A 54107-nucleotide genomic window follows, 5' to 3' on the forward strand; every position below is an offset into this window, starting at 1 on the left:
ACCCTAACTATTCTATGATGATTCTATGATTTTATATGTAAAACTGATGAATTTTCTTGTAGTCATTTATTATACAGCAGTGCCTTGCAAGTATATTGATTTTATTAGTCTAGGGTTCAAATATTCCTCTTGCTTTTGAATTTTTAAGTACTCCAGATCCTTAATGTTGAAGGTTAAGGGTTTGCTGACCTTGATGGTTCTGCTAACACCAGTGTTAGTCATAAGAATACTGCATGTTGATATTCTGGCAAAAGTTATTAGTGTATAGAAAGCCTACAATTCAGAAAGGTGGATCAGGTGAAAGGGGAAAGATGTGAGGGCAGAAATTTAGCTGAGGTAGGTGAAAAATGACTGCTGCTAACCTGTTCTGGATTCTTCACAAAATTGAGTATTTAGCAAGGTAGAATATGGTGGGCAATAATAAAGTAAGATTCCCAGTTGTCATTTGTACATACCTGCTTTTTGACATCAATGTAAAAGATGATGTTTGGTATATAACAGAAAATCTGTCCTTATTTTCTTTGTATTTAGGAGAAATGGTTTTCCCTGTTCTGTTTTTTGTTCCATAATTTATGTATAGATCATGGCTGAGTTTTACGGGATAATACTAAGATTTTAAGATCACAAGAAGGTGATTCTGTGGAGAGTATGACCAGTCAGAACTAGTCAGAAGTTCTGCCCCTCATCCGTACTTACCCATTAGTTTGTTAGTGCTTGGAGCTAAAGTCACTCTGTAACTCTTCCGGTTTTCATTATGCTGTTATGTTTGTGTATTATTTGCATTGGTTTGTATAAGTGAAGCAAGTGTCACTGGTTTGCAGACACCTGTTTTGATGACCTCAGTCATTGGTTTCAGCCTCTTGCATGTATTACACTGATCTTGCTCATTTTAATACAGATTTTCTATAGTGTGTTTCTGTAGGTTGTAGAAAGTACTGCCAGACTGTTGCATTCAGCAAGCAATGCACCTGCAGAGCATGATGGCTGTAAACTTCGAAACAAAATGTGTTGTCTGTGTTATCAGTTTGGTTATTCTTCTGAATGTAAATCAAGCTTGCATCAGCTATCTCTTCATATTTTGCTGTCTCCTTAAATGCTTGAGGATCTTGTAACCTCTGCTGTTTTGGTTTTCGTTTTCCTCTGCACTAGCATCTTGTGTACATGAAATGCTATCATTTGAATACTGCCTTCTTTAAAATTCTCTATTTCAGTCTACCAATTACTATTTAGTCTGCTCCTAAGTTTATTACTAATGGTGGACAATCATTTCTTTTCCTCATGAGCTTAAGGAAGGGCATAGAAGGAGTATGTGTCTTCAGAATCAATGAGGCTTTTTCTTTCTCCAGCAATTCTCTTGAAAGCAGCTAGGAGAAAGAAAAAAGCTTGTGTGAATCTGTTTTAACTTTGTTTCATCCATTACTCTAAAGAGAAAAGGAGGTCAGTGCTTATTTTAGTGGCAGCTTGCCAGTTGAGCAAACCATGTGTCCTGAGGCACTTAAACTTACTCTATCCTGGCCAGTAGAAACAGCAGTAATATTGCTGTTCCTTCTTCACTAGTTGTTAATGAGTTGCTTGATTAGTTATTTGTAACAGATGCAATACCTCTGCTTCTTGCTTGTCATTAAGATCAAAGCAGGAGATACTAGACTTCTGCTCGGCATAGTAATACAGAATGTCTCCTACTCTTATGTAACAATATAGAGCTTTGGTAGGTTTGCTTAGTGGGCTCTGTCTTGAAGAAAGAAGTGTTCTGTGGCCAAAAAGTTGTATACGATGTAACATATGCATATAAAATGTGTAATCTGCAGAGACACAGGAAAAATAGAATAAGGTGAGAATGAGAACGTGTTTTTAAAAAAGAGAATTTTAAAGTGACCTTGCAAGTGACTGGTAGCACTGAGCTGCATTGCTTCATAAGGGATAGAATCTTTGTTGAATCCTGGTATGACTAAAGTTTCCTTTATATTTGACATTGCTTAGTATTCAGACCATAGCCTTATCAGCATTGTGAGGGAGCTTGTATGAATTTTTTGACTTACTCCAATATGTAATGTCCATTATGAGGTTCTATGTCCCCAGTCAATTCAGGTGCAAGTGTTAGTGTCACAGAAGTACAGAGTAAAATACCTAGGAACATATGCATATCAAAATAAAACATACTAATATTTGCCATAACTCTTTTCTTCAAAGCATTCTCTTTGTAGCTTGAGCTTTAGCATTGTTCTGTCTTCTGCTGGTAAGCTTTCTGCTGAGATCTAAAGCTGCTGAGAGTGTTGTTCTGACAGTTTGTAGGTATCTATTTGTTTGCTTAAAGACTGTATTGCGTATTCCTCAACTTTCATGTTAACAGTGTTTCTGTCTTAAGCTGTGAAAATTCTGGTAGCTCTCTTCAAGTTTATTTATCACTTATATTTATTACCATTTAAAGTAATAGAAATTGAAACCCTCAAACTTTTAAAGCCTCCGTGTAAAGGAGAGTGAACAGGAAAGTCTCCACTGACAGACAGACACTTCTGTGCTTAAAATTGTACCAGGAGTTTTCCTTCTTCACCTTTAGACTAGCATCCGTATCTGAGATGCTTTAAATGCTGAGACTGTGGGGGAATGCTGATAAAACCTTAACTCTGTATAAACCTCTTTCTTAGTAGCTATGAATTAGTAGCTTAGTAGCTATGAATTTTAAATTGAGTGTACTTGCTGATCTCTGAGCAAATGAGAGTTCATTGAACACAGTGGAAAAAATTCATGAAATTAGGAATACAGAGGCTGCACTGCACATTCTGTTTACTCAAGAACATGGCTCCGAGTTGGACTTACTTGTGTGGCAAGTCTATATACATACATGTTAGTGGGTTGGATAATAAAAATTAAAAAAATCCCAAACATTATTATTCAGAATCAAACCAAACTTATTTCTGTTCATCTTTTTTTCCAAGGGCATTTTGAAAAACAAGTGGTCAATACTCTACCTCCTGCTTAGCCTTAGTGAAGATCCACGTAAGCAGTCTAACAAGGTAGGTGAAGAAAGTTTTGTTGCTTCTGTGAAACAGTAAGTGTGTGTCACTTATTTCAGATGTCATTAAGAATCATTATCCAGAATTAACCAACACCTCAGCTTGTGGTTGTGATGTTTGTCTGTCAGGCTGAAAGGGAAAACACTCTTGAAAAAACTATCTGCAATTTTTCTGTGCATTTTTTTTTTCCTAAGTGAATGTAAACATATGAGCTGCCCAACATGTGTAGCTGATGTTGTGACTCTATTAGATGGATGGGTTTTTTTTTTGTTTGCTTTCTGCAGGGTGGTGTAATGTCTGCTCACATGCTAATGAGTTTGAAATGGAGTAGGGAGAACAGAATTCCTCCTTTGGTTGCAGCTCTTCTAGCACCAAAGTGCTTTTTGCAGCTATTGCTAATGACAATTTGTAGGCAGAAATAAGCTATATTGCTAAAAGTACTTTTGCTTGCTGTAAGAAACTTGCTTTTTTTTTTCCTCATTATAGTTGTAACAAATTTTTCTCTGCATAAGCATGGTCTTCAGGTATTTTTTGCATTCTTGAATATTACACTCCTGTCAACTGAAGACATGACTTAAAGCAACTCAAATCTTTTTTCTTTTTATTCTTCCCTTTTCAAATCCTTTCCTTTCCAGGTATCAAGTTATGCCACGCTTTTTGCTCAAGCATTGCCACGGGATGCTCACTCAACCCCTTATTACTATGCCAGGCCTCAAAGCCTTCCATTAAATTATCAAGACCGCAGTGCTCAGTCTGCCCAGAGTTCCTGCAGCATGGGGAGCAGTGGGATCAGCAGCATCAGCCTCTATGCTCTGAATGGACCAACACCAACTCCACAGTCACTCCTTCCAGGGTAAATTAAACTGTTTTACCTTACAAATAGGTTTGGAGAAGATGAGAGATGATCTCCTTTTGGTGTTTTTTTGGGTTTGCCTTTACCCCCCCCAACCCTCCCCACTTATATGCTATTGGAAATTCCACTGTAAGTGTACTGAAACTGAATTCCTTACCTGAATGGTTCCGAGTATCAGATGCTCTCATGTAACCATATGAAGTAAATGGCTGACCAAGTATATCCATTCTAAAACTTAATCATAACTATCTGCTGAACAGTTGATACTTTATTGGATTCACTCATTTGCATTCTAGTGCCAGGTCCTTTTCCAAGGAATTTCTCAGTTCTCTGAAACCCTTTAAAACAGTCTATCTTTCTTCTGTAAACACATTGGATTTAGAGTCCTCATTCAAGTTCCTTTTATAAAGCGTTCCTCAGCCAGTGTCAAATTAGTAGATTTAGCATCCTCCATTTTGGAATGGGCAGCCATTCATGCATGGTCTGACTTTATTTTAAGCGTGCTAATAGCAGGTTGAGCAGTCTTGCATCTTGAGTGGAGAGGAGTTTTTTGAAGGTTTGTTTTTTGTTGGGTTGTTTTTTGGTTTTGGTTGTTTTTGGTTGTTTTTTTTTTTGATGAGTAAAAAAATTGTACAAGAGTTGATTTTAGAAGAATTACCTATTAGAAAAAATTATCCTAAACCACATTCTGTTCAGCAGTGGTCTGGTCATGCCGAAGTGAATCTACATTTGGAGCCAAAACATGCAAATACCAAATAGTTCAGATTTTTGATATGTAAAAGCTGGCCATTTTAAGCCAAGGGATGACTACGTGAGTATTAACCTTGTTAAATAAGCTAACACAAAGTAACGTGCTCAAAATCTGAGCCCTTCTTGTGCCATTGGATATCATGTTGTATTACCCCTACAGCGGTGCAAAGCCTGACAGAGGTGCACTCCACAGGCTCTATGTTCCACGGTGGGAAAATGAACAATCATTCGTAGTCTGTGAGAGGGAGTGGTTCAACAGTGATTCTGTACTATGGGCCTGGAACACTGCCTCATAAAGGTTGAGCATGGAAAAATGAACAGAATATTATGAAACTTGTAAAAGTAAGGATTGTACTTATTTGTGTAGCTGTTTCAGCCTTGAATGAAAAAGTCTGGAAATAAAACCTTTATCCAAAAGTGATGGAGACATCACTTTTCAAGAAACTATAGTTAATGTCAGAAAGACATACAAGAACATAATAAAAGGAAAAAAAATATATATATCTTAAGGGACGCAGAAATCATAGAATGGGTTGGGTTGGGAAGGATCTTAAGATCATCTAGTTTCAAACCCCCTGCCATGGACAGAGACATGAGTAAAGCTCAATTATTTTGTCCTAATAGAAGCTTCATTGGTTAATATTTGACACAATTTCTAATATAAGGCTAATTTATGGCAGTTTTATTAATTTCTTGCTAATAATTAGAGATTCCCATCTCTTAATTTTCGTTTCCACTCCCAACAGTTGCAAAACAAACACAAAATCAAAATAGAAAAATCATCTTCAGAAAGTACTACAGCTTTATTTTGAGTTGAAGATAATTTTTTTTTTTTAATACACTATGATAATATGATTTATTGAATCATATTATGGAAATAGCAAGTGCTGACACAACTGGATTTTGTTGATATCAGTATGCTTTACAATACAAACACTTATTGGGCTTTGTTAGTGCTAGGTTTGTATGGTGCATCTTGGATACATGAGTAGAGTATACCTTTAAACTCAGAATAATAGGGGAGAACTGGGCCCTGCAGCTGAGTGAGGAACTGGTAGACCAGATTAGTAAGCAAGAAGTACAGGGTGCTGTGGTCAAGAGAGACCTTGAAACCAACAGAGCAGGGCAGGAGTGGGTCCACCCAAGTATGTGCACATAAATGGGGAATGGGGAGAGGACAGCCCTTATGGGGAAATTTTCATACATTTTCTGGAGCATCAGCACAACTTTGTTGGAGTGCCTACACGCTAACATGTCAGCATGGGGAACAGACAGGAGAACTTAAAGAGATAAGTGTGCAATACTAGGGCTGTGATTTCACTGGGATCACAAATACATGGTGGGATAGTTTGTACTGCTGGAATGTGGCAGAAGGTGGATACAGGCTCTTTGGGAAGGACAGACTAGGATGGCAAGGAGAAGAAATTGCTATTTACATGAGAGAGCAGCAGAAATACATGGAGTTTAGCCTGGGGACTGGTGAACCTTCTGTGATGAGACGACTGACTTGGTGGACGAGGGGAAAGCAGTAAATGTATTTATTTCAACTTTAGTAAGACTTCTGACACTGTCTATATTGACATATCCGTATTGACAGACTTAATAAAATATGAACTAAATAAGCTGACACTGAGATGGATTGAAAACTGACTGACCTAGTCTCAAAACTGTTACGATCAGTGACACAAAGTCCCGTTGGCATAAAGTGCACCCTCAGCAACTTTGCAGATGGTAACAAAACTGGGAGGAGTGGTTAATAAAGACAGTAACTCAGCTGTTCCTCAAAGGGACCTCAGTAGGCTCCAGAAACGGGCTGACAGGAGCCTTCTGAAGTTCAAAAGAAGTCCTGCACCTGGGGAGGAATAACTCCATGCACCAGGACATGCTGGGGGCTGACTGGTTGCAGAACAGCTTTGCAGAAAGGGCCCTGGGCTTCCTGGCAGATAACAAGTTGAAGATGACTGTGGTAAAGGCAGCAAACAGCCTCCTGGGCTGCATTAGGAAGAGCATCGCCAGGAGGTTGAGGGAATTAAACCTTCCTCTTTGCTTGGTACTGGTAAGTACACAGCTGAAATGCTGGGTCCAGTTACAGTACAAAAACAGACGTGGACAAACTGGAGAGAGTGTGGTGAAGGAACCTCAAAACTTACTGAGAAGTTGGAGCATCAGATATATGAGGGGAGACTGCGAGAGCTGGAACTGTTCAGGCTGGAGAGGAAAAGGCTCAGGGGATCTTATCCATGTGATTATGTCTGACCAGGGGAGTAGAGAAGTCTGAGCCAAGTCTCAGTATTGCCCCAGGGAAGGACAAGAGGTAATTTTCAAAACTTGTAAGGCTGGAATCACAGTTAAAACGTAAGGGAAAAAACTTATTTTGCAGTGAGGTGGGATGTGTGTGTGAGGGCAGGGGGATGTTGTGGAACCTCTCTGGGGAGGTTGTGTAGTCTTCATAATTGAAAATATTCAAAACATGACTGCACAATGCACCCTCTCTGCTTTGAGCAGGATGGCTGGAGGAAGTGATCTCCGGACGTCCCTTGCAACCTCAACCATTATATAAGCTGGATACAGTGTAGAAATTTGTATCAATGAGGTTATTTCATATATCTGCTTATCACAGAATCATAGAATGGTTTGGGTTGGAAGGGACTTTGAAGATCATCTAGTTCCAACTCCCCTGCCATGGGCAGGGGCACCCTTCACTTGGGCCAGGTTCCTCAAAGTCCCATCCAACCTGGTCTGTCTTGCAGGCTGTGTTCTTGCTCACTGGCTATAATCATATGATGTGTGACCATCCCATGAGCTATGCAGTGGCAGTTGAGAGACAAAAGGCATTCCTTGACTTCTTTTACATGGACATTTGTGTTGCAGTCTTGTTCCATCTCTCCCTGCAACTCCTTTCACAGCTTTGTGGAACTAATTTATTATTTTTAAAACATATATCTATTTCTAAATGTCTACATTCAGTTGGTGGAGGGCGGAGGACTGTTCAGCAGCAAAAATCCCTTGCAAATATTTTCAACTTTATTTTTTACCATCATGATACATAAAGAATCAGAAAGTTAACTTCTGGCCTTAACATTTTTCACATCTAAGACTTTTTTTTTTTTGAGAAGAATTTGATGAATTTGAGAGGAAGGGAAATCAGAGTTTGTCTAGATGCACCCTCCTTGATCACATCTTCAGGCACTTAATGCAAGCTCTTCTAAACAGCAGAGGAGCAGAAAAGTTAATTTTCTGCTCTTTTTCTATTTTCCTTTGGCATGTAACTACAGTTTCAAGTAATAACGAAAAGTAAATATTTGTTTATGTCTGTCGTTATTATAGTTGACTTTCCTTTTAATCTATTTCAGTGTATTTATACAGTTCAGTGTGAACAAAGATAATCTTTGATATGAAATCACATTTGTCAAATCTGTACTTCCTTTTCTACAGTTTTGAGGGCTTTTTTAAAGTGTAGGCTTATAGGAAGCAATGAATTGTTTGTATATTCTGCACCCTTTTTTAAGGTTCCATTATTGAGAAAAACTCAAACCCAAAACAACCACAAACAAAACGTCCACAAAAACCAAACTCAAGCTTGGTGCGTTTTTCAACATCCTCCAAACCAGGTGATGGGTACAGAATCACAGTTCTTAAAGGTGTTTCTTCCTTTTGTCCTTTTAGACAATCCTATCAAGGTCCGGGTGTTGGAGATTGCCTCCGTCAGCAATTAGGGTCACGTCTTGCATGGACTCTAACTGCAAACCAGCCTTCGTTACAAAACGCTACCTCAAAAGGTTTTCCGAATGCTGTGTCCCGTGGTGTGCCAAGGTCAAGGCGAGACGGGGATACAAGCGGTGAGCAAAGATGTATTTGTTAACAATAACTTTTTACAGTTGGTATCTATATCCTCCACTATTTTTTAATGATTTTAGAATAGTTTTATAGCATGTTGAATTTTTTGTAGAGTGTTTTGCTAGAATGTACTTGATAGAAGGATAGAAGCAACTATGAAAGACTAATATATTTGGCCACAGTCTCTATGGTTGGTTGCTAATTTCCTTCTACAGTGATTGGGTTGATAATGTGTTCTGGTCCTCTTAAAAGACTGACTTCATTGCAGTGTTTGTCAGAATCAGGTGATTGTGGTTTGTGAGTAATGATCACTCTTTTGATGATCAGAAGATGCTACTGCTTTTAAGAAGCCAGAAAAAGTGCTTTATGAATAGAACTTAAAATACTCATCCATTTGTGATTCTGTCCTTTAAAACTTGGAAATGTGTATGAGAATATAGAGCTCTTAAAACTATTTTTTCTTTAAGTGAGCACAGTGTTTACAGTGGTTGTATTTAGAGGAACTGACATAACATATTGTCAACAACAAAAAAAAGAGATATATATTGCCAGTTTATTTCCTCAGTGAAGTGACTGTAAACTGGAATAGATCGTCTAGGCATCAGTTTCTGAATTTGCACAAGTTACACTTGTGCATAAGGAGAAATTGTTAAACATGATCTCTGTGACAACTGTGTAAGTTTCAGGCCATTCTTACTGTAAAAGCAGGAGACTTTTCTGAATAAGAGAGCTAATGGCAGATGTCATCCTACAGTGCTGTTAGTCTCTGCCAAAGAGATGTGGGGGTTTTAGCTTTTTTCTTTTTTTTTTCCCATTTAGTTATTGTTTTGGTGGTTGGTGGTTTTAATAACTCCTATATAAGGAGTGTGGATAGTTAGAAGATAAAATATAGTCTGTCCACCATCCTCTGCATCTTCATGAGTGCAGAAAGCAACATCTTATAGACCAAACAGAGTTGTACTGGTGTATCTGAGGGCAGCATTTGGCATTTAGAGCCTAATTTACCACTAATTAGCCACTGCTGGTGTGAAAGAGGATGTGTGGGGGTGTGTCTGTATGTATATTATATTTATAAATGTATATATATATGATAGATATGTATAAACAAAAATATATAAAATCTAGCACTGCCTCTTTTTTTTGTTTTGCTAATTGCCATAAAGAGTACTACAAACTTGTTTCATTCAGTCAGCCAGCAGCTGTGGCTCTTGATTCTTGTATGGGATGGTGTAAGTAAAGACTGACAGTTGACTTAAATGTAGTCACTTGTTGATGCAGAAATAGAAGTAGGACTGCATTCAGAATGTAAAAGGCTATTGACAAGAAGAATATTCATATTTCCGTGAATATTCTTCTAATTAAAAGGGGTGGGTTTTTTTTTCTTCTAAAGTTGGTTGCTGTTAATTGGAGTTTTCTTATTGCTACATCTACACAGAGAGTATAATCAGGAGGTTGATATTAATTTCTGTTGTATTATTTACCAATTAAAGAAACATGCACTTGAATCTTTTACCATTTCACTAAGAATTCCTAAAATGGACAAGCTTCTCTTGTGCATATCTTAGTATTATGCAGAGAATCTGAGTTTTAACCAGTATCTTGAGGTGATGGCTACTTTTGCTAAAATAAGAATAGAATGTATTTTTTTGTTTTCTGTTTGGTTTGGTTTTGGTTGGTTGCTTGGTTTCTTTTTTTGATTCTGAGTGGACTGTTGGGAAGGCAAACTGATGAGAGTAAGGGTGCTGTCAAATTTGGGAGAAGCGTGCTGTAGCATCTCAGTTTCTGGATAGTCATTAAAATTGTTTCATTCTTGATATCTTAAATGAAGTTACAAAAGCAGATGGTACTGTTTTGTCCAGAAAAGGTGGGCATATTTGCAGTGGCCTGCACAGCATCTTTTTCAATCTTCTATTTCCTTTAAATCAAAAAATATTTGACATCTCAAACATAACCTAACCTCTAACTAGAGTTAAGAGCCAGAAGCAAACTGTATGCTGCAATAGTAAAAGCTTTACTAAATCAAAGGCATATCTTCAGAAACAGTATTTACACTTTTCTGTTTGCCAGCTCTGTACATGTTACACAGCTGGCAGTCTGGTTTTGATCTGTCTTTTCACTAAGCAGTTGCATATGTGGTTGAAAGCCAATATTAAACAAGCAGCTCTTCCTTCTGGATTAACTGATTTCCTAGCTGAACGTAGAAGAGATTATTCTGTAAGTCACATTTAACAACTGCAGCTGTTTGTTCAAAGAAAGGTAAAGTCATCATGATGCTTGACTTAGAACTTGCATTAGTGATTGAATTAGAAAAGATAGCGAGTTTAAAAACTGGCTGAAGTATTGGTTAAAATATAAGCATATAGGTGTGCCATACAAGCTGACTTGCTTTGAGAGAATCCCAAGTATCAGTAGAGGCCCGTAAAGGGAAATCTTGGCTTTTCTGTCAGGTTGTTAAGACGACTTAAAACGTTTATTTACAGATTATAAGCACAGGCTTTCTCTTTTTTTGGGCCATGCTTCTAAATAGCTTTTTGAAGTTGTAATAAAATCTAATTGTCTCAAGAAATCTAAATTTTTTCTTTCTTTTTCTTTCTAGGCTCGGTTGAAGTAACTGAAGCAAATCTTGTAAGAGATGTTTTGTATGTCTTCCAGGGAATAGATGGCAAAAACATCAAAATGTGCAATTCTGAAAATTGCTATAAAGTGGAGGGAAAGGTACTGTATGGTGACTGGTATTTCATATGTGAGCAGAGATGCATGTAGGGGAAAAACAGCCATGAAAAATGTGTAAAAAAAATAAAAAAATAAAGAACATTGTCACAAGTCATTACTCCTCCCCCAGTTTTTTGTTTTGTTTTGTTTTGTTTTTTTTTAGTACAACAGAGTAGTTTCAACAGTACTAATTTAAAAATGATTGGGTAGATTAGGTCCCAGAAAGAAACTAGTATTTCACAAGATGTGTATAGACTCCAAACTATTAAGCCAGTACAAAGACTCCTAGATTATGGCATAATTTGAGGATTTTGGTCATCATTTCCCCTCTGCAGCATAGAAGAGGCTATTGACTACATTATTAGTGGATTAAATTTGCCAGCCTGAAATGTAGAACGGATGCTAGCTGCTTGATATTATGGTCTTGATTACAACTTATAAATGATCAGATTAGATAACGCAGATCACCCAAGAAAGCACTGTGCCAGAACTGAAGAAAGTGCTTTCAACTCCTGTTGTTCATAGAAAATCCAGCTGATGTGAATTTGAAGGAAGGTGTCAAAAAAGGGGCAGAGGAACAGGAGAGAAGCCTGAGGGAGAAAAGATCTTGCTTTAAGGTGACAAGATGTTAAGTGTATTTGCAGTGTGGAGAAGAACCAAGGGTGAGATTGGTTCAGATGAATAAAGAACAAAAAGGTGGCACTAGTTGCTTTAGCATCTTCTCCTTATTCAGCATTTAGACAATACTGCAGCACAATTTTTATCTCACTAAGTGGTTGCCATGTTCTTGTTCAAGTGGAAAGACAGTGCTTCTGGTTTTCATATGTGTTAAGAATGTTATACTATGATAATATGACATAGTCCTAAAATGGCGAGGAATAGATTTTGGGCCATTTCATATTCTAAGAGCACAGTAGACTTATCTTAATGTTGACGATAACTGAACTAATTTTCTCCTCCGTAATAATAGCAAAAAGTGAAATATATAATTGTTGCCCCCTCTTACTTTACAATGACATGTAGGGCTGCTTAGTGGAGGGAAAAATGGAAAACTTAAATCTTGTTAAGTCAGTCGACATCCTGAAGAATCTGTTTATTATCTTCTGTACCTGTAGATGCTGCAAAATTTGTAATTCCTCAGCACCTGCACTGAGCTAATTATGTTCCATATATGTCAGACTATATATGGGAAAGGAAAGGTAGCATAATAGATTTTTCTAGAGGACTGTGAAGAAAACTTAGTGATTGCAACATTGGCACTATGAGTTTCATTAGTTTTCTGTGTAGCTTTCATATCAAATAGGCTAGTTTGTAGTGAAAAGCTGCTTTAGTTTGAATTCCTAATTCTGTTAATACAGAGAGGTTTATTATTTGGGTGGATTGTGGTCAGTAATACTTTTTCCTAAGAACTGTTTGTCTTCAGTTATTTTTGGAAGTCACTTGTCTTCCATCCTTTTTCCTTATTGGCACTTGTACTGAGATACTGGACCCAGTGAAAAAATTATTTGACTGACTAGAGCTGCAGCTGGAACTTTCTCTGATGAACAAGAGGACCAAGGTCATACCTCCTCTAGATGTTGACTGCATCTTATGCAAAATAGTATTCAAAGCATGCAGTTTTCCCTCAGCTGCACAAAGAAAATGACGTTGTACACAGTCTTTTTTCCAGAAAGGAACATACTTTCCAGGATGTTAGTGTTGCTTGAATGTCAGTATTAATATTAGGTCTGTTGGTGACATTCAGCACTGTATAAGCTAGCAGCTTCTGATTTGATCTAAGAGATACAAAAATGTAATAACACTAAGCCAGTTTTGTTTGTTCCTGATTTGATTCCTGATTTGATTGTACTTAATGCTTGCCAAGTACTCTGCAGTGGCAGAATTCTAAATAGTTCTTATGTCATCATTTTAGTTTTAGCTGTGGGCAGTTTCAAATTGTGTCCAATTTTGCTTGTTTAGGCTGGAATTTATCCTACAGAAGTTGTTCAAGACGTTAAAGCTGTGGCTTTACAGCTAAACGAGCACTAGGGAGGGAACTCTGCTCTTAAAACCAGATGCTGCTGCCTGGTTCAAGCCCACACTGCTGTGATTAATACACTCTCTAGCTGATTTTTATCTTAGAGAATACCTGTGCTGCTGACTGAAAGACTTAATGAATTAGCTTGATTTCTAGTTCTTCGGCAATCCGTTTAGCTTGTTAATGTATTTCCTGTCTTTGGTTTGGACTGTTCCAACTGGCTTTCAAAGTTAGAATTGTCTGTAGAGATGGGATAGGCCCAATCACTGTGGGCAGTCAGTGTCTGCCTCTTGGCCTAATCTGTTGGGGATTTTGTCCTATAAAATTTAGAAAACTTGATGATGGTTTTCTTGGGTAACATCGTGAAACGTGGTAGAAGCAAATCTCAAGTAGGAACAAGAGGAACAGCATCTTGTCTGTTGGTAATTTAAAGGAAGAAATGTGCTGATTCAGATGAAAATAGCAATAGTAGTTAAATAGGGTGTTGGAACTAAGGCAAACTTTTAGGGTGAAGTGAGATACCTGATATAAGTAGAAACATACTAGAAGAGCTTATGGGGCATGTGATTAAATAGCTTATAAAAGCTGTTACCAGTACATTGGACTTGAGCTTAGAATTTGAATTCTGTAAGTTTTGGTTCCTGATACCTAGTCTGGTATTGGGTCATTTGTTTTCTATTATTAGTCACTACTACATGTGAATCAAACCTATTATTTTCTCTAGGTTTCTTCATTAGTTTCAGTCATTAACTCCTCTTCTAGAGCTCAAATATTTTCAGTCTTGCTGATAATCAGGATAAGATGAAGTGTAATTCTACATCATAAAATTTCAGATTTCTTCCTCTTTTCTGAAGACCTTTTTGTTACTGCCATAATTGCCTAATGTAAAAAGAGTGTATGAATATAAGATTTCCAAAAGGGAGGGTCACAAAGTTGCCAGTAGTTTGTTGCTGCTGCCTTTTCAATGGTTATGTGTATAAACTGTAATTTATTTATTTGTGTATTTCTTGTGATTTATTATTTATTCAAATTTAATTAAAACAAGTATTGGCATGGTAGATTTGACTTAACTGCAAGTTACTGTTTCTGTTAACTTTGTAGGTGAGCTTGTCCAAATCTCTCAGAGATACTACAAGTAGGCTTGCAGAGCTCGGATGGCTACATAATAAAATAAGAAAATACACAGACCAGAGGAGTTTGGATCGTGCGTTTGGACTTGTGGGCCAGGTAGGTCAGCTAAAAAATGGATTTTGACACAACATTTTGGTCTTGTTTCCCTTAGAAACTACTGAGTAAACGCAGTACTAGAATGATGTGTAAACTTTGGAGCTTGGACCATTCATCCTTTGATTTACTCCTTTTATGGAATGCCACGTTTGTTATGGGTCATAGTCTGAAGGCAAGGGAAAGGCATTTGCTCTTGCTGGTTAGAAGGAATTGGCCCTGTCACTTGTAGCTGAAAGGTCTCACACATAATTCCCTCTTAATCTTCCTTTTTTTTTTTCCTAAATTCATAATTTTTTTTTTTAAGTACTCATGCATGTTTATAAACAAAACTATTGCTTAAATGGGATGGTGGCATCCCTGAACTAATTAATCACCAATTCAGTTACAGTGATCTATGCAGGAGACACTTTTGTCAGCTAATGTTGTTGTTTGTCTGTTAATACTGCACTAACTTACATAAAATGCAAATACCCATTATCTTTTGCCCTTTCTTTTAAATACAGCATCAAAAGAATATTAATTTTTGTTTTTATAGGTTTCATCATCATGATTTGTAGTCTACAGTAACTTCACAGCTGCTGTAATACCCAAAACCACATTTACTGCTAAGGCATTCCCGTTTCCTCTCACTTGCTCCCTCTGTAAAACTGGATATTATCCCTTCTGAGTCGACAGAAATGTTATTCTTGCCTCTAGCCATAACATCCTACCTAATCTGCCAAGAAATTGAAGTGCTTCTCCCTTCAATCTAATTTTTCTTAAGAGGTCAGTAGAGACACTGTAGTGCTTCCTACTTTTCTAATGTTTTATTCTGTTCCCTTCTGTCTCTTATTCTAAGTAACTCTTTTAGTTACAATATAAGTAATTATTTTTCTAGTGATCCAATGCTGATTTCCATGTTTTATATGGTAATGCTACTGTGTATGCATTTTCTTCAGACTCTCCCCTTATGTCTGGGTGAAGTTTCTAATTCTTTATCTGGTAGCTTCCTGCTTATGCTTATTTTTACTGTCTCTGGCTTTAATCTTGAAGTTTACAGTAAGGGGAGAACTTTAATTCTTCATTGAATTTAAATGTGCAATGTCTTAGCTACAATATGCAGGTTTTGATTCCTGTGCAGAGAGCTGTGCAGTTACTTTGCTGAATCTGCATAGCTCTAATGCTCTTAATTTTGCTTGAGGCAAGCACTTCTATGCATATTTCTAGGACATGAGTGTACAAATAAAAACATATATTCTATTCTACTCCTGCTGTCAGTATCTGGGTAAAAAGATTATATACCATTGTTCTTCATGGCTTTTATAGCTGACAATTTCAGGTATTGCACACTGTATATAAAGAATTGAGCACAAGAATGTGTTGTGCCTTCTAAAGCATCTTTTGCTTAATATTTTAAAAGAATGCTTGTGTAAACCCCTGTTTAAACCATGTGTAGGGTAAGATGTCTGTCACCTCTTTTGTTATGATTCTGGTGGCTGTTTTTACTATGCAAATTATCAGGTATTGACAATTATTAAGAGTAGAGATACAACACTATACTACACTTTAACATATTCTTCTATCTTTACTGCTTAGTATCTAAGTTCTAATTTGTCCTCAGGAAGCAAAAATTAAAAAAAATCAGCAATGAAATGCCTTATATTTTGACTTTTTTTTTTTTCTGTTGAACAAGCATTCTGTTTCCTTCCTGAATTCTCTTCTGTTGTAGACCAAATCAGAATTCTAGGATAATGTCCAGTTTTTCTTAGCAGTTTGGGAAATAAAAATCTGTAATCTGTGGTGGAGGAATTGGCACTGGATGTAAATTTTAACTTCTAAAGCATCTCTGAAAAGTTGTTGGCCAGTTAGATCTTAATCCCTTTTGGCTACTGATGTCAATGATTACTGTTCTCACTTTTTGAGGAGATGTTTGGTGCCTTTGAATGTTTTCTTGGAGGCTCTATTCTGCCCTCTATCTTGACGAGTGCTACTTTAATAGGTTCAAAAATGTACTGAAGAAGCAAGTGAGAAGAAATGAAAAGTGGAGTTACACATAAAGAGTTTTCTTTTTGCCCTTCAGTATCCTCTGGAATAAAATGAATTTCAAATGTCTTTCTAATTTATGATGTTGAGTTGAACAAAGGAACCCTCTTTCCTTCAAACAGATATAATGGCAAGATTAATGGTTTGGTGGTTTGGCTTTGTTGGGTTTTTTTTTCCCCCTAGGCTTCTTAGCCTCTTAGTGGGAAAGAAGATTTATTTTCTGCTTGTGCTTGAAGTAATGATTTCTGCCTTGTACATACTCTAGTCAATAAATATTGTACTTTAGCTCTTGAGTTCTTTTTGTGAGGTTTTCCTTATGTTTTCCAAATTACTTTGATTGTGATCATTTTAGAAAGGGTTGAGGAGAAAAGTCCTGCAGAATTGCCTATTAAAAAAGTCCATTAATCAAGATATCAAAATCATTAGCTGAGAATTTGTTAAGAAATCAGTTGTGAACAATTTGTGTTTGCGCATGGGAGTATTCTTCAAAAAAGGAAATCATAACAACTTGCCACAAAAAGAAACAAAAAACACCACAAACAACGTGCTTAAAGTCCAAAATTTTTAATTCAGTCCAAAATTAATGAGGCATATTTTTAATTCTGTTTTAGGAAATGCGTTGCAGGATATTTTATTTAGTCTGTATATTAGGTTAAGAACATTACAGAAACAAAGCAAAGCCCCAGGACCCCAAACTGTGGAAAACTATCTGTTACTAAACAAGTATTCTTTCAGGAATAGTCTTTAAAATCTACCTCTATTTTTTTATTTTTTTTTCTTTTTTCTCCTCTCATAGAGTTTTTGTGCAGCCTTACATCAGGAACTTAAAGAATACTACCGACTTTTGTCTGTTTTACATTCTCAGGTAAGTTAAGTGGTTCTCATTTAACTTTCTTATTTTGCTTTACATTATCTGAATATCCCCTTGGAGGTATGCCTAGAGAAGGATGCACACACAGCAGTTTCTATTGACAGTGGACACAATTCTCTGTAACATACCAATGAGTATTTTTCTCATAGAAATTCACTGTTATCTGATGTTTTACGTAAGCAATTATCATAATATGTCATTTAGAGATAGAGCAGTAGTTCATCTAGCCAGGTTTCTGACAGAGGATGGAATTTCTTATGTTCATAATTTATGGAGCAGAAATCTTTAAAAAAGAAGTCAGCATTCTGAAGACTTGTGGCAGATTATCCCAGAGGTGAGCTTGGTGACTCGTCAGTTTTATTTTAAAAAGTGATGAGAAAAAAAATCTACTTTTTGGAAAGACTCTTTATTTACAAAACAGTACATTTAGTTACTTGAAAACATGTAGAAATTGTGCCTTGGAATTGAGTGCATGCTACATCTTGTATTTCAGAGATCATACAGGCTGCCAGCTTAGTTGTTGTTAGCTGCAGGTCCAGTTAGCAGTTCAGGCATAGTAGTACATAACAAGAATCTCATCGAAGGATTCAATATTGTCTTCAGAGCTTCCCTGAAACATGGTTCTGCCTGAGAGTTGCCCTGAGTGTATTGTGTGCTATTCCATAAGCTTTTCAGGTGGTCTTGCAGACTGTTTTCACATTATTGGCCCATTTAAAAATGAACTTCCATGATGATGTAAGGGTATTATCTCTTCTGTAAAGACAAAGGGCAGGTTTCGCTCTATATCTCTCTCTTATCATTGCCAATTTCCAAACAAACAAAACTAACTAAACAAACAAAGTGTGGACCCAGGAGCATCCAGAAGCTAATAAATGTAACTGGTTTTAAAGCTGAGATTAATGTGGATAACACTAATCTTAAGTTTAACTGATATGTGCTAGATGTGGAAGCATGAAGTGGATTGGTTATTGCATTCAGGAAACAGAGCATCTTTGCTAAGACTTTATCTGCTTGAACTGCTCTAGAAACTTCCTTCTGTATTCCTGGGTTGTGTTTTTATCCTGCTTACCTCAGTGGTACTTGTATGAAATGTACATTTGCATCTCAGGTGCAAATATTTGGCTTTCATTTTCCATGGTGTTGTAAGATTCAAGGTAGTTGCATTGTGACAGTTTTTTTCTTTTATTGTCTTTTTCAGTGGTAGCAATTCCTTAATCTCACTATGTAGTTAACACGTTCTGATGGCTTCTGAATGGCTTCTGGAGGAAAACTGAACAAAATTTATCTCATGTTGAACTAAAATAAGCTGGCTGTGCAGTTATAAAAAGTTTACCTCCTACACCCTTCCTTTCCTTTAGATGTTTTTCTTTACTTTTTTCTGAGCATCCCTTTGGCCAGTGTTTGCTGTCTTTCAGGATCTCTGCCCTCTTTTCCTTTGCTCTTCTTTTGTAACTATCTGTCACCTTGCTTTCTTTAACCTTCTTAGCCTTTATGCACTGTTGTCCCTATTAAACTTCCACGTGTCTCTGTCCTTTCACCTGCATTTGGTTCTCCATTTCTGCTTGTGTGGCTCTTGGGTTTTGGCTCAATGATTTAATGAGAGAACATATAATACTGGGTATTTCAAATGTATTAGTAAAGAGCTAACTTCAGAACAAAAAGTATGAAACATCAGTTCTGCTTCAGATTTGCTGGATTTGTTCCTTGATACGTCTTTCTGTTTCTAATTTGATCAGTTGCAATTGGAAGATGATCAGGGCGTGAATTTGGGACTTGAGAGCAGTTTAACACTTCGCCGGCTTCTAGTCTGGACATATGATCCTAAAATAAGGTTAAAGACCCTTGCAGCACTTGTTGATCACTGTCAAGGTCTGTTTAACGTCAATTTAATATGTCTGGGGAAGTTACGTAACTTTGAGTGGTTGTGCATGTCGAAGGTGGAGATCACTAATATTGCTGCTGTGGTTTTTTGTTGGTTTTTTTTTTAGAAATTTTTAAGTAGCTAATCCAGAGGGTTTTCTCTCTTTTAGTTTAAGCAAAATCCTGGTGAATTATGGTGTTGTTTGGATACACTTAGATGATCTTGTTGTTTTTTGGTTTTTTTAACTAGAACATGCTTGAGAAATCCTTCAAATTTTAAGCACACACTTTTCATGCTGTTTTCAATTTTAGTCATCTTTCAGAGAATGTTACACTGTTAAAAAAACCCCACTAATGCATTGTGAAATGGTTGGCTTAGTCTCTTCACTGTGTATGAGTATTTTGCTATTCCTCTGTAAGTGATGGCATATAGGAGTCATTTGCAACCTGTCGGCAGGTTCATACGAAACAACAAAACTTTACAAACCTGCCAGTAGCGGATGGCTGCAAATGCTGAGAAGTGGTGTTGGAGTCGACCAAAACTTTGGCCAATAACTTACCTATAGGCTGTGCTTTGTTCTGAGGGTACTTCTCTGCTGTCTTTGAAAATAAATGGTGATTGTTGCTCTTTGTAAAGAGCATGTGTCATAGTTTAACCAGAAAAAGCCTACGTCTGTTATACCTCAGTTATCGGAATTGATAACAATTGGGGGGACAGGGGGGTAAAGGGAGAAAGAGGAAGTGGGCTTTACTTTTAAGACATTTATGAAATTTCTTCTACCGAGAAGCCAGAAACATGTGTTTGTGTGTGTGTATGCACACAGAACGTCTAAGAGATAGTCAAGTACAGGAAAGAAGGAAAACATACTAAGGCTCTTTTAACGCTATTCTGGTAGGGGAAGAAAAGAAGCTTGAAGTGAATCTTTGTGTGTGATGATGCCTTGAAATTTGCATTCCTCCAAGCTACCGTAAAGTAGACAGAATATGGTGTCAGAGAACTCTGCTTGATGTTTCAGTGAGATTAATAATTTGTACCTTAAAACCTTGGAAATCCCTGTCAACATTAAAAAATATATTTTTCCTACATTTTAGAATTGCTGTTCAGCAAGCTGTGAATAGCATATGACTAGCTAAAATCAGTGGCTGCTAAATTTTAGTGTGGTGTGTATATTCTTTCCTTCACACATTTCTTTTCCTCTCCCCTATAATCTCACAGGGAGAAAAGGTGGCGAACTAGCCTCAGCAGTTCATGCCTATACTAAAACAGGAGATCCCTACATGAGATCTCTGGTTCAGCACATTCTTGGCCTAGTATCCCATCCTGTACTGAATTTCCTTTATCGCTGGATTTATGATGGAGAGCTGGAGGATACATACCATGAGGTAATGTATGTGATACAATAAATACTTGATCTTGGTTCGTTTGCTTTGTGGGAGTATAATCTGTGGGAAGCCTAGAGGAGAATTTGAAAAGTAGACTGTGATGGAAATGAATGACATATGAGTAAGTAATATATACAGTAACAACATGACTCTCTTCATGGATGCAGTCAGTGTGATATTTGCAGGTTGCAGTGGTGCGGTGTGTTGTCTCAGTGAGTCATATCCTGTGCAAGTTTAGTAGAGGCAGAATGGTGGGCTAACAATAGATGCTTCTGTAGAGAGAGAAAGTCATCTTTCTATCTTTTCTTGCTTAGTGTAAATCCAGTAATGTATGCAGAGTTCTTTGTAAGTGATTAGAATGCAAGCCTTGTATTTGAAATAAAGTTAAGAATATTCTATTCTGACTACATACTGTTATCCTCAGCTTCGTAAATGTCTTCAGTTTGTCAAATTGTGTAGAAGAGGTTCACGGTTCCAGAGTTCCTCTATAAACTCTGTAGAGTTATGTGTTCTGACTTCTGTAGCAGCAAGTTCTAGTAACTGTCCTTTTTCTTCTTTAAACTTTTTTATGGCTTTTTAAGCTCTCACAATTATTTTTCCTCTCTCCAATCAATACAGTCTTGTTAAAAGGACATTTTTTGGATCCAAGAAGCCAAAGGATCGTTTTTAAAAATTAATTGAGCACTTCTGAGATGCATCTGAGTAACTTTATTTGTGTGTGAAATATACTGTCTGACTTCTGAAACTATCTGGGTCAAAACTGAGTACAAATGGTCACCGACAGCTGATCTTTAAGGTCAGCATTAGAGACTTGTGTGAAATGTCTACAAATCTCTATGGCTAGAAGTGTAAAACAGACTTTACTTGTTTTCCTAGCTATTCCTTAGATATGTGAGATGGTGTCTTTTTGGGGTTTTGCATCATTCACTAGCTTTCAACTTTATTTAAAAATTTTCATGTAAGAGTATTCTTAATACTGAAGATCACTGTTGGATGTGGCTACGATTTTCATACCATCAACGAAGTTTTTAAACGAAGACAATTGGCCGTACTTAATGGAAATGGTATTTGGAGACAGTGAAAAAAGTTCTTGTTGGAAAATGGGTATCTTGTTTGGCAGGATGAGGACAGAATCAATGAACATGTCATTTTAACAAAACTAATCATGTATTTTTAGTTTCTTACAAATAAAAGTATTCTCTTCTGTGGAGCTGAGAGACTTGAACATTTGATCACCAGTTCAGTTGCAGGTTTTCTTGGTCTTGGGTTTGTTTTGGTTTTTTTTTCTTCAATTCTGCATCTGTAAAAGTAGGAGGAAATCCAAAGGGACCTGAGTAAAAGCAGAAGTAAAAACCAGAACCAGTAAAATAAAATTATATTATGCTTATATTGTGAGCTTTATCTCCTACTCTAACTGTATAACTAATTGCCAGAAAATGCTGTATGCTTCTGTATTTTATACTGGAAGTTTCACACCTAGTACACTTTATCCTGAGATAGTCAAGGTTTCATAATGTACAGAGGAGATTTCTGCATGCAGAAATTAAATACTAGGGGAGAGAGTTTACATTTTTGTTCTTAATATTTATTTCAATCTACAGTTTTTTGTAGCTTCAGATCCTACAGTTAAAACTGATCGGTTGTGGCATGACAAATACTCTTTAAGGAAATCAATGATCCCTTCCTTTATTACAATGGAGCAGTCAAAAAAGGTATGAATTTGAAAGTTAATCTTCTGACGATTTGTTTGCCCTATGCTGCCATTTCCATTAAAAAAGTAGAGACTAAATTTAACAATAAATAAGAATTCTTAAGAATTTTTTAGAATTGTTTGCTCAGGAAGCCTGTAAGACTGTTTCTCCTTTCCATTCTTTAACAGATAAATTTTGTTTAAGAAGATTTGAAGGGGGTTGGGAAGAAGTTTGTGTTTAAAACCGTTCTGTGTTAGCATAGAAGTTCTGGACTGCTGTGATTGGTATTGTGAAGCTAAGAGCACAGAAAGATGACAAAATACCCTATTTTGGTGATAGTGATTTTGGTGATTCACTTTTTTGTTTGGTGGTTTGTTTGGTTTGCTGGGGTTTTTGTTTTGTTATATACAAATCACTTTTTTTTTTTTTTTAGGTCCTCTTAATAGGAAAATCCATAAACTTCTTGCATCAAGTTTGTCATGATCAAACTCCCTCCACAAAGATGATTGCTGTGGCAAAATCTGCAGAGTCGTCAAAAGATGGTAGAGTATCAGTGTTAGCTTCCTCCCTTTGAACTGAGCTCTCTACGATAGGTGTTTTAGACTGTAAATTGGCATTTTGGATAGTAAGGTGGAAAGGACTAGAAAAGTCCCACCTGCCCTAAAATACAGGTATTTTAATAGATACTTGTATTTTACACATATGTGTAATTTTCTTAATATGATATGTTTGCTGGGTGATTGTTAATGTACTGGAATTTCTGAATGAAAACATTGAGGAACCAGTCTGTCTTCAACTGACTTTTGTTGAAAAAGCTGGGGTGGGAGCAGGGATGTTCTCGAGTGCTACAGTAAGAATTTGATGCTTGTTACTTCTCATCAAATAGACTTTGTTACTTGATTCCATAATAGTACTGAATTAATTCTGTGATACAAAACCAATAAATAATCAATTAGTTGCAAGTAAGAGAATGAGCCTTTTTGTAAATACAGTCTACCACTATGTTCTGTCCAAAGAAAACTGAATATGTAGAAGGTTAGTAAAAGTCTTTTTGAAGATTACTTAAAATTGGGGTTGCCAGCTGTTGAATGTTAAACCAAAACTTAAGAATCAGAATTCCTTTAGGTTCTTTCTTTCTATTTAGAAGAAAATTCAGTTTTAATGAATGAGAATGTATATACCATTTGTGGTTTTTCTTTGATGGTGTATTCTTAGCACTGAAATAAACATTGTTATGATGAAAGATAGCAAATAATAAACATCTAAACCAAGGAGGCTTTATGTGTAAATACTAAGCAAAGAAGGTAAGGCAATGTGTAGGATACTGCTGCATCTGGGAGAAAGTACAACTTGCTTTCTTCTGGTGAAGGTGATATTCTTCTCCTGTAACTGTAACTTCTTTTTATAATTTGTCTAATATACCAAAGAGAGTCTAATTGTTAAGGTGCAGATCATGGGGATAATTTTTCTGATGCTATTTTGCCAAGAGGATAATTATCTAAACATTTGGGATTTTTTAGAACATCCTCCTTTGTACTTCTTAATACCTTGTACAGTATTTTTCCTGTTATTCCTGTACTCAAATATGACTTTATTATACATAACTATGAAGCTTGGTTTTGTGGGATTGTCCCATGTCTGTCTGCTCCCCTCCCCTGATTAACCTTGGGTTAGTTTTTATATTAACTCTTCACAGCATGGATTTTTAGCATGAGTGCCTCCGTGAAAAATGTTCTAATAACAAAATCCCATTCATATCTGCAAGAGTGTTTCATCTAATAATGTGATTTTTGTACCATGTACAGTGCTTGCCTAGTCAAAGATGAACTTGAAGTGCAGAGAAGGGTCAGGATTAAGTGGATAAGGGCTCTAAATGCATTTGAACCATCATCTTGCCTGCCATTCCTGAAAAAGGCAAAAACATTCTTTCACTACACTACTTCCAACACTTTACATAGAGCTTATGGCCATGCTTTTTCGATTTTGGGGTTTGTTTTTTGTTTAATTTTGCACTTGTTTCTCTCCTTTGATTGAATGGAAGATCTGCACAAATACAGGTTCCCTGTTATGTAGAGGCCGAGAACTTCAAAGCAAGTATGCCATCTTAAGTGCTGAGAATACCTGTTTCAGACAGAAGTGTAGTTTTAGAAATAGATGTTATCAACTATATCTGCAGTGTGCTGAAGGCAGGCTGAGCTTATGGTCTGCAGCCTAAATACCTCACAGTATTGCACTGCCTTAATTCTGCACAAAACTGCGCTTGTCTTCAGGGCATTTTACCCATTCAATCCAGAAAGAACATTCTGTGTCAGTGATGTTGGAAATACATACTGTCATCCTTGTTTGTGCCATCTGACAATATCCTGAGAGTCCATTCTGATAATTATACTGAGGTGATGAAAGCTAGGATGCCAACCTGAATACTTTTTCTCATTTTAAATCGGAATGTTTTATTGGTTTGGCTGTATTTTTTATTTCTTTAATTTATTTGCCTTGGAACTTTAACTTTCATGTTTTCTCAGTTTCTTTTTGAACTTCACAGGGTACTGAATGAGAGTTAGGAAAACTCAGGGAATGTCATTGAACCAGCCATTGTGAGGTTTCCTCATTAAAGAGTGACCTCTTTATTAGAGCCACTGTTTATTTATTCAATTTAAAGGCACTTTATTAATTGACACTGAATCTTGTCAGAACAACATGAAACTTGGTTTTAATTTTTTCTTAAAAAAAAAAAGTCAGTTGAAACTAATCCTGGAGCAGGGCAGTGCAGTGACTTATACTAATTTGGTACATGGATCTTCATTTTTCATCTGTAGAGCAATAGTTGTTTAATTAAAAATCGTTGAAAGTGGGGGTATATCCTTTAATGCTGAGGAAGGTTTGAGTCTTAATAGTTGGTAGTCCAGTATTTAGAGTTTTGCTCCATGTTGCCTGAAGAGGTCACACTTCCTGCTATCTTGTAACAGTCTTATTGCAGTTCCTTTCTTGATAAGCTTGTAGTCGTAGAAAAGAGTGAAATACACTTCCAACTAAAGGGCAGTGTCCTACTTTCTACCCCTAAATTGCCATGTATTAAACGTGAAGAAAACATCAGGTTGACGGCTGTCCCCAAGATAATACAAGCGTATTCCCTCCTTTTTCATTCTGGCTTGTACTTGGGAACTGTTTTCTGTTAAATGTTCTGACTGATTTTTTGGTTCCTGCACACACACATGCTTAGAAGTGACTTTTGATTAGATTCCACCACAGTAAAGCTTTTCCCTATGAGTTTTTAGAGCTCCTTCAAATTATTTGATTCTGCAAATTGCAGTATTTCAGCAAGCTTAAAAAAAAATAAATCGCTTTCTGTGTAGAAGTGATGAAATAACATGAGCTCTTATTGGAAGGTACAAACTGGGCAGAGAATAAAAGTAATAATGTTGACTTATGGGCTGCTTTAGACTTGCTTTTGCTTTGGCTGTGTGTCCTGGTTTTGTATAATACAGTGGATCAGAATAAATAACAATTTATCTGCTCATATGTTTTAATTCCAAAGCTTGCTTGCCTCCATTTTAGAAAAATACTAATTTTTAATTTTTTATTTTTATTTTTTTTTTTTTAGCTGCTGATTTGTTCACAGATCTGGAAAATGCATTTCAAGAGAAAATTGATGCAGCTTATTTTGAGACCAGCAAATACCTGCTGGATGTTCTCAATAAGAAGTACAATTTACTGGAACACATGCAAGCCATGAGGCGATACTTACTACTTGGTCAAGGAGACTTTATCAGGCATTTAATGGACTTACTCAAGTAAGAGAGTAGGAGGGATAATTATGTTGAATTTCTGATGCTTGCAAATGTGCATGATCAGCACAGAAACTGTTTTGCTTTTGGAAGACGACCCTTTAAGTATCTTATTACTCAAAGGTTTAATTGAACAACTTTTATATTCTATTTTGCATTTAATTTCTTTGACCCTGAGGCTTAAACTTTGTTCTTCCTTTTTGATAGGAAGTATATATGGTACCATTTCACATTGTCATGAAAAGTTGGACTAATACAGATACTTTGCACTGACCCTGTGACAGTGTCACGGATGTTAGCACTTCTCTCACTCCTGTCAGCAAGTTTAAGCAGTAAAGTTCTGTTGCTCTTGATGGCACTAGTTAACACTGCTGTGAATGTTAGGCTTTTGTATATTGGAGGTGTTTGGTCCAGAACACTGTATCAACACCCTCAGTGCATTTTTAAAAACTCAGTTCATGCCTCACCAACCTGTTTTAAGCAGTCAGGTGCACCCACAACTATCAGTTTCAGTTTTTGAAGTGTATTTGCAAGCTCACTGCTTTTACATGATGGTGCTATTGATGACACTTAGTCTATCAAAAATGTCCTTTATAAAGCTTTTGTTTGGTCTAGAAGGCTTTGTAATAGAGCTTCCATTAACTTGTTTGTAAATCAAAATCAACATTGTCTGGTGATGATTTGTACATGACTATGCTTTTTAAAGTGAAAATTACTGTGAAGGAGAATAAGATTGGGTTGTGGAGTCAGTATTGCATTTGAGGTAGTAGCAATGAGGGACTTTCCAGTACTGGTCATAGGGGAGAGTAGTTAGTAGTGCAGGGTACTTGAATGGTGCAACTCTTTAGAAAGTTTAAGTACATAGAGAGTGTGGGTTTGTGTGATTCTGCCAACACTTCTAAGACTGTGAGACAGCTATCAGCAAGTCTCTCAAAACTGAAATTAAATTATTGATTTGATGTATTAATGATGCAATCTGCTTCATTTTAGATATGAATTCAACTCAAATTACAGAGTGGTTATGCTAGCAATCCTGGTAATTTCAGATTATTGGCATTAAATGAGGATAAAGTTACTCCTCATGCTGATGTGCAGATGTATAGCTGCATATTAATAGACATATTCTGCTCAAGTATTTTGCTCATTGGTGTTTTTTTGTGGTTAAGACAAAGAGTAATATGAGAGGTTTTAAAGTCTATCAGAAAAGTGTTTTACTGTGTGCTGCAGTTATTACCAAACTGCTGCTGCAGAATATCTCAGTAATGTGCCATGACTGTTTGTTTCATAACCACCAGGCCAGAGCTTGCACGACCAGCTACAACCTTATATCAGCATAATCTCACTGGAATCCTTGAAACAGCGGTGAGGGCAACTAATGCCCAGTTCGATAATCCTGAAATTCTCAAACGATTGGATGTTCGACTTCTGGAGGTCTGTTTCATGATGGTGACTCTGACCTGGCCTCTGTGTGTGTATACATGCAGAAATCTATGTGAAAATTTTCATATGTGTATAGAGTAAATACATTTCCCCCCACCTCTTTCCACTGAAGTCTACTTTGAATAATGTAAACCTAATCTAGTAAGTCTTCTCTTCTTTTCCCGTTTCCTGCCTATTGTCTATTTGTATTTCAAGCTGTGAGTTTACAGTTATTTCATTTACAATACAAAGTTAAGCATTTGGGGTCTAATAATAAAGGGTGCTGGTGGCCTGGTTTGAACCTCCTACTGCTGTTGAATTTACAAGAATCTGGGGGGTGGTCTCTCTGTCACCAGCAGTTTACAAAGAGTGAAGCAATCAAAGTGCGTTTCATGGAGACCTCTGGTGAGTTCACTGGTGGACTGTGGTATCTGATATGTCTATACCTTAGATTGAGTCTTGCCTAAGAAATTATCCTTCCCTTTATTTTCTTTTCTGGCTCCAATGGAAAAACATTGACATTACCAACATCAGCATTTGGGTGAGATGAATCCCACCCTTGTGTCAAACTTTGATTCATTTTTGCTCAATCTACAAGGATCTGCATCTCGGATTGATATGGATCCTTGTTTCTTTGTAGGTTGTGGAGAATAGAATACTAAGCAAGAGTTGGTCTTCAGCACTAGTGTGCTCTGACTATACACTAAAATAGCATATCTTTTTAATACAGGTGTCTCCTGGCGACACTGGATGGGATGTCTTCAGCTTGGACTATCATGTTGATGGGCCAATAGCAACGGTAATGTCACATACTGCTGTCTGTGAACATCTCGGATAATGAATTGAATTGCTAATTTTTAATTTTCTTTTTTGATTGAAATAACCTTTTATTTTGGAGTGTGAGATCAGAGAGACTTTTTTTTCATCTAGGATGCACCCACTGTATAAACAGTTGAGCTAAAATCTCAATTCTTATAAATTAACCAGGAGTGCTGAAAAGCTACATTTAAAACAATAATTACTGAAAATCAGTAATTCATTTGATCCAGCAGAGATTTTAGCAAGTACTTAATAAATGGAGTGCTCCTTTTCTCCCATCATTACTAGTTTGTAGCTACTAATTTGAGATAATTTGCAAGGAACTGAAGAATGTATTTGAGGAGAACCTATTTGTACCATCTAAATTAAATTTGATAGGTAGTGTTCATTAGAACTGCTGATAAAATAGCTGCACTATTGATCAGAATGCATTTAGTGTCTGTAAAGAACTTCTATTTTTTTTTTTTTTAAACAGGATATCAAAATGTGAGTCTGACCAGCACAAGGAATTTTCATATGTAGTTCGGAAAGAGCACAATGTTTAGGCTTTGTCGTGTTCACCCCATCTTACACTTCCTGCAGTGCCCTGTGCCTGCTTGAATGTTAGGTAACTCAGTTCAGCCCATGAGGTGGGATCTTTCCAAAAGCTCTGGGTTATCCAGGGTTTTTGTTTTGTCAATATTTATCAATAGACTGCAAGATACGATGGACTGTGAAGAGGGTCTTGGTCCTTCAGAACATACAGTAAGTCTGTTAAATTTGTACTGATACATTTATTTTTTTTTTTTTTTTTAATTTGTAGGTATTTACACGTGAGTGCATGAGCCACTATCTAAGAGTATTTAATTTCCTTTGGAGAGCAAAACGAATGGAGTATATTCTTACTGATATATGGAAAGGGCACATGTGCAATGCAAAGCTTCTGAAAAGTATACCAGGTGAGAGAGGTCCAAACGGATGATACTTTTAAACTGGATTTAGATGACTGCATCTTATTTTAAACTGTTAAGAGGGGGGACAAATTAATTTTATGTTTTATTGCTCCTCTTGACTGACAGTTTAATGACAGATGATGATGAAGACAAAATAACGTTATTGTAAATGGAAGTTTCCTGTTTGTTTTACTTAGTCCTTGGTTGTGACTTTTTGTAGCAGTGAGCAGATGAAACATCCCATTCTGGAAGAATATCGTTACTTTTCCATCCTCTTTACTCATCTTCCTTGTTAACTTCCTATCTGTAACTTGTGTCTCCCCCTTTCTTGTGCTAGAAGTAATGTCTCACACGTGCACACTTCTGAGTTTACTAGTTTTACCTTCACTCATTCCCTGTGCTTTTATTTAGCATAGAACAGAGAAGGCTAAGAAGAGAAACGTGTTTGAGTTAGAAGAGCTCTTAATTATAGTGGCTCTAGTGTATGTCTAATGGACTGGGACTTTTTGATCCTATTTCTCAGCTGAGAATATAGTCATATTTGCGAACATCTGTACTGGCTCACTCTTGACTTTTTTTACCTACCTACATTTCTCTCAGTAAAAAAAATAACTACTGAAGGTTACGCTTCTTTGTGGCATAGTCATATTTACAAAGATATATTTATGTTTTTATAATAACTGTTTGGCGGGTGGGAGTGGACACCTTGGTCTCAGAAGTTCCCTGGGAAATAAGCTTTTGCAAAGTCTGCTCTAGTGCACAAGGCTGATCTCTGGAACTGTCATGATGACTAGGTTTCCTTTCTGCTTCTGTGAGATAGGATTTAGTTCACTGTCATTTCCCTGCCCCAACTAAGTGCTTGTTTGACTTGAAACCAATGGCCTATTGCATTCTTGCTTTCTGTTCCCTTTGAGACTAGGATGCACGTAGCAGATTTTATTCTCATCACCTAAGGGTCTTCAGGCTGGACTTGTCTCCCATTGCTAGGGTTTTATTTGTTCCTTTGTTCTCAGGAGGAAGTTTGCCTTTTCTCCCACAGCCTCTTGGGAGGCCTTTCTTATGCTTTGCCACAGAGCAGTGTTCTGTAGGATAAAGCTCAGTTGCTTGTCACCTTTAGGTTTGGCTATGTTTAAAGTAACGCAGAAATTCAAAATGCTGGCCAAGCTGTTACAGCTGTTGTTAGCGGAAGGAGCTGAGTGTTGTATTTCTTGGTTTGTGCTTTTGTCAAAGGAGAGTGTTTACAAAGATCTGTACTGCCTTCTGCCTGGAGGGATGGGAGCCGTTTTCACTCACTGCATGTCTAAGTTGGAAGCTGTGAGTAGAATTTCATCTGAAATAGATGGAGCCCGGCACCAGTTTTTTAAAGAAGTAGTAGAACTTGCTTTTATTTTCTCTCTCTCCCTCTAAAACAGTACCTGCTATTCCAGTTACAAAACACCAAATGGAAGACAGTAACTGTTAGGGGGAAGCAGCTGCAGGGTCTTTTGTTTTTCAGCCACAAAGAGGGAGCATTGACTTTCAAGGATAGCTTTATTCACAATTTCCAAAAAGTCTTAACAGCCAGGGATTTTAATGCTTTAAAAGAGTACTTCTAGACAGCAGTGCCAAGCTCGCCCTCTTCCTCTCAGTAATTGGAAGAAACACAGATGTATCCAGCTTACCAATGCTGAAGTATTTCTGTTGTTAAGCCAACCCTGTGGAGATTGTTTTTACTGATCCTTTTTAAAGTAGATGCAACATAATGTGTTAGGGATAGTTTTCCTGCAAAGGCATAAGAAATGAAGAACAGAGTATCTTGTAATACCTTTCGGATCATTAGATGGTCCTGTAATGTCCCAAGATAGGCAAATGTAGAATTCTTTTTGTAGTAGTGTCATATCTTGTCTGCAATGGCAAATTACTTTGGCAGGTTTTTAGAAATTATGTCCTCTGTCTGGATATCTGCCTGATTCCAGAAGGATGAGTATCATTATTCCAGAGAATTTCTGAAGTTGATAGTAATCTTGATACTACCCTTCCACAACAGAGGTCCCCTCTCTTACAGGTGAGCAGCTGAGGCCATTGGTGATTTGCATATTGGTCTGTGTCGTGGATTAGGGAATTGAACCTGGACCACATGAGCCACAAATTCCCTACTGCTGTCACAGCCACCCTCTCTTTTGGTCTCAGTGTAGCTAAGTAATGCAAAAATACACTCTCTGTGTTTTAAAGGCTGATGGTAAGAGGCGTGAGAGGCCCCAGAAGCAGCTGCAAATCCGTGGCCTCAGATTTTCAACCAAAAGAACACATGGGACATTAACTGTATTTTGGTCTCTTGAGATTGAGAGGGTCTTTTACGCTTGTGATACTCAGCAAGTTTTCAGCACTGTCTGGGCACATGGTATCATCTTTGGCTCACATTTTCTAGGTGTAAATTGTGCAATGTTCTTTGCTTATCTGTGTGCCAGACAGTGTTGCTTCTACCATCCAAGATTAGTGGCTGTTTTATGAAGTATTCTGTTTGGTAGAAGAAGCTGGTTTGATGGCTCTGCCTGTCCTTGCAGTCTTTAACATGCCATCTCTTTGAATTTTTTACAGAGCTTTCTGGGGTGCTGCATCAGTGTCACGTTCTGGCATCAGAAATGGTCCATTTCATTCATCAAATGCAGTATTACATTACATTTGAGGTATACTCTATCCACCTAATTAGTTGCTTAAAAATGAAGTACTTTTAATATTCTGTATGTGTTGCGTGTCTTAAATTTCAAAGAGCTTGTCATCTAGCAAATCAAAACAGCCCAATTCTGAATCATTGCTCCAGGTGCTTGAATGTTCATGGGATGAACTCTGGAACAAGGTCCAACAAGCACAGGACTTGGATCACATCATTGCAGCTCATGAAGTTTTTCTAGACACAATCATAGCTCGGTGCTTGCTGGATAGTGATTCCAGGGTAAGTCTTCTCCTTTGCATTAGGCTGTAGCTTTGTGATCTCGGCTAACACGTTAGGAAACACCTTCTCTTATGTTGTAGGAGCAAGGGGAAAAACAAATTTTCTTCCTCTAAGACCTTATTATGGTAGGCTTTGTACATAATCCCCAGAACAGGTGCTGATCATAAAACTTGTTGCAATGTGGGCCAGTTGCTTTTGGTCCTAAGCTGTGTGATCATGCAACAACTGACTTAGGGCTTTGTAAACTGTCTAGCTGTGTGTAAAAAGATTTAATTTACTCATGTTCTGAAGAATGGTAGTAACTTAAAACTCTTTTTTCTGTACAACTGTTTCATTGTTTTGTTGCTCAACTGTCTCACAGGTACTTCTCAACCAGCTCCGAGCTGTTTTTGATCAGATCATTGAGCTCCAGAATGCCCAAGATGCAATGTACAGAGCTGCTTTGGAGGAGTTGCAGCTGAGGTTGCAATTTGAAGAGAGGAAAAAACAGCGTGAGCTTGAGGTACAGTAAGAATATTACTAAAACTTGAAAATTAATTGAGGTAGGTATACATGTCTTTGGATATACAGAAGATTTTAGGTATCATGTAGAAGTACAGCAAAAATGAAAATGTAGTTGGGACAAATGCAAAAGTCATCAGCAGTAGCTAGTGATTTCAAACAAAACTGCTGAATGGTGTTTTTCATTTCTCTCTTGCCCAAAACCTCTAGGTCAGTAGATTCTCTAGGGGGCTTTGGAGGATGAGAAATCTAGGGCTCTTTTAGGAGAAGGAAATAGAAGAGGCTTTAATACTCTGAACCCTTTTGCAGAAAATGCCATAGCTTCATGCCTACCTTCCTACTGTCAGCCTGTGGGACATGCAGTGCTGCTGTGAGACTCTCCTGCTTGCTAACCTCAGATTCCTTTTGTGTGCTGTACCAACCACTGAGGGGGCTGATAGTTTCTATTTTAGAGGCTCCATGTTTGGCTTCCTATGGCAGTGGATGGTTTGAATAAACATGGTGGTTCAGTTGGGTAGAAAGTGGCCCAATTAGCAATTTTTGTTATGTGACACTTGACCTCTTAACTTATTTATTCTCTGTGTAGGGACAGTGGGGTGTAACTGCATCAGAAGATGAAGAAGAGAGCAGGAGGATGAAAGAATTTCAAGACTCAATACCCAAAATGTGCTCACAGCTGCGAATACTCACTCACTTTTACCAGGTGCCCCTTAGATATTTTTTTAATATGGATGCTGAGCTTTGATATATAGAAATCAAATATTGAGTAGGTGCGGTTTCTGTATTCGTGTGTGCAGCTTGTTGGTCTTGGTTCTTAATTTTCTTCTTCTTTACTTGGAAGCCTGTATTTACTGTTCCTCAGTAGACAGTAGGTTTTGCGACCATGTATGTTCCCCTGACAAAGGGGAATAGTCTCTTCATGTAACTCTCCTCCTTCAGCAGTAGAAGTAATCGCCATCTTCTGGTGTAATCTGAAAAAAAAAAGAATCATCCTTCTGCATTCCATTTTTTTTCCTCAACATCTTTGCAAGTCACTGCTATTAAAGACTGCAGAAAGGGTCCTTATTAAGGGCTTAACACTTGATTTTAAGTGCACTGAAATGTGTAAACTGTTTGGGCGAACATGCACAGGCTCTTCTTCAATGGTAATTATTCTGTCTTTTACTTAATGTGCTATATCTAATTCTGAAGCTCCTGTTCACCAGAAAAATCAGCTGTTAGATTTCAGGAAAGTGTTACAGAAAGCGATCAAAGGGAACAACACAGTGTTGTGGGCTACAGCAGCTTTTTAGGATTAGAACCCAGGTCAACTGAAAACCTATCCCAACTCATCTCTTGACTTTGACACATGAGGTGCTCTTAATGCACTGTAATGTACCTTTTAATTTCCCTTATTTATCACCTTTGGCATGCCTGAAGTTAGGATTTTTTTAATAATGTTGATACTGAACTTGGCTTAATGCTGTAGAACCTGCTTTCTTTCTTGATGTTGGTATTTCATTTATGTTTCTGTTCTTAATTTCTATAAATACACATTTAGACAAATATTAAACACATAAGCATGCATTGTTTCCCTAAGTTAATGAGTGAGGTTGCAGTGAGTTTGTTGGGTTGTTACCCATGTTTTCTTTTTATCTTGTAAGAGTATGATTGGTTCTTTACACCATTTATAGTTGTGATTTAGCATGTGCAGGGCATTTCCCTTTTCTCCAGTGATTTGCATCAGATCCTTTTCTGTATTGCCTATAGTTTGTCACGCTATAGCTACTCTGGATGAAGTGCTGCTTTGTTAAAAGAGTTCAGTTCATATGGAAGTTTGAAGGAAAACAGAATATTATGCCCAGATTATAAAGTACTGGTGGTTTTTGTTAAAAAATGTAGAGATACCGAGCATTGATGCAAGGACTTCAAATCTGGGAGGAATTTGCTCCTGGGTCCAAATATTGTAGTCTCCCTCCCAGAGGAATACGGAGCCAAATTAAGTGCAGGTTGTAGTTTTTGTACTCTACAGGATTGTCACAAATTGCCAATATAGCTTTTGCCTGCTTGGACTGTATTCTTGCTGGACCCTACTTTTTGCATTTTTCATGCATTTTCCATGCATTTTCCATGAAGGGCTTCCCTGGCCAGCCTTGGTCATCTTTGTAAGTAATGGGGTGCTCTACTTATGGGTATGTCCTTGTTAGTATTTAGTGGAGATCAGGAAGGAGCTCTTCAGGTGAATCTTCCCATGCTCCCAAAGTCCTCTTCTTTCCTGCATGCTGTGGAACTTCTGCAGCTCCTTCCCTAGAGCCGAATGGGAAGATGGGCTCCAGAAGCATACCTTCCAAATGCTGAGTGCAAGTTTCACTCAAGAACTGCTCCAAATGCATAGAGTCTAGTTATTGGGTCTGTAGCACTGACTGCCCTAATTGGCAGATGCTCTGCTGTGCTGGGGTGCTACTTGCTGCTGTCTAACCTACATCAAATATGAATTTGTAAAGTGAACAGTGGTTTAATGCTGATCTGGCCTGCATTGTACATACGACATGCACATTAGGTGAGGTCTCCTGTTGGCGTTGGTCAGGTCTTGAATGGTGGGGTGGGGCTGTGGTGGGGCTGCCCTGGGAGGGCTGGGGCACCAGTATGGTGCAGCGCCCCTGCAGGCACCTTCAGGGAGATGGAGGGTGCCAGCAGGGCACAGCGAGGGTGGTTTGAAAGGCAGGGCTGTTTGCACTGGAGACTCTGATGTGCGTGGCAGACATTTGAAGATAGTGAAGCTCTGTGATTTTGCAGAAAGAATGAATCCATGATAACTGGTTTGCTAACAATTGGATATAAACGCTCGTGCTTGCCCTTTCCGGATTTCCTGCTCATTGTCAGGCCTGGGCAGCACCTGGCATCCCTGTGCAAAACACACCAGTGATGTCTCTTTGTTTTTATTTTATCCTTCAGGGAATTGTCCAACAGTTCTTGGTCCTGCTGACAACCAGTTCTGATGAAAGCCTTCGGTTTCTCAGCTTTAGATTGGACTTCAATGAACATTATAAAGCCAGAGAGCCAAGGCTTCGCGTGTCGTTGGGCACTAGAGGCAGACGAAGCTCCCATATGTGAAACAACTGCGAAGGACTGCACCTCGGTATCCGAAGGATGTTGAACCTCTTGTTGGACAAGGCAATCAGTGTTGACATAGTACCACCAAATCGTGCGTGATCGGTGTCTACCATTTCTGGAGTCAACATGTTTTTTGGTCGTGTGATTGTGTGACACTGTATAGCAGAAAGCAAAAAAAAGTAGGGTTTTTCTACACAGACATTTCTAGAATTACCAGACTAAATGGGCTGATTGAACCTCTTCCAACCAACTTCTTAAACCATCCTTTTAAAAAGTTGCCAATTTAATTTGAAGCTTTCTGAGTTCTCTCCACTTATATCTCTGTCAAGGAAATCACATCTTTTGTTTATAGAAAGCACCCTTTCCTTTTTTAACAAGAAAATAAGAGGGTTATTTTTTCTATATGTGCTTGTTCTATTTGAAGAGAGCTTTTGTTAAAGCCAACAGATGAGGACCCAGACCTGACGTCCCTGTTAAGAAGCTATACAGCATTTCATTATGCTGATTTTTTTTCAGTGTTGTGATGTGTTTGACTGTGTGAGAAACTTTGTATCAGGAGACATAAACTTCTATTTAATTTTTTGTTGTTTTCAAAGTTAACAAACTGAAATGAAAAAATTTAGTAGGGAAATTCTATGGGTACTGTACAGAAGAAAACTATAGAAGCAGAGCAAGAGTGTTATTTGTTGCACATAAGATCTAAAAAGTGAAGTTAAAGCCTCAGTACTGTTAAAAGAAGGTGTTGGTTAAGATTGAATTGAATGAAATAATTGATGTTCAGAATAGGATGTGTAGAAAGAAACTGACTTGGCTGATGTTGACCTCATTCTTTTCCCTTGCCTATTTTTTCATTGTAAATATTTATATATTGCTGTCCAGATGTTGGGGAGAGGGGGATTCTTCTTTTTCAAAGTTGTCATTATACCAGGTCATTTATTATGTTCCACAAGTGCAAGCTTAGAAAAATAAAAACACGATTATCTTTCAAAGAAGTATTTTACTTTTTGTAACTGAAAGATTATGACTTTTTCCACAGGGTAAGAAAGGAGAAGCTTCTGGTTAGGAGTGTATTGTTTTACAAATCCCTACCCATGATAGGATTTTTGTATGAATCTTATGTATACATAGAGTTGTATGGAATTCACTGAATAACCGGTACCCTCAGATCAACCATGTCTGTGGCCTCTTTTGCCCTTACTCTGCTTGAACCACCAGGAAGCAGAGGCATCTCCCAGGCCATGCAGGTGAGGCTGCTCTCAGTCATGACAGAGGTGAACTCTCATCATGGGGACGATGCACCAACTTGCAGCTCTGGACTAGCAGGTTTGCCCTCTGGACACGAGGATTCCTGTTACTATGCAGGCCTTGGAGTCCTTGCTTTTGTTAACTAAAACATGTAAGGCTTATAACCCTGTGCTCTTCAAGGACCTGCTGGTGCAGCTTACCTTCATGGGAGTACCTGCAGGCAGCTTTTCAGTTGTAAGGAAATATGGACTCTGAAGCCAGCGTGCTGAAGGAAAGATGCCGAGATAGGCATCACAAGGTCACAAATCACCTGACAGGCAGGAGTATTCTGTTTTTGTGGATGTGGTGGGAGCATGTGGTACTTGTACAGTCTGAAAGAACTACAAAGCTTATGTGATTGTTTTTTGGCCAAAACTGTTGGAAATAAACCCCAGCTGCATGAGCACTCTTTAGGCCATTGCCTTGAGACATGTTTCATGATCCCATGTGTCATCAGACAATCCACAGGCAGAGGGGTAGCATCCAGTGTCGGAACTAGTTCCAAGTTCTAGGACAAGTTTCAGAGGAAGGTTTAGTTCCGTTTGCTGATAAAATGAATCCACCGGTACACATACACAGGAAACCTGCAGTAGTGGCTGTGCCAGGAAAGATCAATTTGAGGTGATTCTGTAGAAAACCATCGGTATGGGAAGAGTCCTCACTGCTGCAGTTGTTCTGTGACTGCCAGGCTGAGGGGAATGTTCTGAATGCAGGACACAGAGTACCTGAGCCTGTCGGGACCTGCCATTGTTCTTGGTGCCCCTTTGTGCAGATCAGTGTTTTATACCCTAACCAGCAGCTGTCATGTTTATTTCAATCTACATGTTTTTTGTAGCTTCTGGTTCTACAATTAGAATTGATGAGTTGTGGTGTAGCAAGCATAGCTTGAGGAAGCCAGTGCCCCCTTCTAAATTAGGATTGAACAGTGAAAAATAAACACTGAGAAAAAGATGTATCTTTGCGACTATCTGTTGGCTCTATGCTGTTAGGGCCAGATTCTCATCAAGAGAATGGATCAAAAGTTGAGCAATAAATACTTCAAATCTTTCTTTGGGCTTGAAAATTATTAACAGTAATGTCATAATAAATTACGTGAGAGCACCAACACTTCAGAGCAGAAAATTATGACTTGAAGCATCAGTAAATATTTGAAAGGTGAGGCATAGAATATCCTGTCCAGCTCTGCTGGAGAATCCCTTGGAAATGTTCCTGAGATCTCCAGTTTCTCAGGCAATGGCATCCATTTTTCTCTCTCTCTTGGAGACTGCTTTGCCTGCACCTGTACCTGGAGAAGAGCAATCATCCCCTCTAAGACCCTCTCTGACTGTGAGGCTGTGGGGAAGGTTCTGAAGTGCACATGTAGATTTTTTTTTTAACACACTAATTGAAAGGTAATGATTGAAAAAGAAGCGAGATAACTGGACAGAAAAGTTAAGCTTATTTTAAAACTTCTAGACTTGAAGATTGGAATCCTCTGTGACATTTCATGAATGCATCCTAATGATGACCACAGAAACCAGCTGTGGGTGCACATGTCTGTGCTCATTTCAATTTTCATGCGAACGAGCAGCCTCAGAGATGACCACACACACATGTAAAAGGTGCTTAGAGACTTCTCGGAAGTGCCTGAGTAATTTTGAAAATTCATCTTTTGGCTCCTTGAAACCTAAAACATCACTTTAACTCCTAAGAAGATTCTACTAGTTGAAGAGAGAAAAAAAGAGTTGGGAGAGCTGCAAGAGATGTGCAAACATAAGTAGAACAGGGCCAGATAAGAGAACTTGCTGTTTCAGAAGTCAGAAGAAATTAATTCTGTATGGTTTCTAGAAGGACATTGTAACCATCACCTGCTCTGCCTAATTTAACAAACCAAAATTACTCTGTGTCAAGGATAACAATGAACATCAAAAGTAAGATATTCTCTTTTAGTCTGTAATTGTTCAGAGTGAAAAGTTTCTGCAGCCGTTGATTTAACCAGTCATATATCACCCTGAGGACTTACTGAACAGCAATGTTAAAATATAATGAAAATGCATTAGTTTTAGGTTGACAAGGAATACTACAAACTTAACATATGAACCACTTGGTCTCTTGAAAGTATTAAGCCAGGCTCCCTGTTGTAGTATTTTAACTGCTTTAAGTTAGCTTGGAACAATCCAGTCTTTAAGGCATCAGAATCACTCGTAAGGGTTGACTTGTTACTTACTGTCTTTCACAGGAAGAGCAGCAATGGTGCCTTACTCAGTATTTATTTTCCTTCTTTTTCTTCCAAAGTTAGCTTTTTGCTAATGCACTTTGACTACCCAATATTGTATATTCTCTAATAAAATCACTGGGCTAAAACCTGAGTGCCACATGAGCAGAAGTAGAAACTTGACTGCAGGTGAAAAGACAATGATAAGCAGAGATGTAAGGGGTCAGAGAGAATACAGAGGCCAGGAAGGTTAAAGAAACCAAGGCGATGTATAGTTGCTCACAGAAGGAGAGAAGGGCAGGGCAGAAGAGAGCAGGGATCCTGAAAGAAAGCAAATGGTGACCAGGGATGCTCAGGAAAGAGTAGAGAAAGAAAAGCATACCAAGAAAAATCTGAGGAGTGTAGGAAGTGACATTTTGATCACTGCACAGTTAGTTTACATTAGCTTTCTGTGGAACAAATTCTATTAAACAATAATTAAGTTAGCTGAACATTAAGTATGGAAAATGCAATTGGCATGATTGTTATCTTCAATCCGAATATTAAAAGATATGATAGGGAAAAGCTGTCACAAGATGATGATTAAATCTTCCAGTGCCATGGAGAGTGAAAACCAATTATTTGCGTTTGAGATACATGCCACAAGAAGAAGGTAGCTAGGCATCTAGGATCCCTCTCATTCCTACAATGGGAACATTCCCAAAACTAGTCAAGGCTGCTTCATTGCCCTTTAAAGTTTTTCCCAAAATTGCCAAGAGAGAGGCAAAGAACACAGTCTTCTGCTTCTCTTTCAAACAAGGCACTGCATTCATTCCTTAAAAGAAGGTATTTGTACTGGGTTTTACCTCTTGTTTCTACTGAACAGTGCTGAAGGCTGTAAAGAAACAGAGGAAAATTACAGACAGGCTCACAACAGCAACTAAAAAGGCAAATCAAAACTTTCCTTTAACAACCTGGTGTGTAAAAGTAAGTACTAGAGCATAATATAATGGGTAGAAAATTATGAAAACAAAATTCTCTAGAAAACAAGCAATTGAACCATCAGATGGAGATTCAATATTTAGTGGAGAACAAAAAGCATAGAGAACACAAAATGTGGGATGAAAATGGTATTTCATAAATCAGAAATGCCTACCCATTACGACTTCATTAACACAACCAAAGTTTAAGACCAAAATAGAATATATTTTTGACAGCTGTGACCCAGGTTATTAAAACAGCCATAAATGAACTGAAATATTTTGTTTATTATCCTGTAAAAGAGACTAATGCAGTATAAATTTATACTCTTTGTGTACATATATATGTGTGTACAAAATGCATGCACATAATTAATAAAAGTGCTAATAGACCGATAAGAATATAATTATTATGTCATTTTATTTGCTAAGGAAAAAGATACAGTACAGATTTCTCAGCTACAATGGAATGGATAAGCCAACACTTCTTCTCTGCAAAGTGCCAGATGGGGCATTAGACCCTACAGAAAATGGGTTTCATATGCACTGCAGACAAAACAAGTGCTGCACTTCTGCAACACCCATTTGCAACTTAGGTGCAAGAGCAATTGGAGATGAGTGTTTCCCAAAGCACTCATCTGTAGTGACTTTACTTACTAAACCTCTCATCATTCTTGTTTTCAAACACTGAGAAATAAACAAGATGGATACATCCTGAAAATAAGTCATGTCTCAACTTCCCTTTCACGTTGTTTCCTTTCCCACCAGCCTCATCTCTCTCTTTCAGATATTTAGGGGAGTTCTGAGATCCTTGATACGATTAGGTAAGAGAGTTAAAAGGATCTTATAAATGCAGCTCTAAATCTTGACAGATTGTTAGCCAAGAGTTGCAGGAAAGGTGGATCCTTTAAAAAGCCATAAATAATCGTAACTACAGCATTACATCCCCTCCAAATTTCCCAGAACACTCTCCTAATAGCACTGAACAGTTCTGTACTCTGATTTTGTACTCCAGCATTACATGGTATGGGATTTACAAGCAACATACTCCAGGTCTTTCATATTTTCTTTATCAACCAACTTACCTCTTTGCCCACAGGAGCAATCGGTTGATTTGTTGGTTAGACCTACTCTATAAGCCCCTGTGGGCAAAAGAAATTGACAGGCATTTTCAAAAGTCTTCAGGAGACACTAAAGAAACAGATAGAGAGTTCTGACCTTGTGAAGAGACACCTTTACAAGTAAGATGTCCCATCTTCTAGGAGAAAAGCAGCAAAGCAGCTGTGAGAGGTGGTGCAGCAGCAGAATGGTACCTGTCAGACAGAGTCTTCACCTAGAGTTAAAAACATGTGCACAGGTTCCAATACATCACAGGCAAAAAATTTTGGAAATTAGAATAAATCAAAGATGCTGCAAACCAAAGGAGCAAACCAGACATTAATAACAGAACAGGAAATAATTTCTAAAAGTAATTGGATTGTAGCCAGGAAGTATAAGAAAAGAATGAATGTTACTGTTTCCTTAATTAAGACTGTTAAAGGGCAATACTGTAAGTGACTCAGAAGAAACAGCTGCATAGAAGAAGTTTACAGGCACTAGTGTCTTAACTATAGGGTTTCTTAATGGGCAATTATGTAATTGTAGGCTTATTTTAAGGCTTGACCTTTCTCCGTTTATTTATAAGAACTCTTCAAAAGCACCTTATAAAGGTGTAGGTAGGTACCAAACAAGATCAAATTTTTAAGTTATAGAAGTCATAGAATCATTTAGGTTGAAAAAGACCTTTAAGATCATCAAGTCCAACCATTAACCCATTCTCAGCAAAAGCAATTTTCAGACTTTTCAATTCCTGCCAACAGGAATGGCAGCAGAACTGACCTGATGGAATTCCCTCTGTAAACTTCTTTACACTTGTTTGCCAGTGGAAGTGATCAACTGCAAAGCGATTTAGCTGTGATGAAGGCTAGGACAGTATCAGGCTGGGTTTGAGCTATGGGGAGAGAGGTTTTCTGCAGACAAATTCAAGGGTGAAAAAGACCCACTCCTCAAAAATAATAGTTTCTAAATTCCTCTTCAATCTTTTAAGACGTCTTCTCTTCATTCTCAAAGTAAATACAATATTTTTTCAAGACAAAATAACATTTCAGGCAAATGTAATAAATGCAAGAACAGGGATTTTAAGAGACTGAAACCTCTCCATAAGAAAGCAGCTTGTGAATGAGTTGATAAAGGTATATGAGTTCTATGTGTGGCTTCAGTTATGGCTTGAAAGTATCAGTCCTCAGGAGCAATATAAGACAAGATCTGAAAACTGTCCAATGGCTTCACTGGCCCAGTGAAACTGATCTTTTTCCCCTCTAAGTTTTGGAAAACTGACAATGCTGATTTGGATGCATATTACTATTTGCAGCCGGTGCCTGGATGTGCTAAGAGACCTCAAAGCCTCACCAGCAAAGCAAACTGTATCAGGAAGCAGAATAATAGCAATCATGTTAATCCCATCCTTTGGCAGAGACAGCAATGCTGCTGGTGTGGCACCACATGCCTCACAGACGAGGTCTCTCCATCATCAGACGCATCTCTTGCAGTGGCTTGTAGGGTTCTAGCTGAAGCTCTGCATAAACCTCCCACTTTTCTTCCATCCACTGGCCTATGTTCACGGACACAGAACAGAAGCAATTTGCTGTTCAAACTCCGAGGCTGAAATTCCTGAAACAGCCTTTAGAGGACAGCGGAGAATTGCAAATGACACATTTTCAGCTCTGGTCTCAGTCTGGGATCCTTTGGGACTTTTAAATGAATTATGAGTTCTGATTAAAGACAAAGTGTAACTTCTGTATGAATGTGTGCTGTTTATGTATTATGGCTTTCTAAGATAAGTCTGGGGCTTGTAACTGTTGTGTATTTTTAATTATATTGTAGCCTTTTCTATCACCAAGAATTCCAATTGCCACCTGGCTAAGCTATAGGCTCTCTGAATGAACAGGTGCATTGTCAAAAGGAGCTCAGTGCGTCATGGTCAGGTCTAAATGGAAAAGAGAACAGTGTCCCCAGATAAAAAAATACTGGGGACCCTTGCTGGAGGCTGTAGTGATCCTGGGCTTTGACATGGGGGCTTTAAATAAGTTTGTCATCTGGTCCAAATACTGCACTTCTTTATCCCTGGGAAAAATTGGGCCAAATTTTTAAGAGCTTTTAGCAGTAGTTTGACTGTAGTACGGTTTTACTTCAAACTGATAGGAGCTGGCTGGGTCAGCAGCACTCACTGCCCTACTGGGAACATGCCTCGCTGTGCTGGGGTGCTACTTGCTGCTGTATGTATGGACTGCACCAAATACGTATTTGTGAAGTGAGCAGTGATCTAATGCTGGCCTGGCCTGCGTTGTACATACAACATGGACACAAGGTGACTTCTCCTGTTGGCATTGGTCAGGCCCTGAATGGTGTCTGGCTGTGGTGGTGCTGCTCTGGGAGGGCTGGGGCAGTGGCACAGGCGCAGCTCTCCTGCGGTCTGGGAGCCTTCATGGAGATGGAGGGTGCCAGCAGGGCACATGGCGGGGGGTGGTTTAAAAAACGGAGCTGTTCGCACTGGATACTCTGGTGTGCATGGCAGATATTTGAAGATAAAACTGCTGACAACCAGTTCTGATGAAAGCCTTCTGTTTCTCAGCTTTAGATTGGACTTCAATGAACATTATAAAGCCAGAGAGCCAAGGCTTTGCATGTCGTTGGGTACTAGGGGCAGACGAAGTTCCTATATGTGAAACAACTGCGAAGGACTGCACCTCGGTATCCGAAGGATGTTGAACCTCTTGTTGGACAAGGCAATCAGTGTTGACATAGTACCACCAAATCGTGCGTGATCGGTGTCTACCATTTCTGGAGTCAACATGTTTTTTGGTCATGTGATTGTGTGACACTGTATAGCAGAAAGCAAAAAAAAGTAGGGTTTTTCTACACAGACATTTCTAGAATTACCAGACTAAATGGGCTGACTGAACCTCTTCCAACCAACTTCTTAAACCATCCTTAATGAAAAAGATATTTAATTTGAACCTTTCTGAGCTCTTCTCACTGTAACATGGGTCTGTGACCGGGAAATCACATGTTCTTTTGTTTAAGAAAGTACCCTTTCCTTTTTTAATAAGAAAATAAGATTCTTTTTCTATATATACTTGTTCTATTTGAAATCACTTTGGTTAAAGCCAAGCCAAGAGTTTTGGACTCAGACCTAATGTTCTTGTTAAGAAGCTATATAAAGCATGTAATTATGCTCATTTTCAATATTGTGAGATATTTATGGCAAACTTACATACTTTATATTTTTTCTGTGTTGGCTTTCAAGGTTAATATTACAAATCAGAGTAATTTAGTAGGAAATTCTATGGCTACTGTACAGGGCAAAACTGTAGAAGCAGAGTAGGAGTGACCTTATTACATGTGAAATATTCTAAGAACTGAAGTTAAAACCTCAATACTACCAAAGTAAAGTGTAGTTTACTTTCAAAATCTCATGTGTTAGAAAAAAATGGCTTTGGTAATGAAGACTACTTTATTTATCTTTCCTTGCCTATTTTCCTTTTACAAATATTTATATATCACTGTCCAGATACTGGGGGAGTAATTTTCTTTTTTTATTTGCCGAGGACGTCATTATATCAGGTAACTGAAGTATACACATATTATGTTCCACAAGTACAAACTTAGAAAAACGTGGTTATCTTTCTAACACTTGCTTTGCCTTCTGCAATCGAAAGATACTATTTTTCAGCAGGGTAAGCAAGAATAAGCCTCCAGTTCAGAGTGCAGTTGGTTTTCAGATCTCTCTAGGAAACAAACCCATTACAAGGCTTTGGTACTAATACTAGCTATAGTTACCATTGTGTGGAATTCATCAGTTAGAAATTGCCCTCAAATAAACCTTGTCTGTGGCCTTTTTTGCCCTTTGCCTTTACTCTCTACGAACCAGGCTACGCAGGTGAGGCTGCTGTGAGTCATGATGGACGTGAACTTTCATGAGGATGATGCTTCAAACCCACAGGTCCAGACTAAGAGGTTTGCCCCCTGGACATCCAGACACTGCTGATGGTGGAAGCAGTGCTCTGCGGCCAGTTATCCTGCAGGATAACCTGCCTTTCCCACGTGGGATGGATACAGGCTTTTCAATTGCACCTCTAAAGAAGAGCTGAAGTTCAGGTGGTGAGCGAGTCCTGGGAATAGGGGTGGCAGAGGGTGAGAAGGGTGGGAATTCAGCCACAATGTCACTTTCTTTCTGGACAATTAGACATATAAGTCTCAAGAGGAAGCCTTTTAAATCGAAATCAAAAGGGGCAGATTAACTTCTTAGCAGGCTGCCAATCCCTTGAAACAAATCTGCTGACCAAGACTTTGCAGATATTGTAGTTGAGGCAAAGACACTGTTTTGCATTCTCCCAGCTCCAATATAACATGTCCTGTGTTTCTCACCAGAAGAATCTGGGTGATACAACCTGCAATTTAGACTGCTTGATTTATCTATCACTTTGCAGTGAGCAGTTGCACGGCATTTCGTTGCCAGCTGAGGTTAAACCACGGCACTGTCTCACAGAGGAAGGTAATCTCTCAGCCCCACGTCACTGATTTAGGCCAGGGAGGAGCACATCCCTAATGATGCAAAGGTCTAGCATAGTATAAACTTAGGCTAAATTGGCACTAGGCTTCTGAAGCAGACAAAGTTCAACCTGTAAGGCTAAGTTGGTGGTTTTACTACCAGGAGAGAAGCCAGCCCTACATCAGCTTCTTCCTTACCTGCATTATGGTCTGGCTGAGCTCTGTCCTGACCTAGGTAAACTGTGCTGAGATTCTGACCTTTGCTTGGAAGCAGTTATTCTTAGCAAGATGCAATGTAAAGCTCCAAGTTTTGCAACAGGAACACCCATGATGGCAATGTATTTGATAAAACTAATTGTGACCTATGTAGAGGGTGGAGACTTGTACTACCACACTGTTGTGGTTTTCAGTGTTACTTGCAGGTCATGTGCTTGTTCAATGCAGAGAGTTTGTCTGGTCTTTTCTCCTGCTCCCTTCCCTCTGTTTTGCCCCCTCTTCACTTTACTAAGTCAGCTTTAACTGAATTCTTGCCTTGCTGTCCCACCTGCAGCTGCACAGCTCTCTGCTTTCCCCTGCTCCTTGCAGATCTACAATGAGCTCCTGGGACTCACTTGAGTCTATTAGCTAAGACTTGGGGATGTGGGGATGGCCTTCAGAAAGTCTTACTTTCCCTTCTCCTCTGGGGTGTATTTTTGTTCCTTTTAGCTACAGTTAGAGCTACATTTCTCCTTTAAAACAGAAGTCAGGCTTTTTGCATCCTTCTCACTCTTCTCTCCCAACTAACTAAACTCTGCATTTTTATTAAGTCTTTTCAACAACTCTCTGGCTTCACCAATTACAGTTATGAGTTCAGACATGTTTTAGGAAATGAATTTTTCACTCCTGTGAAACAGAACTTGTAAAACTTAGATTTCTATTTCACTTAAGGTACCTGCCAATGCATCTTCATTGGAGCACTTGCAGGCAGCATTTCAGCCAAAAGAAAGATAGGTCCATGAAGCAAGTGTTGTTTTGTGTGCAAAGGGAAAGCTGAAAGATTCAGAGGATTCTGATTTAAAGGACTGAAAAATTAAGCTGTTGCTGGAAATCCAAGTGCATCTACAGACCTCTGGCAAACATCCTGAAGGGTTGGTGGCTGGCTCACTCTCCCGTATAGGCACCTTCTGTGTATCACCATTACAGTAATTGCATTGCCATATCAGCTCTGGCCATTTGTAAAAACTCAATACTCATTTACAGGCATGTTTAAATAATTTAATGGCCTCTGTATGTGCTACTGTAACTGTTGTGGAAGTGTCTCTCCAGTTCCAGATATTTATTCTCTGCCAGCAGATCTCATTTAGCTAACGCTTACAAGTTCTGTGTTGGTGGACCCAAATACCCAGACAGAAATCACTGTACCAACCAGAATGTGCTCCACTGTAGCCAGATAAGTTCATTTTGGAGAGGAAGAAGATTTGTTTAGTTCATTGCTCACTAGTACTGAAGTTGCTCTTAATATACAATTAATTCTGAAATAGAAACAGCCTAATAGAAAAACTTCTTTTTTTATTAGTATGATTACAAAAAACCCTGGACTTTCATCATTTGCAGGACCAACCCATGATCACATCAGGTAAAACTGCAGATGCTAAGCTCTCATTGTACAAAATGACTAGTAATCATGAAGTGAGATTGCACCTTCTCCACTGTTGTGAAGCAGGAAATGTGGTTCTTGTAAGTTTTGTATTTCTGAACAGCAGCTGTGGATAACAGGTATTTGTGAAAGCCACTCATGGTTTTGAGGTACAGTAGGATGTCAGAAGTTCTGGTCTTCTCATCATTTGCTTTTGATGCTGAGCTAGTGTAGGATGTCTCATGAGCAGGCTGCTCTTCTGAAGCTGCTGAGTCCATACCATTGCCCTAGGATTCCTCTGCTGGTAGTCACAGATAGTTGACTGCATATTTGTTGAGATACATGTTTTGTTTGGCAATCACATCCTCTTTTTGCTTACGTTCATGAGTTTTGACTGTGTTCTTCTAACTGATTCTTCTTTTGATTCTTTTCTTTTACAGGCAGTGTTACTGTTAGATAATATTCACAATATTAAAAATGTTTTGAAAAAGGACGCTCACTGGTGTGAATTAAAAGACCATTTTAAAACCTACCAAACAACCAAACAACCAAAACTTACAGCAAAGATCTTAGTATTGTTAATAGCTAATGTCACACTCCAGAGGTCAGTGGTGAATATTCTAACTGTAGACACTTAGCTGCTAGTATCAACCATCTAATAAAGAATCATGTGTGTGTGAGGCGGAATCAACTGACTGCTGATCTCTGCAGGTTTTACCTCTGTGTAAAAAGAAAGGAGTATAAACAAAGACATCTCAGTGCAATAGAGGGAGACTTCTGGGATAAGCAGCATTTCCATGAGGGTCCTCATCCCTCTGTTCAATAAATACTGTTCCTGCCCATCTCTCCATAGTCTGCTAAATTAGACACTGTAGACTTCCTACTGAATATGTGCTGCATGAGGGAATCATCTATCACATGGTTTTGTTGCACTTTTATTGTTATTATAAGAGCATTACTGCACTTACTTAACTTTCTTTGTTCCGTAGAATACATTCCAGCTGAAAAATATTGCTCAGCTAGACCCATCAGTAAGCATTAATTTTTAAAGTGTTTTCTTAAAGTCTGTTTGGTGAATTCTCAAACCAAATTTGCACAGCTGGATTTCAAAATTAATGCAGCAAATAGACCATCAGTTTTGTGCAATGTCTTATTCTGAATTCTCACATCTTGCCTTACTGGAGTTTTTTCTTGTATTCTAAACGACTCAATAACAACGACAAAATCTGCCCCAGTATTTCTGTAGCTGAGGTCATATAACAATAGAAAATTGTTTGCTGTCTTTCAGCTGAATAAAACCCAACTATAAGACTGAAAGTAAGGGTCCAAATCCAGCATGTGGACAGCTGTATTTTACTAAATGAAGAAATACAGCACCACAAGTCCAGAATGATACCTGTCTTGTATTAGGTAAGACTCAGTTTAACTACACAACCCTACATTGCACAGAGCTGGACAGGAAAGCCGAACTGAAGTTCACCAACTCAGTTTATTCATTAGTCTACACGCTAATAGGTAAGCAGTCTTGACTGGATGATCTTGGGAAATACTTACTCTGCTTAGTGAAATGTGAGGAACATTTCAAGGTGAAATACCTTGAAAACAGAAGGAAGATTAATAACTTTAGATTTTAGTTGGGGTGAAGTGCTCTTGGAGGTGACTGCTCTCCACATTGACCGGATGGTGTCTCTGGTGACCAGTTAGCTGGACAGCACAGCTGAAAATCTGAAATGAGGTTGGACACCACAGAGGGCAAGAGGTGATGAGGAGCATATGATGCCTATCATTCTGCTAGGACTCCAGAGCTGCTGGGTGGCCATATTTGAGTTAAAAACTATAAATTGACATTTTTATATGTGTGTTTTGGTTCTGTTCAGGTGCTGCTGCTCCTTGTAGTGATGCAATCTAATTGTTTTTATTTAGGAGCAGGCAGAGCTAGTAGAAGCTCCTGGAAGCTCATTTTTCCCCATGCTATAGGGAAGTGGAGGCAACAGGGAAGTAGTTCTCCCAGTTCTTCAAATGCCCAGAGAACCAGGGAGTAGATCTCTTCTCTCAGGCCTGTCAGAGGGAAATGAAGCAGAAAGAGTAGATTGTCCTAGTTCTTTCTCTTCCTTTTTCAGACAGATGGTTTAAGTGCAGCTACTTTGCTAGCATTCAGCACCCCTCCACTGCTGAGGGTTCTACCTCCACTTCCAGTTTCCATCAGAGAAGTGCACCATCAGGCATCACACATCATGCAATACTCCAGGTAGAGTCTTACCAGAGCAGAGGGAGACAATCCCCTCCCTTGACCTGCTGGCCATACTTCTTTGGATGAAACCCAAGATAACGTTGGCCTTCTGGGCTATAAGCACGCGTTGCCAGATCATGTCCACCTTTTCATCCACCAGTAGCCCCAAGTCCTTCTCTACAGGTCTGCTCTCAATCCCTTCATCCCCCAGCCTGTATTGATACTGGGGGTTGCCCCGACCCAGGTGCAGGACCCCATATTTGGCCTTATTGAACCTCATGAGGCCCACTTCTTGAGCTCATCCAGGTCTCTCTGGATGGTTTTGTTTTTATATATTCATAATCTGCTCTTTGAGTGTGTTAAGAGAATATTTTAAGTCAAATCTCACCTGAACAAAATACTGGAAAGTCAATTTTTATTCTTTCAAATAAATAGGGTTTTATTACTTTGCCATGGAATTGCCCCAAGTCAAATAAGTACATATATTATTCCCAATATAATTTTACTTTAGTTAATTTTACAGCATTTAACATGCCTTTGCAACGCTGAAAGGCATTGAGAAGACTGCACCTTTATATAGTGTCATATTGAGGATATTTTATACCATCTATGAATAAATCGATGCTTCTGGAGTGGTGTACTGGTTTTCCCAGTTACAGGAATAACATAACAACACAAGTGTGGACACTGACAGCTGCCGGGATGTGTGCGAGTTACATCAAGTGTCTCTTGTTCATCTAGAAGACCCCTGTGACAGAGAAGGAAATCCTGAAAAATGTTGCTTAATGAAATTGCAAGGACATTCTACCATTTTCTACCAGTGAAAACGCCTGCAATACTGTGGCAAGATGGCACAAAAGTCCCCGTAAATGATTCTGAAGTGGGTATTTGGATGTGTAAGAAAAATGTAACCTTGTGATAAGAAATGGCTCTATGTTTGAGGTCAAAAAGCAAGAACTATAGAAGTCTGATATTTGGCATAGCAGTCCAGTGCTATAGGGCCACATGGAACCACCTACTCTGTGAGCAACAGAGTATGGGAAGCAATGGGCCCAGGGTGGAAGAGAAGCTGAGAGGAAGTCACTGTGTCATGGATGCACTTGCTACTCGACGTCACACAGAACAAATCACTTGCACAGTTTCTGCTCTGTGTAGTAGAATCTCTATGACCAGCCAATACTTTCTCACTCACCAGAACATCCCAACTTTATGGAATTACTGTATTGTATTATTCCTAGTTTAATGACTGATGACTTCTTCAGCCTTCACAGTGTTTTATACACATCTGCCCAATTTGGTTTACTTTTCCCCACAGAAATGAAAACATAACCTGTCCAGACAGGATCTCTGTGGTGACTGGGTATCTGGACTAGTGTACGTAGCCCTGTCCTTAACTAATGCTATGCTTTTTCAGAGGATGCTGGGAGGTGGTTTCCAACTTCAAGTGTGTATTTCTATAGTCACGTAAGACGGTACTTCCAATGGAAGTTCATTTGCCTAACTTAGATTTTTTGCCTATCTTACACGCTACTTTGACATTACTGTGGTAGAAACCAAAGAAATTACAGAAAAGTCTGGGTTGGAATAGTGTTCTGTAGATCATCTACTCCAACCTTGTTCTGAAGCAGAACCTTCAGTTGTCTTCCAGGGCCCTGACAAGATGAGTCTTGAATATTTCTAGTGACAGAGATTCTACCATGTGCTTGGCCCACCTATTTCAGTGTTTAATTGTTCTCACAGCAAAGGCCTTTTTCTTGTATCCAGGCAGCATTTCTCTTGAAGGAAATTCTCATCCTGCTACTGTGCATCCTTGTGAATAGAGCATCTCCATCTCCTCTATAACTTTGGTTTAGGTAATGAAAGACTCTTTTTAGATCTCTCCTGAGCTTTCTCATCTGTACACTGAGAAAACTGAGTTCTTTCAACCTTTCTTCCTATCATATTTTCCAGCCTTCTAATCATCTTTGTGCCCATCCACTGGACTCTCCTCAGTTTTTCGATATTGTTCTTGAACTAGGGGGACCAAAACTGGATTCAATATTCCAGGTGCCCACAGCAGTGAAATAATCACATCCCTGCAACTGCTGACTGTGCTTGGTGACGCAGTTCAAGAGGACATTTGCCACCTTTGCTGCCAGGGCACTCTGCTGGCTCATGTACAGCTTGCTTCCCACAGCTCCTTCCAGCAGAGCTGCTTTCCAGCCAGTCAGACCCCATGCGTGCTGCTGCTTGGGATTATACTGTCAGGTGCAGGGCTTTAAATTTATTGTTCTTAAATCTCATGCCATTCTTGTTGGTCCAGTCTTCAAGCCAGTTGAGGTCTATCTCCATGGTGGCTTTTTCCCAGTTTAGTGTAATCATCTGCAGTCTTGGCAAGGGTGCATTTATACTTGTCCATCTGTATTGTCAGACCCCATGCGTGCTGCTGCTTGGGATTATACTGTCAGGTGCAGGGCTTTAAATTTATTGTTCTTAAATCTCATGCCATTCTTGTTGGTCCAGTCTTCAAGCCAGTTGAGGTCTATCTCCATGGTGGCTTTTTCCCAGTTTAGTGTAATCATCTGCAGTCTTGGCAAGGGTGCATTTATACTTGTCCATCTGTATTGTCTGTAAAACTTCGGATAGTGTTGAACCCAGTATTAACTCCTAAGGAACTCCATTTAGGAGTGGCTGCCAGTCTGACTTCGAACCATTAAACACCACTTTTAGTCACAGCAGTTCAGACAGTTTTCCATCCATTTTCAGGTCCACCTGTCCAGTCCATGACTGTCCAGCTTTTCAATGAGGATGTTCTGGGAGATGCTATCAAACACCTTGCAGTAATCAAGGTAGTGTACTTCACAGGTTTCCCCTCATCTGCCAAGCAAGATATTTCACCATAGAAGGCTATCACCTACTATATGGCTTTTCTCAGCCACCTTCTTGTCCTTCATTTGCTTGGAAACACCTTCCACGAGGGCTCAATCCACAGTTTTCCCATGGAAAGAAGTGAGCCTGACTGGTGTGTTTTCCCAGATTCTCCTTTTTGTCCTTCTGTAGATGAACAAAATATTACTCCTTTCCTATGTGCTTGGGACTCCCTGACCTGCATGATCTTTCAGAGATGATGGAAAGTAGTTTTGCAGTGAGGTCAGCCAAATCTTTTAGCTCCCTCAGCTGCCTCTCATCAGGTCCCATAGACTTGTAAATACTGGGTTTGTACAGATGGTCCCTAACTCAGCTCTCCTCCACTATTGGTAAGAATTGTATGTCTACATTTCCTGTTCTTCAAAACCCCCTGATAAATTACACATTGTTAAAATGAACATTTCCTGTCACTGAATCTTTTTATATAAATGTAGTTTTTAATTTTTACTTTCATTTTATTCTGATTATGATTACATAGTTCACTTGTTAAAGAGAGAAGACTTTCATGCCATTTGACACATCTACAATGCAGCTGCAAATAAAAATACTTCTTTTTATTTTCACATAGTCATTAAAGTAGTTTTGTAGATGAGTAAACCCAGGTTCTTCACCAAGAACTTGTGATACCTGAATACAAACTGCCAAAAAACTCCAAGGGAAACTCTAAATAACTGTGTGAAGATAATAGAAAGGCAAGAGGTCTTTGTTTTTTGAAGCTGAAATTCAACAGCAAAACCAGAGCAGAACACTCCACTATGGGTGCGTATGAACTTTGGATGTTTTTGGATGAGGATGTGGGTTCAGTGCCATTGGCAGCAAGGTAGGTGCTGGAGCAGGCAGTGCTGGTAGTGGTGGGTGGGAGATGTACCACCAACTGGAAAAAAAGGACCAGCTCTGGGGCTGACACCTCTTCCAAGGTGGCTAGGAAAAACTTCTGCAGCCTTTTCAACAAATGCGCACTGAGGCAAAACACAGCAAATAGAGTGGGAGAGGAAGGAAAGGCACAGGCACTGATAGAGCCACGTAGCCTATGTGGTTTGCAAAGAGAAGGCGATGTAAGCAGAAGACTTCAGCTTGCAGGCCTGGCCCCAGGAGAAAATTTCCCTTGAATTCAGTGGAAGTTCTGCCAACATGAAAACCAGGACTGGTCTTGCATGAGGTTGGCACAACCACCTCACTGCACCCATGAAGAACAACGCATTACATTCAGGAAGGGTATACAAGCTCCAATGCTTAACCAACGACAAAGCTGATTTTGAAATGGTTTTAATGATAGACAATCTGCATACCAATTGACTCATTTGCGTGTACAATCGCTTGGAACAATACCAGAGAAATATGTAAAAAGTCTGCAATGCTGTATGACAATAGCTTCCAAGTATGCTGACCTTCAGTAAATGAAACAAATGGAAAGTACAGTACTCTTTTGATGAGGCATTAATGAAGGATTAAGAGCGGATACAGCTGCATCACACAAGCACTTTCTTCGACACACTGTTTTCACTCTGAGCCTTTCCCATAATTATAACAGAAACATTGTGTGAGGCAGGCAGGGTGCATATGCTGTAACACGTTTCCATTTTCACAGAATCACAGAATCATTAGGGTTGG

General features: G+C 38.6%; 1 protein-coding gene across 1 annotated transcript; it reads left to right on the forward strand.

The window, feature by feature from the left end:
* Window positions 1–2936: 2936 nt before the first annotated feature.
* TUBGCP3 (tubulin, gamma complex associated protein 3) lies at window positions 2937–36014 on the forward strand (the record flags this gene model as incomplete). The annotated part of the gene is made up of 19 exons (XM_010010941.1): window positions 2937–3014; window positions 3650–3867; window positions 8284–8456; window positions 11051–11169; window positions 14285–14410; window positions 17229–17297; window positions 19040–19172; window positions 20380–20546; window positions 22148–22258; window positions 22671–22779; window positions 25839–26028; window positions 27318–27453; window positions 28172–28240; window positions 29063–29198; window positions 31770–31858; window positions 31993–32124; window positions 32486–32626; window positions 33212–33328; window positions 35560–36014. Coding segments are annotated over 19 exons (2472 nt in total), but the record flags the coding sequence as incomplete, so codon positions are not given.
* Window positions 36015–54107: the final 18093 nt, after the last annotated feature.

Source organism: Nestor notabilis, unplaced genomic scaffold, assembly GCF_000696875.1.
Source record: "Nestor notabilis isolate BGI_N333 unplaced genomic scaffold, ASM69687v1 scaffold27643, whole genome shotgun sequence".
Taxonomy (NCBI): domain Eukaryota; kingdom Metazoa; phylum Chordata; class Aves; order Psittaciformes; family Psittacidae; genus Nestor; species Nestor notabilis.